The sequence below is a fragment of the Pholis gunnellus genome, assembly GCF_910591455.1.
Source record: "Pholis gunnellus genome assembly, chromosome: 18".
Classification (NCBI taxonomy): Eukaryota; Metazoa; Chordata; class Actinopteri; order Perciformes; family Pholidae; genus Pholis; species Pholis gunnellus.
In genome coordinates this window covers 3,481,048-3,541,594 of record NC_136545.1, presented here as the reverse complement: position 1 = coordinate 3,541,594, position 60,547 = coordinate 3,481,048, and the positions used below count along the sequence as shown (strand labels likewise).

At 39.6% G+C, this 60,547-nt stretch overlaps 1 protein-coding gene across 1 annotated transcript; it reads right to left on the bottom strand.

Annotated features, from left to right (window-relative positions):
* Window positions 1-6,640: 6,640 nt before the first annotated feature.
* onecut2 (one cut homeobox 2) lies at window positions 6,641-42,129 on the bottom strand (the record flags this gene model as incomplete). The annotated part of the gene is made up of 3 exons (XM_079178872.1): window positions 6,641-6,930; window positions 11,375-11,449; window positions 40,926-42,129. 3 exons carry the CDS (start codon window positions 42,127-42,129, stop codon window positions 6,641-6,643), a joined length of 1,569 nt encoding a protein of 522 aa, XP_079034998.1.
* Window positions 42,130-60,547: the final 18,418 nt, after the last annotated feature.

Below are 60,547 nucleotides of genomic sequence, written 5' to 3'. Positions count from 1 at the left end.
TCCTACATTGTTCTGTCATTAAGTCTAAACATTCATAAAACAACATTTCATTTGCTTTTTAAAGTAAAGCCAACTAAGAATAAATTAACAGGCCTGGCATAAGCACTGCATCTTTGATGCAACTAACATTCTTAAATACTCATAAATATCCATAAAAAAATCAATTACATCTAATTAAATAACATTAAATTATTAAGTACAAAACTAGTGTGTTCTAAAACACCTCATAAATAAATACAGCATTGAACAGAAAGAAAAGGAAACGTACAATGTAAACTTTGGCAAAGCTAATCATTAAGGGAAAAAGGGTTCAGAGGGAGATTTGGCAACAAATATGTTCGCTTAAATTAATTCACAATTAAAAAGAAAACATAAATTACATAAAATAAAAAATAAAAATTACATATTGCAAAAACCTAGGAAGGAACATAGTCGTAAAAGTAGACACATAAGTATTGGCAAATAATTTTAAGAACTTAAAAACAAACAAACAATGAAAACCTCTTTGGGACAGTTTTTTTGGTTTCATACCCATTTTTTGTTCTTTTTTTGGTTTGGCAGGTTTTTGCCTGTGTTACATCCAGACAGAACTGCAAGTGGGAATGGAAAATGGCCGCCACCCCCCTGAGCCACAAGCCACGCCCCTCCATTGGGCGTGGTCAGCAGGATTGGAGGGTCAGGTGGGCGGAGGATTTCTTTGGACTAGAAGCTTTACATACAGAAAGAGAGAGAGAAAACTAAGGATAAAGCTATTTGACCGATATTTTAGCAGTTTCTCTCAGCGGGCGAAGTGTTTTTTGGTTTTGTTTCATTTATTGTCGTTGTATATATGCAGCAGCAGCATAGTTCCTCCCCCCTAAAGAACACGCTAACGTGGGTTTGTTAGCAATGGACCATGTCCAATTATCACTCTCTCTGAGGCTCCTCCTCCAGCATGGCAATGTGGGCTATAGCTAACTGTGGCGTAATGATATTTCGACAATTTGCTGTCCTCTTAAAAACTTTTCCTCCCAAGCTAGCAGTGCCTTTATTTGGTAACCAAAACTCAACTAACATCCGCTGGATTGTCCTCAGTCATTTGGGTCTGTTGCCACGTCTCTTAATTTTAAAACTTAGAATTGGAATTCAGTGGGTTGTTTTCAAACTTTTCAAACTCGAAGTATCTCAAGTAAGACAAGTGAACAAGTGAATAATTCTATACCCCTGTGAAACTCAGGGTTCAGAATGGGTGACATTTTGTTTTTCAGTTAGTTTATGTTTTCACTTTGTATTTATAATTGCAGATTAAATGATTATGGTCATAATTTCTAAATGGCCCAATTTTTTTCTTTTCTGGTTCCTACTAGGCTTGGGTTGAAAAGGTAAAAAATCTTGAGGCGGTGAGTTGAACAACACTGTGAGTGACGTTGATTGATCTAGATTGCAGATTCAGGATCTGTCCGGGACTCTCAAAATGAGTATGGAAAAAAATAAAAAAATATCTGTGTGTGCTACTGTTTTGTACAGCAGAAAATCTTTGGTATGTACTGTACGTTTCACATAGCATAACATTGTCACTCTCTCCGCAGTAGGAAGTGTGCCAGACAACAGCCAGCTCAACATGAAAAAGTGGCCTATTTGAATCCCCAGACTGGGCGGAAGCAAAATGGAAGATGGAAGCTTTTGAGTAACAACTAGTTGATGTTTTTTTTTTCCTCTCAATGCTGACGCACCAAGCTGCTTGTGTCAAACCGCATGGACGTGAAGCAGGGGGAAAAAATAAACTGTCCCTGTGCTGTTGTCTGGCAGCTTTTGTTTCTACTGCTGGAGATTGTTGGAGGTAGACTTTGTCCTGTGGAGCAGGTAATGACTTGTGGTGGAAAAAAAACAAGAACACACAAACAGCAACAGCAGCCATCTTAGAAACTCCCGAGACGTGTTTCTCTTTTTTCGAGCATCAAAAGTTTGTGGTAATGTTTGGTCGTTGCCATGGGTGTGAAGGATTTATAACTATAATGGCTGCATGTGTTGACGCCATGCTGGAGGAATGACCAATCAAAATACCAGATGTTTTCATTCCAGCTTTGTAAGATACAATACAGACCCATATGAGTGTCTGCCGTGGGAAAAATTAAGCTCACTATTTGCTGGCAGAATGCTAGCTATCCTGAAAGAAACTGATTGAGCGTCCTGGCTACCTTTCTCAATTTGTAAGTATAGAAGGACGCAAAACTGCAACAGGCCTGAAAGTTAAAGTATAAACAAGCTTGATTAGCCTACATGCTAACCCAGACAGTTTTGCGTGCAACAGACGTAGTAAAATAATAATTAGTGACTGAAAAGTCCAGATTTTTCCTTTTCGGGGGGAGGAGGATTTGCGACTGGAGTTAACGGTGAATCTTTGGTTTGTTAGCTGATGAGGTTTCTGTTGTTCTTTTAACCGTTTTTTTACTTTGAAAAACTGCATAGGCACACGTTAAAGACACTCTTCAACCGTGAGAGACACATTAATGTTCTGCCGTTTTTTGGGGGTCGGAGGGAAGAAAATGGTCGACGGCGTCCTCCGTTGGTTCCTTCCCTCCTTCCCGTGTGGTTTTACCCTTTTCAGTCCCCAACTTGCTTCCCCTTAAAGATAGCCTGATGCAACATCAGGCAGAACAAAGCTACTTCTCCGATCCCGTGATGTCGTCCTTTCTCCTGACCTTCTTCTCGTCGTTGACGACATCCTCCATTCTGGACACTCCACTCTTTTTTTGTGTTTTTTTTTTTTTTTTTTTTTTGGTAATAATTCTCTTCCATCTTCAGTTTTTCCATTTGTTGGAACAGTTAGGTGCAGAAAAAGGTTTTCTTTGGTTTCGATTTGTCAATAAATAGAAAAAGTCTCAAGTGTCCATTTTTTTAAATTTTAAATCGTTCTTAAAGCCTTTGGCTTGTCTCTAACCAGGCCGGGACTCAGCCTGGGGTTTTCTAAGGAGCAGGGGCTGCTGACTGACGCCTTTCCTTTGGTTTTGTTTCTATTTTTGGTTCGATAGCTTGAGTGAAAGATGATTGATGAGGTGATTGCGGATGGTAAGGCTGTTGAACTGGAGTAGGAGGTGGCGGTGGTTGAGGTTTTTTGGGTGCGCTAGTATTTACATCATGTGTCAAGGCTGTACAGTGTGACGGATCAAAGTAAAATGAATGAGTGTTGCGGGATTTGGTAGCGATGGATGCTTGGTGAGTTTTGTATGGACACTAAGAGAGTCAGAGAGACAGGCAGACAAATGTTGTCTCTGTGTCTCAGTCTATCTGTCTCTTTTTACCAAGCATCCAACTCTACTATGCTGCAAACAAGTTCCATCTTAGATCATCTAAGATTTTTCTTAGAGACAAAAGTTGAGTGGTAAGGGTTAGGTTTTCACCACTATCAACAAGGAAACAAGTGGATTTTAAAAGCGAAAAAAAATGTCTCATTAAAAATATGAAGTCTGAATATGTTACTTTATTAGCGATGATACCGATCTTCCAGCCCGCTGACCTTCTGGAAGAGACGGACCTGCCAGGCATCGTCTTTAGATTGTCCTCTTTAACTATTACAAAGGCCCTGATTCTCCTGGACAGTTCGTCTTCCGTGGGTTCAGACGGTTTACTGGTTCTGCTGTTGTATCACTTGATGTGTTAAGAGTTTGCGTTTTTTTTTTTGAGGTATCTGTGATGGCAGCTGGAGGCTTCCAGAAAGCATTTTAGCTACAGCTGGCTTTACACCAAAAGGTCAAATCGTAAGGCTCTGAGCAAGTTTCGCCCCAAGAACCCCTTCAGCAATGACAAACCAACAGTCAAAGATTTGTAAAATATGCACGGACTCTGGACATGGACACTGGAAGATTGTGTCAAATCTACAGTGTGTTGCGTAAGGTAAGAATTTCGGTCGTGATCGTGCTAAAAACTGGACGGCCCTTCTGTAAAAAACGGCCGGACGCTTCAAACAAACTTTCTCTCCTACATCGGAATAATCATCCCACAAATTTGTAACCCTCTGAGAAAGACAATCAGACAATCAATCCTGTTTTACACAGTGATTGGCCAGGTGTGCTGTGGTGTGACAGTAGCCAGGGTTAGACTCAACTACTTCCATCACTTTTTGTGTGTGGTCCAACACCACGAATGCCTTCGAGGACAGATTGTCACCATTTGTATGGGTCGTTGGACCTTGCCTATTGTTATGATTGGGCGAATGGGGCCATTTGGAAAAGGTGGAAACAGTTTGGTCTTTAGATGTAGTCGGGCAACATGTTTAAAGCATACGCCTTAACGTGTCAAACTACCTCTTGCTTTTAGTGCTATCCGTGCTCATTTCACAAAACTTTGTCAGAAATGGCTCAAGAAACCAATATGTCTGCAACCGTGTCTTGTCGCTTCTGCTGATTTGTTAAAAGCCCAGGAGCTCTTGCCGCTAAGCACTCTTTTGGTTAAACATGGATTATAAACATAACTTTAAGCTTTAATGCTTTGTAAGGGATTGATGACTTTCTGGTTGTTTTGTGTCCAAACAAACTGCATTTATATGCAAACAGGGACTTTACCCATTTTATCTTACACCAATCTAAACGGGGAGAAGTCACTACTAAAGCCTTTTGTGTTTGTGTAAATCCAGGCTGGATTTCTATCTCTGAAAGAGAGCTATAGCTGTCGAGAAGATGGAGTTTAGGCATTCAAAAATATGCCTTCAAATCTACCTATATTTTACCACATTTTGGACCACAGATGCGGCTCAAATTGTTTACAAATTTCAGTGACAGCCCAAACAGCACCAGTTTTTGCGTTTTAATTGGTGTCTTTTTTGTAATTGTTGCTAAGATGCTAGGCTGGAAACCGCTGCCCTGATGGATGAGTTACCATGGTAATACAAATTATGGATGGGTGAAGCCAGGGTAAACTTTGGTTCGCTTTGGTTTAGCTGACAACGTTTCGGTCAGGGTGGGGATTCCGGGGGAACGGTTGGGAAATAACTCTTCAAAGTTGTGTGTCTTTGTGTGAAGCAGGTGTATTTGCTTGTCTGCAACAGAGTTGCATGTTTGTACATTACAGTGTGTAACGACAGAATGCCGAATGGATTTCAGCCACTGTTTAGAAAAAATGGTATCCTGAGTTTTCTAAGATGTGAAGACCACTCGGCTTAGCAGAGAGCCCCGGTTCTATTGCAAAGAAAATGTGCTTCAAGATTGTGCTCACATACGTTGTTTATATTCATATATAATACACCAAAACTCCACTGAACGCTAAGTATGCTGAGAGAGAAAGCTTGTGTGTCGGTGAACGGTCGTGTATCTGTGTTTGTGCTTGCATATTTTGCCATTTCCTAACTTTAAGAATCCTCAATACCCCCCCCTAAAGAGTCCAATTAATACATCTTTTTGGGGGGTAAAATTGAAGAGTTTTGTCTCCAAAAAAATGACAGAAATCTCATCATTTTGTAAAAAAAAAAAGAAAAAATAAGGTTGGTTATGAAGTCACAATTTAAGAAAATAATAATCCATCTACAACCTGGATCATTTATATATATATATTCCAGAGATCAACTTCGGGTACGTATTTTCCTTTTAAAAATGGACATAGAACATTTTGGAAGCAAACTCTTCAATTCTGATCTCAGGGGGAAAACAGACTTTGGTTTTTCTGTTAGTGTTTGTGAGCACAGCCAAATGAACACAGTTGTTGGACTGTTTTTTCCTCCATCGCTCAGCCATTAATTGACACATACATAAACTGACATGCTGAACCTACTGATTTAGATGAATACATCATTGAATGTTTGACTAGATCATTTGAACATAACAACCACTAGCTTTTCCCAAGCATACTGAGCAGACTCAGTCCAAGCCAGTAAGTGGGCCTCATGCAAAGACTATTTTTATGGTTTCTTATGACTGAGAAAATGTCCCCTATACATCTTTGGTTTGGTTAAAAAAAACAAATTTAATCCACAGTCCAACTTCAACCTAAGCTGCACAAACTGACCTTTTGTTTTGAATCACGATTCAACTACAGCTATCTGAATTTGACTGTGCGATCTCTGAAACCAGACTTCTGAACGTGAAAGTCTTCAACTCTGCCCAAAACAGATGCATCATTGCCATCTTTGGGACATTTGAAGGTCGAATACAATTCCATAGAGAATTTTTCATAAAGCTTCTATTGGTTTCTTGTTTGGTCGGTTGGCTCCTAGCTTAGATATATTGCATAATAGAAAACATACGTCGTCTTCTAGTCTTTGGTATTTGGGCTAGTGTGTCAACTTATTGTCCTAAAGGAGACATCAGCAGTGAAAGTCTTTGATTTAAAAGTTGTTTACCCCCCCCAATGAGGTTTCTATGTTTTATAGGTGAGTTTACCCTTCGGCTTTGTTATGGATTCACGATGATTTTGCAAAAAGGCGGTAAGGCTACAAACAATTCGTCGCAGTGAGCAGCCCCTCTCAGTTTGTCACCCTTTGACGAAAGCAGAAAGGACAAACAAATAAAAAATATGTAAAAAGTTTGGTTTTTCCTCCTCGCTTCGACCTGACGGAACCTCGACCCGCGCCCCTCAACCCCACCGTCCCTCCCAGTTTCTCCGCCCCCACCCGAGACCCATCCCCCCCGCGCTCCCCTCCCCTCCCCCTCCCCCTCTTCGCATTCTATTATCACGCTTTGGTACAAGTGCTGGACGCCGAGGAATGGGCGCCGGGGCTGCCTCCGTCGTCTGTCCATTTGTCCAGGCTCCGGCGGCGGGCGTTCATGAAGAAGTTGCTGACGGTGGTGAGTTCGAGGCCCAGCTGCTGCGAGATGGTGAGCTGCATCTCCTTGGACGGCCGCTTGTTCTCCTTAAAGATGGCCAGCAGGGTGCGCCGCTGCAGGTCAGTGAAGACCAGCCGCGACTTCTTCGGCGTGTTGTTGCGGTCCTTCCCTGTGTCCTGCTCCTTCCGTTTGCACGCTGCGGGGGGGGGGGGGGGGGGGGGACAGAAAATAAAAGTGTTAGTGTTGTTTGTAGTAGTTGAACTACAGTTAAATATTGGAGGATATGAAACACAAACTAATGGTCTTGTTGACAGAAGTTCATGTTCCTGTACATCTGATGTCTTATTCTCCCACTGAGTCATCACTACATTTATCAATACAGCTCAGGCGTTCAACTCATAAGACTCATATGAGAAGTAGAATGCAATGTGAAAGTTTGAGATGTAGCGGTGAAGTTTAATGATGAATGTTTAGTTATTTAGCATGTTTTCACGCTTAATCCTTTTGGTTCATTTCAAACGAACTCTGGTGGGTTTTTCTTGTTTGATCTATTTTTTTTACTGACCAGCAGGGGGCGACTCCTCCAGTTGCAAAAAGAAGTCTGATATAAATCTATGAGAAACTGACTCTATTTCTCTTTTGATTTATTACCTCAGTAAACATTGTAAACATGAGTTTATGGTCTCAATCTCCAGTTTCAAGTCTTCTTCAATACAGCATGATGTTCATTTAGTAAATGATGGTCCATTTAGAGTCAAATAGACCATAAAGCAGGGGATGCTTTAGGGCGGGACTAACTGTGATTGACAGGTCGCTGCTGCTACCAGCAGATCGTTACATCACTCCTCCGCATTCAAAATATGGTCACTTCCATTTATCAATTACAAAAAAAAACAACATGGCTGCGGCGAAATCGCCCAACTCAAGTCCACAAACCAATGGGTGACCTCACGATGACTACATCCACTTCTTGTACACAGTCTCTGCAAACAGACCAAGACTGCCTAAAACTGTGGGTCTACCCCCACCTCGAAGTAAACTCTGGTGCAGTTTGGGTGTGGTGTGTTTTTGTTGTATAAATACTATAAGTCCATCAAAAAGAGGGGCGCTTTGGTCCTAGCGGTTAAGGCACAGACCATGAACTATGTTGTTCCACATTTCTCTTTCCTTGTGTCCAACCGTCTCTCTGCTGTCGGCTGTCCAATAACGCAGTGGTTCCCAACTTATTTTTCTTCAAGCCCAAAAAAAGGACAAATCCACGAACAAAATCCTCAATTTCAATAGTGATTTTAGCATTTTAAATGTCTTAGTCTGTTTCTATTAAACAAACTTTCTTTAATGAATATAACTCGTCCATTTCCTCGACATAAACAAAGTGATGGCGTCTTGACGGATTTTACTTTTAGACTTCACAACGCTCTGGAGCGTGAATGGTTGTCCAAGCGATTACGGATAGTAGATGGATGGCTATTCAAATTACCTTTATTCTATTCTATGTTCAGTTGTGAATAATGATAATAATAACAATAATAATTATAATACATTATAAAAAATAATAAACAGACATTTTAGAATGAATTATATATAGCCATTAAAAATGTATAATATTCAAAACTTCCTTTATGAAGTGACTGACTGACCGACGTCACGCGATGGTTTTGTGTAGCTAGCAGCTGGAGCTATGACTAAACAGCTAAAAAACAACAACAAAAGCACGACCAGGCCGTGTCCCGACATCAGTCGCAGTAGGGTGGAGACGTTTGTTTGCTCTGGGAATGAAGGAGAAGCGGCGGCGGTCATATCGTCTTGCTAAACCCATGCTACTCTTGCTAACGTTGGAATGCACCGGTGGCGTCTATTGGGACACCACAGAGGAACCAGCCCATTTCTCCGAAATGATTACATTTATCTTTTTTTTCAACAGATTTAGACTTTTGGACTGTGGAGCTATTGAAAGTGTTTGGATCACAATCCTATGCAGTCACAGCTGTAATCTAATTCTACATGTAGTATAACGCTTTTTATCAAACAGTATAGACATACAAAAAAACACTAAAATGTTGATTTAGAATTGGAATGTTTGATACTTCGAACAATTCACTACAGCCCTAGATATTACCTTGTTATTTTCATATAGACAGCTTTTATTCATCTGAGTGGCTCATTGACATAAGAATGTGCACACACCGGTGTTTTGTATGTATGAAATAAACGAATCCTACATAAATATTGAAATACATGTACAAAGCGGAGGGACTTTTATTTATTAAGTACGGCAGTATATGGCTGGTAATTTAAAATATGAATTTATTCATGTTCTCCTAGACTTTTCTATGACCATGAGCTTGAAGGAAAAAAAACAGAACAGACTATAATAATATAATATTATTGCAATAATAGTAATAAAACACCTTTTACAATGTGTTTGCTGTTGCATCTCATCAGTCACTGAGGAGGAGGTCTGGGAGCGTTTGATTTGATTACCTCTCTGAATTAAGTCAGTACGAATCAGGTTAAGTGGTCAACTATTGCGTAAGAGGAAACTATCCTCGCTGTAAACACACACAGCTTCTTATCACAGCGTTTAGCGACCTGACGACAGATGCAAATGAAAGATGGCCAGCATTTTGTTTCTCTGCTGCTCTCTATCTCGTTGAGTGTCTTTATAGCCTTCGTGATCAATACACATATCTAATGTTTACACTGAGTGAAACATTCAAACCGCAGACCCCATGTTTGTTTTTTTCATGGCTGGACATATTCTACATGTGTTTAGACTCGTTTTCCCCCCAAAAATTCAGCCTGATGGGATTTATTTCTTAAGTCTTGCATTGTGGCTAGTTGCTGGGCTGGGATGGATCAATTGAAAATGTCACTGTTGTTCATTATACAGGTGGCAACTCGCTTTCTGCTCTCCGAGTAAATAAGTGAAATGTTATAAAGACTTGATGTTTTAATCCACACTGTCAGGAGTTGTAATACAATTTGTCACTGACAGGTGGTGCTATTGATCTCTGCATATGAGGAGCCACACACACACACTGGGTTTAAAGCATAGTCAGTGTCTGTGTGTGAGAATTACTCACATTGTGGGGACATACATCTGTTTACATGCCTTCCTTTTGGGGACAAAATGCACATCTCCCGTTAAGTACAGCTTAGGATGAGGACTTGGTTTACGTTGTTTGTTTTTTTAAGTTTAGGGTTAGAATTAGGATTAGACAAGTAGTGGTTATGGTTGTGGTTCAAGTAAGTCTCCAGGAAATGATTGTAAATCAGTGTAATGTCCTCTAAAGTAATGGAAACATGACTGTGAGTGTGTGTATGTGTGAGAGAGACAGACAGAGATCGAAAGAGACACGTCTGCTTAGAATCATCAGACGTACGTATAATGACAACAAATTGTGAATGAAAGGCCAAATTGAAATAACACTGTCATAATACTAATAGCTAGCATCAGAATCTGCCTGGTCTTTTAAATGAACGCTATAACACACACCTCATGTTGATGCACATGTTTTGCCGGTGCAACCATTTTTTTTCAACCTGTTTTGATTAAACCCTGTTTCATGTCATCTTTTTAAATCTCTCGTTATTCCTATTATTATTAATGTTATTATTACTGGATTTAAAAGTGCTGTTAAACTTATTATTAATATTTATATGGATAGGACATATTCTGTAGGGTATATAGAAGAATGTCACCATCAACTCAAAACTGTGTCACAGTTTTTGTTCTTGTTTGTTCAAAGCGTAAACTAGAAAGGATCTTGGACTTTGGACCTTACTATTTACTGGGTGATCTTTGTGATAAAACATCCGACTGTGAGCCAACGTGTGTTTCTAGCAGCTCAACTGATAATGACTGTTGTCACAAATATGTCCGTCAACCTCTTTTTCTCTCGGAACCCCAAATAATTCGTCTTTAACGGTGTTAAAACCTTTCTTTAAACAAGCACGAACATGAACAGTGTTATTTTCACTACTTTTTCTACTGCTAGTAGTAAACCTACTAGACCTGCTATGTGATTATCACGGCCATTGTACAACTCTTTATGCTAGCCGCTAATATGTTTTTTTTTATTACTAATAATTTGTGCCAGGTAGTGCCAAAACAATCCACCCACTAGGCTTTTATTGTGAAATTTGAAGTGTTTTGACATTTCTGTCTGATGAACTCCTTCTGTTCTATTGATAGGAGGAAAATCCTGTCTTCACCTAATTAATATAATATGATAAGGATAATACTACAAGAAAATAAGACTTTTCAAAAATAAATCATTTAAAAGACTACAAGGAGGATAACAATAAGGTCAAAAGTAGATGAAAGCATGAAATGGAGTGGAATGGTAAAACCAGAAGAGACATATTAAATATTACCAAAAACGTTCTTTTAAAAATGTTATAAGAAGTGATTTACTACTACTACTACTACTAATAATGATTCAGGTCAAAACATGTCAAGGTATTCTAGGATCAAATTAGTTTGATAAATTAATGTTTTTTGTTCATATATACATACAAAAATACACTCAAAATAGTGTCTTCACTTACAAGAGTTGCAGTTCTATAATTAAGGCTACAGAAAAAAGAATATTCATATGATTTTTTTGTGCACTTTTGTAGTGTTTGTTTTGCACCTGGCATTTCCTGACTGGACTTGTGTTGATCATCGTGAAGCTCTGGTAGCTGTGAGTAACTGGAGGTACTTCCACCTGACAGAAAAGAGTATACAGGTTTTTATTTTCAGTATTCCTTCCATGCATATTTCATGCATGCATATGAAACACAACGGTCGACAGTTCTGAGCTGACTGTGGCTGCCCCCGCGTTGTTTTCACTTTGATTTACACATTTCATTTCACATTTCCTGGTGGTCTGGTTCCAGATTCATATAATTATAATACATTTCGTTCTTTTATATGTATATTACACAACAGCTTCTTTTGCTAAATAAGGAAAAAAAACGTTGGTAGAACAATTTTACAATAAAAAAATGCATTGATTTAATACTAATAAAACCCGGGTATTGTATCGTCACTTTAGTTTCAAAAACATTTCAAACCATATTTGGCTCTGTGCACCGCCCCAAAAAAGGACAAAAAAAAACAACACATTTTATTTCCAACCAAATTAAGCCCAGTTTTAATGGCTGAATGCAGTTTGAAATCATTCACTTAGTGATTTAAGAATTTCCCTGATGTACGGAAGATCATTATGGCCACATGTGAACATATCTTTGAGTCCTGAATAGAGATGTCTAGGTACTGATATCAGATATTGGTCCTGTACTGACTTAAATAGCTGGACCAGATACCATTATTTTAATAAATTACAATTTAGTACATTCATATCTTTGTATTTATTTGTTACATTTTGTTTGACGAAGTCAAGAGAGCAACGTTTAACTCTGTTGCAGATAGAATTCACTTTAAACTCAAACACATTTTTCCCATGTGGCCCTAATCTCTTCCGTACACACCTAACATTGCTGGCTTCATCTGTGATGCATTTTTGTCATTTAGTTGTATATCACATAAATGTTCTGGAACTACTTTATTCGGACATGACGGCTGTTTATTTAAGACATTCTGTGCAAAAGCGCAGACTAACAAGACATTAAGTTGGGACAAATTCAAGTTGTTCACTGTTTTTTTTTTCTGGATAGTTCCAAACATGCAGTTGGCACTAATGAAGATTGAACATATAGGATGGAAGCACTGGTCTAATTATACACGTTTTTTGTTTTTTTTGCTGCATTGCTAGAGGGAATCCAAAAATATCTCACGTGCGAAGAATCTCCTCAACCAACAACAAAAATAAATAAATAAATGTTTTACAAAGGTCAAAAAATAAACAGTGAAATACGGTTTCAAATACTGCAAATAGATCTCCAGTGTCCACCTTTCCCTCTCTGTCTCTCTCCTTTCAGCTTACTGTAGCTCGATGGAAAGCAGCTCTGCAGCAGTTCACGCCGGACTTAAAATAAATAAATAGTGCAGACGTGTTTACGTTTAAAAAAAAAAGGGAGCAATCAAAATCACCCACCCATAAACACAGTGTGCCGTCAATGTGCTCAAAGAGCACGCTCGAGTGATTCGATCGGGCTTTTTTTTTTTTTTTACCCCCCTCTGGTCGAGGTTACAGTGAGGATCAAATACGCAATTATATTATTCAAAAGGGGTTTACCGGTTTGAGGAGGGGCGACAGTAAGGAGGGGGGAGGGGCGGCCATTCTTTTAAAGTAAAGGGTTGAGTCAATAGGATCAATAAAGCAGGGTTCCTCTGTCTTTCATCAGCTCTCTCAGTCTCTCTCTCTCTCTCTCTCTAGACATAAGTGTGTTGCTAAACGCGTCTCCGTCCTGCGAACGAGATCAGCAGAAAACACCAGAATCTCTTCACCGTGTCTTTTTTTAATCCTCTCTGTGTGACTCAGCTGTCACAGCCTCCCTCGTCTCTGTTACACTCAGTGATTCAAACTACAATCGCAGTCGTCATAGTTATTCCCCTAATATCACATCATCATCATCAGTATAACCTTCTCAACCATATGCCGATTCTCAAATGCTAAGTAGGGCTGTCACAATATCAGATTTTCACAACACAATTAATTCACAGTTCAATATAATTCACGATGACGATGTTATCACAATAATTTCATTATAAAATAATATTTAATAAAATAATAACAATAACAATTATGTCATTAGCCAAATTCATCTTTAACTTTTAGTTTGTATCCATTTAGTCTCTTTTTGGCAAATGAATTACACTCCCGATACGAGTGTAGGAAGGTGGAGAATGTCTGTAATCATAACTGTATAAAAGGATTTAAGAGACACTGGATTATTTACACAATATTATCAGGTATGTTATGAACACGATATCCATATTTCATTTTGAAATACCACGATTATCGTTAATACTGGTATAACGCTTCGCCCCTGATTTTGATCCTAATCTTTCCAGTTTTACACTGGAGGTCCAAGTTCTGATTCTGTTGCCTTGTGTTTAGACATTTAACATTTAAAAACGTTGGCTTCTGTAGTTGAAAGAAGAAAAGGACTTACAGGGGAAAAAAATACATATATATACATATATATATATATATATATATATACAGGACTGTCTCAGAAAATTAGAATATTGTGATAAAGTTCTTTATTTTGTGTAATGCAATTAAAAAAACAAAAATGTCATGCATTCTGGATTCATTACAAATCAACTGAAATATTGCAAGCCTTTTATTCTTTTAATATTGCTGATTATGGCTTACAGCTTAAGAAAACTCAAATATCCTATCTCTAAATATTAGAATATCATGAAAAAGTATACTAGTAGGGTATTCAACTAATCACTTGAATCGTCTAATTAACTCGAAACACCTGCAAGGGTTTCCTGAGCCTTGAAAAACACTCAGCTTGGTTCAGTAAACTAAATCACACGTATGGGGATTATCACAATATTCTAATTTTCTGAGACAGTCCTGTATATATGTATTTTTTTTCTTAAATTTTCTTAAACTGGGGGATTGTGTTGACTATTTCAAACGGTAGCCATCCTCTTTATAAGGCAGAAAAATATATCTATATTCTATAACAACCTCATCACCACCATAATCCTCTCTACCACAATGGTTCACTTCAACATGATCATCTCATGACATGAATATCATGTTCATCACATTATAATCATCATCTTAGAGAAATAGTACAACATTTTGGGAACTTCCTTTATTTGACGATCAATATAGCTCTCATGTCCGTATGCTAAGTTAGGTGGTCAAATCAGGACATGGTTAGCCTAGCTTAGCATAAAGACTGGAAGCAGAGGTGAAACGGCTAGCCCGGTTCTGTCCAAAATCCCAGCACCTCTTAAGCTCATTTCTTTTGTGCTTTCTTAGGGAGGTACTACGTGCTGGAACTATTTATTGGCAAACAACACCTGTCCCCAGTGACTGTGCACAGCCTTCCTGAAGCCTTCTCCTCACAATGAAGTTGCCAGGTTTGGTACCATCGCGACTGAAGAGAACAAAACCTGTGCTCACTGACTGCATCTGGCAACCTGTGCAGTAGCTGCAGATGCTGCGCAGAAAAAGTTGATGTCCACCTAAGGGCTGGACCCGAATATTTCGACTACTCAGTTATTCATCCGTTGCGTAGATATTCATTTTTCAATTTTGTCCTTTCTGGGTCACGTCATGGAGATGAGCCAAGCCAGAGCCCTCAGCACCATTGCTTGTGTTTGAGCATAACACATGCAGGGCTCGGGCTGAGCAGAAACTGAATGAAGAAGCATTTTTTTATTTATGCTAAGCTAGGTTAACAATGTCCTGACTCCAGCTCCGTACTTGATGCACAAACACTACATTGATATCTATCTTCTCCTCTCACTCTCAGAAAGAAAGCAAAAAAACCCACAGGTCTTAAACTGTGAAACTATTCCTTCAACATCTGTTTTATTTTATTCTTCTAATCCCAATCCTTTGTAATCAAAGTCATCACCGCTGTAATTATTGTCATCACAATAACCATTATCACGAGCTTCAAAATCATTGCATCACTCTTAAACCGTCAGTCACTCTCATCATCATCATTATTATCATCATCATCATCCCAAGTATCCACCAGTCAAAATCATTCTTACCACATGACAAGAATCAGTCTCATCACAGTTGCCATTCTTGTAACCGCAATTATTTCAAAACATAATCATCACCACCACCCCAATAGTGCTCGCTGCAACACAATCATCTCCATTATCATTATCACTACTGTCGCATCGGCATCGCAATCACCCACCCGTGGTCATGTTCATCACCATCATGTTCGCCAGACAATTGAAGATGGTCGTATGCTTGCAGAGTTGGTCATGTGAAAGTGTTGTAAATGAGAGGCACTGGTGATACAAATGTGTTCTCAGCTTTCTGTTCGCTCAAACTGTGATCGTCCAATCACAGCTTACAGTACACTGTTTATCTGCTCTAACATAAGCTGCAATGGTTAGCATGTCAGATACAGTGAAGTGAAATAAGTGACTTCCAAAGGTTAGGGTTATGGTTCCATAAAGCATTTTAACAGCAAACTACATTGGTTTGAAGGGTTGCAGGTTATGTAAAAGGAGCCCCCTTCACTACCCTGAGGATGCTGGTCCTGGAAAATAACAGTCGGATAATACATTCATGTTTATTATGCAACTGTAAAACAAGGAATCCCTGTCTGTCTGTATGTGTGTCCTTTGCCTAGCTCGAACAGAGTTCATCCGATTTGCTTCATACTTGGCGGGTGTGTTGCTGGGGACCCAAGGATGTGCAGTGACAAAGTTGCTGCAATTTGGAGTCGAGCATGTCGTCCTCAGTGGGCTTTTACAGGCTTTACAGGCTCATTGACTGCAGTTCACTTTTGCTGGTGGATGTACTAACATTAAAACCATCGCTGTCGTGCCGAGCAATCGGCGTGCTCTGAACAGTCACGAGCTCCGATCGGCTATATGCTAGGAATCAAACAATTGCCCGTTCCAAATGGGACACTGCACTAGTACATACAACACTAGGACTATCTAGCTCCACACTGACTAGCAGGGGGCTGCAATAAGAAGTCTGGTTGTATAGAAGTCAATGACAAAATGACCCTTACTCTCACTTGATTTATTACTTCAGTAAACATTGTAAACATTTTCATTTAGTACATTTTGGTCCAGTTTAGAGTCAAAAACTAGGGAATGCTTTAGGACGGGCGTACTATGATTGACAGGTTGCTGCTGCTTCCAGAGCCGTATACGGTGTCTCTATGTCACGTCTCCACATTCCAAATATGGTCACTTACGTTCATTGTCTGCAAAAAAAAACATGGCGACGGCCGTAAGATGGTGGCGGCGAAATCGCCGAACTCAAGGCTTCAAAATGGCAGTCCACACACCAATGTGTGACCTCATGATGACTATGTCCAGTTCTTATATACAGTCTGACAAAATCTGAGATGCGAGCATCCGTTCACACATGTTGAATCAGGCTAAATAAGTGGTGAACTCATCCAATTTAAGACAGACACAGAAATGAACTGCTATTGAGACTTCCATTTTAAAAACACAATCAGCTGTGAACACCCACTGCTGACCAAAAGGTCAGGCCTTTTCCAATATGGCTGCTGAGAGGCAGTATTTCACCGTAAAACCTTTTCTCTATTCACTTGAATGGGGTTGAGTCAAGTGCTGAGCCACAAGAGCTGGTAAAACACTCACAGCAAACACAAAAGTGTATTGTACAGAAGTTTTAAGAGTCAAGGGCAGCTAAACACCAATAGAAACATCAAGGTGGTGCTTTATTGAAGCAGCCATTTCAAGTGAATACGTAAAAAACAGAGAACAAAAGGAGCAGAGAGGTTAGGCAGTGGAAGTAGAAATGGAGAGGAAAAGATGGATAGCAGCAGAGAATCAAGATGAGAAAGCAATGATGAGAATGTAAGTTCAACTCTTGCATGGACTCCCACCCTATCACATTCCGCGGTGAATATAGTTTATTGACAGTTGATAGCGGCCATGGGCCACCACTCCTTAGATTAAATAGATTTAAGTGTGTCCCTCAGGGCTCTATCTTGGGCCCAATTGTTTTCAGCAGTTTATCAGACAACACAACATCAATTTCCATACCTACGCAGACGATACCCAGCTGTATATCTATACATCCAAATGATTCCTATCGATAACTTGATTGCATTCATTTGTGAGTTAATGGATGAATTTCTTCCAGCTAAAAGATAAAGAATATAATACAGGACTGTCTCAGAAAATTAGAATATTGTGATAAAGTTCTTTATTTTGTGTAATGCAATTAAAAAAACAAAAATGTCATGCATTCTGGATTCATTACAAATCAACTGAAATATTGCAAGCCTTTTATTCTTTTAATATTGCTGATTATGGCTTACAGCTTAAGAAAACTCAAATATCCTATCTCTAAATATTAGAATATCATGAAAAAGTATACTAGTAGGGTATTCAACTAATCACTTGAATCGTCTAATTAACTCGAAACACCTGCAAGGGTTTCCTGAGCCTTGAAAAACACTCAGCTTGGTTCAGTAAACTAAATCACACGTATGGGGATTATCACAATATTCTAATTTTCTGAGACAGTCCTGTATATAAATATGATAAAATCAATACAGGAGACACTTATTACATATTAAGACACATGCTTTTAACAATGCTTTTTCCTGTGTTTAAGATATTTAAATGAATCCTTGTTTAATTGCAAATATATTGCTAACTTAGATTGAATTACTTATTCGATTTCTTTAATAATTCTCTTTTATGTAAAGCCTTTTGTGTTGCATTTTATAAACTCAAGTTTATTAAAAGTAAAAGTTTAAAGAGAGGAAATGAGTGAGCCAGCGAGCTTTGGTTTCATTTTACAGGAAGAGAAAGGAGAAAGAGGAGCTCGGCAGAGTCATTAGAGACTGTTTTCATCCTCACTGCAAAGATAGATCACAGCCTGGCAGCTTCACCATGACAGCCTCAGTCTCCACAGCGGCATGCGCTCGTCCTGTTGCCGATGGACACTATTTCCCACAGTGCACACAATGCAATGGAAATTGAGGAGCTCCTCACAAAAAAAAAGTGACGTGTGTTGACCTAAATATAGACGTTTTTTGAATCCACACGCCACACTTTGAAATTCTAGCAAGACACCATGACGCATAGAAATCCAGCTATTATTGTTCCGCCTCTTTTCCTCTCTGGACTGTTTACCTGCATTCAACCAACACTTGCTGAAACGTGATCCGCAAATAAATGCAGAATCTGTTCATAAAGATTAATACCTAATATGTATTTAATAAGTATAATGCATATTATACACCAGCTACACAGGATCCTGGAAAGACACTCACGCTTGTTTGTGAATTTATTTCCCTGAAAAATGATGTGAAGCCGTCAGCGTGCACCTCTTTTTCTTTATTCATATATGCGGCTAAGGACCATGATCACATGGTATGGAGCACAAACACTACATACAATAATAATACATTGATGGCACACGGCATGGCTAAAGTAGAACAAATGCTACTAGATGTTTTTAGCCAATACGTATAGCAGACAAATAGCTGTCAGTAAGTCAGTCACATTCAAACCTGACCTGGTAATGAAATCATAGAGTCTGACAAACATTCCAAATGTTCATTTAGCAGCCATAAACTCACAGTAACATTGGCCTTGTCTGACTTTAAAACAGTTGTTTCTTCCTCACCAGGCTCTGTGCAAAACTCGCCACCACTTTACTAAAGATCCAGGGCTTGGACCAGCTCACCAGATGCTAACAGCTAACTAGGCACTCTGAGCTAACAGGGAGGTTTCCTTCTCGGGATGTTAGACATTTTTTCTCATTTAGCTTTTTGATGGCCAGACGCAGACAGAAGTAAAAGAGAGAGATGGAGATGAAGAGGCAGAGACTGAGAAAAAAACGAAAGATTAAAGGGAGAGAGAAAGCAAGAGAGAGCATAGAGGATCAATATAGCTGAATATAAACCGAGATGTCTGTCAGGACGCTACAGACTCAGACAGACAGGCTTCATTCTGTGAGAAAAAAAAGGTCTTTGGCACAAAGGGCCGCCATCAGCTGGAGAGCTCTGTCTCTCTCTTTATCTACCGTCTCTTATGTCATTTAGTATTGTATTGCTGTCTCGCCTATTACTATTTCTGCTGTCACAATCTTTCCCTCTCTTGCCTCCTTCGTCTCTGTCCTCAATCCTTTTTTTTCTTGCCTGTTGTTCTTACTCTCATCTGTAATCTGTCTTTTGCATCTTCCTCATGTTCTCTTTCATCGCCCCTCTCCCGTCTCCATTATCTCTCTTTCCCGTCTTCCTCCCCATATTCTTTCTTCTGATGCTTCCCTTGTCCTCCTTCCTGTCTCCTTGCCTCTGTGTCTCCTTCCTCTCCTTCATCTTCCCGCCCCTCCTATCTTTCCGTCTCTCCCTTCCCTCCCTCGTTCCCCTTTCTCCACGTCTCTTCTCTTCCTTCTCCCTCTCTCTCTCTCTTTTTTTTTTATTGCACCATTACCACTTAAGCCTTGGTATCCATTACACAGAGGGCATATAAGTGCAGGGTAAGTAGTAAAGTCGCCCTTCAACGTACACTTCGCTGCTTGTGTGTGGCGCCACATTTCGACACTCCGTCATGTGCCGGCAGAGCTGAGCGATGTTTTGATGAAGTCATTAATCAGCTGTGACGTGATTACAGCTGTGCGACAGTGACTGTGTGATGTCGTTGTGATGTCACCGGTGTCCCCGGGACAATAATCAGCAAGGCCTCAGTCTTGGCAAGTAAATCAAATTCTGAGTTAATGTCAACCATTTTAAGGATGTTGTGCAGGAAAAAAAAATCATGTTCTCAAAAGCTAAAAGAGCCAAAAGACAATCTGGATATGAGGATGGGACCAGTCGGACCACCAAAACACCAACCACGAGCACAGCAAATCACTCTGAAGACTTCCGTGTTCCAAAGCAACCCTGTGTGCTACATCATGATGTCCCTTCTACAACTAAACTGCACTGTCAATTACATTTGAGGTAAATGTATTTTCTCCCGGATTACGGACGCCGTTTTAAGCATGTGGTTAACGTTGAATTGAAAAAAGCCATCACAAAAATGCTACTTGGTTGAGTTTAGTTTTAAGGTCTTTTCATGACAAGTTTCAAAATCCCAGATTCTACTGAGAGCCGTGTTTAGGAGTCCTCATTCCTCAACTATGGTGAAAGTTATTCTGATGATTCCAAGCTTTGTATGATTCCACCATCACTGCTGAAAAACGATCATAGCCCACACCACCATGTAATATTAGGTCAGTTAGTCGAAACAACCACTTTATTGCACAGTTACCACCAAGCAAGTAAAAGATAATATGTAGCACCAACACACGCACTTTTTATCACTAGATCTTTGGGTTAAAGCCGAAACGTTTACGATGGTGCTGGTGAGTGACTCATTAGTTACCATAACTGAGATGAGTGACGGCCAAAACTATCACGATGTGGACGTAAAAAACAATATCCTTCCTAGTAGGAATATTGCAGTACATTACAGTGTGCAGACTTGAGATGCTTACCCTCAACATGGCAGCCTGGCAAACACACTTGAGGCTTCATATCTCAGCACTTAAACTTGCACACACAGATGTATATAGAGAGTAGAGACACAGCATTGTAGCAATCAGCCCTCCACTATAAGCTAGTGTGTGTGTGTGTGTGGTTGCGCTTAATGCACCACCCCGATGCTTCCGCGTTTAGACGATAACCGGAAATGGAACAACAGACTAAAGACACTCTCTCTGTCTCTGGTTCCCTCACACACACACACACACACGCACACGCACGCACGCACGCACACACACACACACACACACACACACACACGCACACGCACGCACACACACACACACGCACGCACACACACACACACACACACACACACACACGCACACGCACGCACACACACACACACGCACGCACACACACACACACACACACACACACACACACACACACACATAACAGAATTACTGAGAGCATGAATGAATCTGATAGAATCCTTTAACAAAACAGTATTGTGGTGTATGTCTATCAGCTGAGAAATAAAGCAGCACTGATGTCTATCTTCCTATTGATTCATTTTAGCTTTTCTAATTAACCAATGAAATGTTTAGCCACTGAAATGTTACAAAACAGTGGCAAATTCCTGTCGCCTCCATTTCCAGAGGTCAAAGTTAGACCTGAAGTTGACATTTTAGTTTTTTAGTGAAAAGTCTCAACTATTGGACGGATTACCGTAACATTTATTCATGTTCCCCTAAGGACAAATTGTTTTGACAAAATAATGGCATTCCCATCACCTTTAGATGTACTTTGTGTTTAGCGTTGATTAGCAGAGCTTAAAGGGGACCTTCTGTATTTTTCAAAGTGGATATATTCCCATGGTGTTGTGTCTAAGTGACGAACAGGGTTAACATCTCTGAAATTGGTCCAGTATTGATGGAGAACGCTAAAGACGACAGTCACATAACAGGCTGCAATTGAATCGCTCAAGGAGAAGTCTCGTTCAGAAATCTAGGGACGCATCCACGTTGTGGAAATCAGCTAAATATTAAGCTGTGACATTGAATATATTTAGGATAAAACTACGCGACGCTTTCTGTACGCCAACACAACAAACTCACCGTCACTCCTCTCTCCAACTCGCACTCACGTTTCCTCCTCTGGCAACAATTCATCGTTTGCAGTTTCCCGAACGAGACGTCTCCTCGTGCGAGCAGCACTGTTCCTAACAACAGCCTCGCTGAGCCACGACCATGACTGGCTGGCTCGTATTCTTGTTACTTGAGATGTGTGAGATTAATTGATGATCACAACGACACTAAGTTTTGTTGATTGCTTAATCAATCAATCAACCACTGTTTCTTTATAAGGAATGTCCGGTGTTACGTGTCTTTATTCAACAATGAATAAACTGGTTCACTGGGTGACATGTTCCTTCATCACCATGAACACACACACTGTAGTTTATTTTGACTGAGTCACACATACGTCGTCATGCTGACACAAATCCTCCCCAGTGCGCCAAATGTGTATTAATCCGCTGCTGAAAATAGTCCCCATCAAACATATTATATTGTCTTGTTTGAGTGACCTCCAATTAAAAACCACGGTGACGAGCTGTTTTAGGAAATTACTGAGCCTTTTTCAAAAATGGAACTATGCATCTGTGAGCTGTTTTAAAAAAATATCTTTACAGCTTCTGCAGGAGCCAATGGAAGCCAGAGAGTATTGAGAGACGGACTTGTTGGTTTTGGACGTGTTCACAATAAAAAAGGAACATTACACTAGTCTTATCTGTTAAACCTTTCAATGATTAATGTAACAAAAGATAGTGGATCGTAAGTTAATTATTCCATTTTAATGCAAACTTAGTTCAAATATGAAGAGTTTAAAGTACAACATAACGGGTTTTTGCTTTACCAACTTGTGTATATCCTGCACTACATCACAAATACATAGATCTATTTCTATGACTGATTATACTGAGGAACAAAGGGGGAGAAAGCGAGTGAGTATTCAGTGTGTGTGTGTGTGTGTCCAGAGAGATGGTTTATCAGTGTATAATCTGTATATCCACACAGTCTGTGGTGACATCACCGGACAAAGGTCTCACTGACCGCTTACACCCACCCACCCACACACACACGCACACCCACTCACACACTGTAATGTATCTCCAGTTGTTTACCAGGAGAAACGGGTCGACCAATCACAGCCCCCGGTGGCTCAGTGATGTCATTGAGCTGATGAGGAAATGGCCTCAGAGGAGTTTGATGTCATCCACCTCTCTCTCTCTCTCTCTCTCTCTCTCTCTCTCTCTCTCTCTCTCTCTCTCTCTCTTTCTTCTTCTCTCTTTAGTTTTGCATCTGCTATTCAGCAATGTGTAAGGTGGCTAAACAAACAGGCACCTATACAATGCTAATAACATAAAATGTGGGAGTTTCGAAGATGCGTTCTTGCTTTTATTTGCGTTGTTAATCGATACAAATTATTTTGATCACGTCGATGGGATTAATGTATGAACTGGACTGGAAGAAGGCCTTGATCAAGCCCACAGAGCTGCAGTGTCTGACCTTTTTGGCTTGTGACCTCTAAAATTCAATTTTGTGTTGGCTTTCCTTTCACCTTGAGGGCTTTAGGGGCCCAAAGAAGCAATGGTACCCAACATTCAGAAAAATGCCAAAAAATAGATCTCTACGTGAAACCTCAGATGTATCCCCTTACAAAAAAAAGCACATATAAAACTCCACACAGATGCAACACATTGCATCGTGGGATTTCTAGCTGAAAGTGGTGTTCATGACATTTTTCCAAGTGATCGTGGAAAATCTTGAGTGCACCATGCAGTGCCCCGGTTTTACCCATAGAATTTGGACACTTAAATCTGCTACAATCCTTTTTTTTAGATTAACATGGATCATATGACTACTTATTGCTCATACTGACAAACCCAGTGAAAATGTAGCACCCAACTCTGCCCTCCCTCATCTCTATAAAGCGTTTACTTCCAGCTCATTGTTTTCGGTTCTCTAGCCTGCAACTTAACTGTTCTGGTTCACTCTCACTGCTCTCATCAGCATCATTTTCAGCAAACAATCCTTAAATAAAACTACTGCACACAATCTGCTCAGCACCAAAAGGCAGACAGACACAGTTGGAGACCTGTGGGTGAACACAGCGGAGCATTTAGCAGCTGAAGAGCCACATCTATTTCACTGAGGAGTTGGTGGAGACCAAACACAGAGCTAAAAGAGAGTCAATGTTGGACTTTCTTCCATCAGGTGGACACAAACATGACGGCAACTAAATGCTTTCGTTGCTCTGTCTCTGCAGAAATGCGACTGTTTGTTAACATGTTCAACATATCAACCAATAAAGTAATTATAGGTCAGTATCCTTGTTTCCATTCTATTGACAAGCAAATATTAACGTTTAAAATGTTGCAGAAAAAGATATGTGACATACTACTGCGTCGTCTTGTCAGAGGCTTTTCCGCTGTCCGCAAGCAGACAAATGATCAGTTATTAGAGGTTTTTTTAAATGGCGGAGGGTTAATATAGAGCACAGTGTAGCAAATAAGCTCGTAATTTCCAAACCAGCCACTGACGTCATGGCAAAATGATGCTTACTAATTAACCTAAACAAAGCATAATGGGAAATATAGTGCAACATTCCAATGGGATTGCTTCAAAAAGAAAAATCCCAGAAAAAAAAAATTCAAATGAGTTCAAATAAATGAAAGCATAAAAAAAGTGTGATGTCTAGAGTGAAAAGTCGCTGGAGAGAAAGTTCATTCACTAACCTTTAACCTGCTTTATGTTGACAGTGAGGATAAGTCAGAGGGAAGCTCTTTCTGGACATCAAACAAACACACGCACATACACACACACACACACACACACACACACACACACACACACACACACACACACACAGACTAATAGATGATGAGTTAACTGGCTTCTCAGTACCTTTTCTTATCAGTAATGTTTTTTGGCAGCCTGAAGCCATCGCCGCTCAGTCTCACAGCACACAACACCAGAGAACAAACACAGGCAGAAAGATAATATTCCCTGATCAATAGATTGTATTGTAATCGGTGATCGATCAAAAGGAGGTAGGGAACGCTATAAACGGACACCCTGGCAATCCGCTCACCGTTGTGTTTGTCTCCAAACGATTGGCGGCCGACGATACGAGTTGACCCGTTTTTTTCTGCTCTGAGAGAAAATAGCCGCTCAGAGATGACCATATAGTGTGTATTCTTTTTCTCACCCTTTTTTATACCCAGTTGTATTGCTTAGTTTTTTTAAATTGTTTATTTCCTTTATGTTTATAGTTTATTACTTCGTTTTACTTTTTCTGCTCCATTCGCTGATTATTTGTTCCTATTTTCAGCTTTTTCTCCGACATGTTTCTGCCCACTCCGTCCAGCCAAACCTGTCCCAATTAAAGGCCGCAATATCTACAATTGGATGCCATCCATCCAATATGAAACATAATCCAATCACTGACGCATTCCGCTTAATGAATCCAGTTAGGTGGCATAATCGAATAGAGGAGGATTCCCTTTAAACCCATCCGTCTGACACACATCACACCGGCTGCTTTTAATGCTTTTACCAGCAAATCTGCAGCAGGTATAGGGAGGGGGACAAATAATGACAATCTGACCATCAGAAAGTGCTGCATGTTTTGGTTTAGACAAATGACAAGACAATAGGTCAACACAATAAAAAAACGAAGCGTGTAGGTGAGGTGAAGAAACCCGTATATCATCCAAAGAAGAAAACGTGTCCGAATAAGAACATGAAGCAAAGTGTACGGAAGCAAATGAGGGACATCAGCATTTGAATTTTAACAGCCACCGAAATACTAAATATTGACATTCTATTGATAATATATAGATTGAACACCTCAATAACCTGATTGGTACGGTGGCCCTGAAAGCCCAACGTGCACGTGAAAACACAAGCAGACAAAACACAAGCAGATGAACGGAACATTTTGACCTTTTTCACAACCGAAAAAGAACGACTTTTTTAGTGCCCATGTTATTATTATCATGAGCCATTCAGATACAGTTTGCCTCTCTCATTGTTGTCTAATGTCAGCTCTCTCTCTGGCCTACTTGATAGCCCCCCCCACCCCCCCCCATCATCTCTTCCAGGAACTGGTCTGGATCAGGTTCCTGCAGATCAATGGAGATCTGGGTCCGCACCGTTTACGTTATCGTTGCCAGTATTAATGCTCTTTTAATCTGCTCGGGATTACAGCCATCGATCCACATCATCCATCCGCACGCACAGCGGAGCCCAAAACTGCCGTTTTCACACGCACACACACACACACGCACATTTCATACAAAGACACACCGACTCCCAGACAGAGAGAGAAACTAAAATAACAGAAAACAACAACACGAGCAGAGACGGGGAGCAGCAGGGACAACAAACAGAATGTGCGTCCACTTCCGTATCTGACCATCAGTGTATTGATCGGCTATAGATACACATCAGCACATTTACATTCAGAGGACTGTCAGTCAGAGCAGCATGCAGGCAAATCACAGATACAAGTGAGAAACATTTAAATGGCGTTTTTATTATTATTACTATGATTGTTTTTCTTTTAACAACAATGACAGCAACAACAGCAATAACAATAATAATAATAAATAGACTTGTAAGAGTTGAAAATAAATCTACTAATTTAATAGGATATCATGCTTTAAATTCAATCAAGTCTTAATTTGTTTCTTGTCATATAATATATATTTTGTAAAGTTATATTTATTCGTATTGATTTATTGTTATTATTGATAATAACAACTGTTATCATTGTTAATTATGTAATTATTGTTTAATAATACTGAATTAATATGTATTAATTTTCCATTTCCGCAGGGTATTATTCTTTTTCATTATTATAAACAGTAATTGACTTTTTATTTATTTTATTATTTTATTTATATAGAGATTTTAATTTAAATATGATTTTTATAGTACATTTGTTTTATTATTACAGATTTTATATGTAAATACAAATAGTAATCCTTGATAATAGCAGTAATCATTAAATAATAGTAATAGTAATAATAAGCATAATCACCACAGTATCATTAAATATAGTTGTTTGTTATCCTCAGAGGGAATTGCAGGATTTTGGTGAAGCACAAGGTCAAAGCGGAGCTTGTGTTTATTGTCCTTTTCTTTTAAAAACACTGTTTGTCTTTCGCTGTAAACCCTGCCATGCTGCCTGACGGCTCCGTCCTGCCTGTCGTCATTCATTACGCCTCCGGACAGAGTTATTTCAGCAGCACTGCGACACCAATACTAAGGAGCCCGAGGGAGAGGAGGCACAACGACAGGAAGGAAACCAACAGAGCACAGATAGAAAGAGTGAGAGAATTAAAAAAGAGGAGGACACAAAAAAACAGAGAAAACAAACCAAACAGCAACAAAGAAGAATTAATGGGGTTATGGAGTGAGGTTCAGTTGTCTCCGTCTGTTTAAAGGGGCCCTACGGGCCTCACGTAAACACCAATAAATGAATCCGACGTAATGTTTGAGACATATTGTAGAAACAGTGATCAGCCTCTGCTCGACACGTCGCTTCTCCACCCAGAACGACCCAAACAAGTCAGATCCAGACTCTCTTGCTTCCCTCCATTCTAGGTCACGTCTGACCTAAATTGCCACGAGTCTCCAATATTGATTGGACCCGAGACTCTGACACCACGAGTAAATATACAGTGGATCGTTGAACATGTTGTATTGTTTACAGGATGCCCTGAAACGCATCATTGTCAAATCAAGTATGGCCCTGTAATCAGTATCCTACACATACATATATTACTGGATATATAGATGTGTGTATATAGCATATATATATATATATATATATATATATATGTGTGTGTGTATGTGTGTGTGTGAATTAATCGCAGGTGAAACAGACAATAATTGAAGTAAACATAAGACGCTATAGCAACTTGGTTTAAGATATAACAAAGGGTTACTTTTGATTTATATATGTATTCGATTTTACGGCACTTTGGTCAACTGTTGTTGTTTAATGATAATGATAAATTTGGATTTTGTCAGCCAATCAAGATGCAGCTAATTACTGATAATAATGTGTCTTTCTTTCCGTGACAGCTAGTGTCTGTTCCATGTTAGCTCCTGTGTTAGCTCCTCCCTTGACTGTACCACAGGCCTTTTTATTTAACTTACATTGAGGCAACCACACACTGACGTTTAGAACGGACCGTTTAAATACAGTAAGTATCGCAGTGAATTAGTATGTCACTTTCATAAGGTGGAGAGAGTCAGATATCCTGACTTGCAGTAACTAGCATGAGTCGAGCTCCAAAAACACTGGATCCTACATTTCCCATAATGTCTCAACATTGCAGTACACCCTCCCTGGCTGGTAAAACACCCATATCTCTCAAACTCCACACCTCAAGGTTTAATTCAGACTTTTCTGTTTAAATGTTTAAGCGCAAAATGCCATTATCTTAGCTGGGCGCTGTAGCTTTTAGCAAAAATGACTCAAACACAAGAAAAAAGGTGCATTTGTTTGGGGACTATTTTCAGCGGCGGATTGATACACAATTTCATTGTGATCTACAAGTTAAGATAAATGCAAGTATTTAGATTAGGCAACTTGAGCTTTCAGAGTGTATGATTATATATAAAAAATGAGTTGAATTACCTTCAACTCATGCTCTGGGGGGGGGGGGGGGGGGGGGGGGGTCTTTAACATTACCACTGTGGAGATATATTACCACAAATGCACTGCTTTCAAAGTGCATTGAGTAAATTATGTGAAAAAACTGGTATGGTCCTTAAAGCATGAATCAGAGTTATGATCCTGTCCTCCCTGCTGCCTATACCTGCACTTGTGTGGGTGTGTGTGTGTGTGTGTGTAGTTCTGACCAATTGTGCGGTGTGTATTCTTGGTGAGCTCCGCCTCGACGAGCTCAGAGTCCAGGTGTCACGTTTGATTTGACCGGCGTAATAAAGCGGTCGACAGGACCATTTTCTCCCCTGAACCCCGAGTCGCTTAGTTCGCAACGGCAACACTCCTACCGCTCCAACACCGCCGGGGCACCGTAATCGGTGTGGACAGACTTAATAAAAAAAAATCACTAGGCTATTCTACTTATTTTCTTATTGGGAGCTGCAGCGTAGGTTTGTAAAGGGTCTGAACGCACAAGGCTGATGTTTGGAGTTTACAGACTCGAGCTCGGTGCTTTGCTGAATGAAAAACGTGCAATGTGTTGCCGGGGTCGTGACGTCAAAACCTTGTAACCTTGTCTCCTCCTGGTATTCACCTGCAATCTGTGTCTGCATACGTTATCCAGATAATGACTTCTGATCTCAGGTCTTAGCAATTACAACTGGTATTCATAAGTGGTCTTGATTCTGCCTGCATGGGGATCAGATCTCAATATGCAAATGTTAGGGACAACAAACAGCCTGCTCTCGAGGGACTCCTACAAGTTGCAAGGCGAGGGTCATGTGACTGACAGCCGAAGGCTTCCATAGGCTACTTTTACTGAGACTTGCTAACTCTTGCTAACGTTACATGAACTGTAAAAAAAAAAAGGAGGAGGAGAAGCTCGCAAGCATTAGTGCTAGCTCAGCTTCCTTTATCTTGCATGTGGTGGAATTCCCTTGAGAGTCTCCCCGAGCGATGCTGCTGTGTGGGCTCTACTCTTTTTCTTTTTTACATTGCTAAAGACGGGCTTGTGTCTATTTGGCGGAAAGCTTAAGATAGCTGGAAGAGGTGATGTAATGTAATGATGTCATTTTTCACCAGGGGTTCTCATCCTTGTAACGTAAGACCCACTTGTGATTGTTCAAAAAAAGATTTCAGAGAACCATTTTCCCAAATAAATAAAACAAAATACACAACCTGGCAAAAAAAAGAAAATGCGAAAAGACTAGACTAAAGACTGGGCTGTAAATATGTGTAATGCCACTTTCAGCTGTATAAAAGCAAAATACATTTCTGCTCATCCTCACCCATCTCTGTTTGCCATTATGAGTTCAGATGTAATGTATTTGGGGTGATATTTCCTCACCACACGCTTTGGGGCTTTTACTGTTGCACGGTTGTCTCCCACATCACATTTCTGTTCAACAGATCCATTTCGTGTCACTGCATCCAAGGGAACGCCAGTTTGCAAACAGTGTCAAAACACGTTTGTGTCTACCTGATGATGTCATATTCAAACGTAACTGGTCATTTAGGTTATGAACAGTAATCTGATGCCCTCTATTTATGTGACTTCTTGATCATATTTAGATATACAAATAACTTTGTATAGTACCAAAGAAAAGCTCATTTTAATTTAATAAAACCATTTGGCAGTACTTCCGCAGTCTAATAGAAGGCAATCAGAGGCCCACCAATGGGCAGCTGATTTACACCTGGCTGATTGCATTCTGATCGCAAATACAAATATGAATAAATATTCAATTATGAGTCTATCTACTCCCACATGCTCGTGTTTTTCCTGATCCAGATAAAATATCACGAGAGAGATCAGATGTTAATATGGTGGAGATTTTGTCTTTTATGACATTGACAAAAGTATCAACATTTCCAAACACCTAAACGATATAACAGGATGTTTGTTAGTCTGTCCGATAAAATTCCTTCTTTCTAACTCCACACCCCCAGATTTATTTTGTTTTCAAACTTCTTCAGCCCCAACCGGGGACTCAAATGACATCCCTTGAGACAAAAGTTTTCATACAACTTCTCCACATCTGCAATAGTACTCCCCAACACCTGTAAACACACTATGTCATGCCTCGGTTTCCAGCCTCCAACACTGCTATCGACAGGAGAGGACAGAAATAACCGGGTCTGTCAAATCTTCTCACGCTGACACACAAACAAACATCAAAAGTCTCCTCTCAGCAGCCTGAAATCCATTAATACGGATCAATAGCAGCCTGTAAATATGCAGGAGGTCAGAACAAAACCCCTGAAAACGGACACAAACTGTATTCCCACAGTCTGAAACCGTAAAGCCAAACCCACACAGACACACAAGCAGTTACTGCTGGTAATCTGTGTCATAAAGCAGGGTCCGGCTCATAAATAATGCACTGTGTCTGCCTGCAGAAAGGATGCGTAAAATGGAAAATATTTAGGTTAAGTCATTCAGATTTTCAGCACAATTTGACTCTAAGTGGCCTCTTCTCTTTCTGTTCGGTAACGAAAAAGACATTATAGGATACGTCTGGCGATGTTTTTCCGGCAATGGAGTGAGCATTCATTTAGCATTGTGTGTGTATCCAAAGCCTGATGTATCTTATTTCCCTGTGCCGTAGATGTTGTCCAAAAGCTATTAAAAACATGTTCCTTCGTTACCACGAAAAGCCTTCCAGCAACTCAAAGTGCATAATCCCTCTCTGGTCGGCTTTTTGTAGTAAGTGTTGATTTCCATTGACAGCAACTTAACAGTGATCGAAAAACTGTAGGGTGGAAGGATTTTCAATTAATGTCGATGAGAACAGTATTAGTGTTAAAAAGAGATACTGAGATCAGTGGTGTTGTGAGCATGACAAACCCCGTCTCCTACAAAATGTTGTTACCATACAACTAAACTGCACTTTCCATTGCGATTCGATGGAAACATAGTTACTCTCTGACTATGGTTGCAGTTCTAAACAGTTTGAACGTTGTAAATTGAAACAAAACAAAAGAAGCTGCAGAAATACTTGGTTATGTTCTGGTGATAACACTACTTGGTTATGTTAGGGTTACAAAACTATATGTCAACAGCAAACATAAACCCCAACAAAAAAGGTTTCCCTCAAATTTTGGGAATGTAATGTTTAGGAGACAGGGCTGGTATGACATGGTTCTGTCGACGTACTGATGGAATAAGTGCTCTGGGAATGTACATTATACTGAATTACCATGTCAACTATTAGAGCACTTCCCCCTATGTGTTCTCGTTTGTGCTGACCATGGATCCTATTTGTACAGCTTTTATATGAGCTATTCTAACACTGATTCGAGCATCCATAATTCACATGGAGTCACAGGCAGGCAGCATCCTCCAACCAAACAATGGACTCCTCCTTCTCCTCTCTCTCTCTCCTCTTCCCTCCCTCCATTTTGCCTGGTTAACCCGGCTGTGAGGTGAAGAAGAAGTGAAGTGAGCAGACCGAGGCGGGTCACGCCGAGATTCCCATCAATAATTCATCGGGCCGCTGCTGCCTCTGCTCTTGTGTTCAATTCCCCTGACGATCACATAATACCTTCCCCCAAAAGAGAGAGAGAGACAGGGCCAAGGGAGGAGAGGGATGGCAAGAAAAAGATTCTAAATGAAGAGAGAGAGGAGAAGGAGGCAAGGGGAAAAGCTCCAGAAAGACATTTAGACGGACAGATTTGTTTTTCTTTTATCATAGAATACTGTTTGGTAATGTGCATACCATTTTTCTTCACAATTCTGAATTCTTACACTCGTATTGTAAACCTTGTCCAAAAACCTGCTTTGGCAATACTGTACTTGGACGACATGGCTAAAAGTATGTGGAAACCAAAATACATACCTGTGAGAAATAGCCAGTTTGGGCTCAAAATGTTCTTTTCAAAGGCAAAAATAAAAAAAAATTTTAAAGGAAGCGCTCAACAGTGTATGGGGCCGAAATCACCTAAACCGTACACCAATATGTGGTAGAGCTGAAGGTATCATTAATCAGTTTGGAACCTCGCTGCAGGGATTGTTTTGCTTTGCCCCACCAATCAGCAGTGGCTGACGGATTTGTCCCACCATCGACAATTTAAGTGGACACAGAAGCTGTGATAGTGGTTTCTAGAAGTAGTTCATTTGATGGGTTGTTTTCTACGATGATCGAAAACATTAACATTATTTCTATATGTCGACTTACAACAACGTTCAAATGTGATGATCTCAGAAATCTAACTCATTTTAATGAACGCCTGAATTCTATGATAGGTTGGATGTCCCAAAAAAAATACTCAAATTAAATGACACACCGGCAGTTATTTGGGATTAATTAACCGAAAGAGTTCCAGCTGAACATTCTCTATTTTCCATATAATTAGTACCAACTTGCTTTTTCTTTCTATGAAATTTCTTTGGGAAATTATGCAGACAAAAGCATCAAATCCAACATGTTATATCATTTAAAGAAGAGAAATGAATCAGTTCCTATTTTGTTGTCTTAATGCCAATATTACTGCAGTTCATTACACTCCTGTCTTCAGAGGGTGAATATGCTGCAGCCTTCAAACAAAAAGAACACATCACCAGTTATCCAGCTCCTCCTCTTTTGTGCTAAATACTTTTATCGTGAAGCTGGATAGGGTATTGGGGCAGATCTACTCAATTCAGTTCTGTGTTTATATACTATATACAATATACTCTGGAATTTTAATTGATGTTTAGGTTTTCACCAATTTGTTGCTGCTTTTGAGAGGTTTACACTTTAATGGTAATTCTAGTTGATTTTAAAGACAGTTTACAAAGTTGTTGGACAATTTATTGATTCAATAGTAAACAACAATTATGTAATGTAAGATGTACATAATTTATGTTTTGTTACATTATGTTTGACAAAGTTAGGATAGCAACATTTAGCCTGATGTTTCCTTCCACATTAAAAAATGACCCTAGTCACTTCCACACAGCTTATCAATTAAACACTGGTATCCACCCGTACCCAAAGGTAACGGTATTGATATCCGCACTGATAAAGTTGGATCAGTGCATCGCTACATTTTCCTTTTGAAAAGTGCTATATAAATAAATCCTATTTACATAATCACTCTAGAACACTGCAGAAATATGAGCGAGAGAGTGAAGAATGGGGGAGGGATTATGCAACTACTGGATATTTTCCTTATTGATTAATGGATTGGTCAATAGAATGATCAAAAATGGTTAAAGCTGCCCATCACAGTTTCCTAAAGCTCAATCTGTCGTCTTCAAATGTTTTGTCTGACCAATGTCTCAAATGGCAAAACATCCAATTTACTATTATATAATACAAAGACAATTAGTAAATTCTTCTTAAGTTCAAGAAGCTGGAACAAGATAACCTTTGTTATTTTTTGCTTTAAAAAGGACTTTCAACTTTCTGTGAATAGCCTAATCAATAAATCAAACAATTGTTTCAGCTCTAAATAGGACTATATCAAGCGATTAATTCAGCGAGGAAGAAAAAGATATTGAAGGGTACGAGTGGGGAGGAAGTGAACTGAAAGAGAGAACCAAAAGAGGAAGGCTAATCATTTATATTTTCATCGTTGTGAATGGACAGAACATGAATGTGGATAATGTAACAGTCAGAGAAAGAACTAAAATAACCCTGTCTCCCAGCTCTCTCATTTCTTTCTCCGCCCTGCATGCTGCTCCTCCCGCTGCTCTCTGCCCATCTCAGGGTCAGGGGAATATTTGCTCCATCTATTGTCTGAGTGTTGCAGCTCTGACCTTTGACCTCAGTTCTATTGGTTGCTTGTAGCGTTGTTGATCTAGGATTTGAGGCTCGCTCTGTTCATACAGTCATTGTAAAGAGAGAAGAGAGAGTGATGAAATGAGCAAAATGTAACGCCTGGCAACATTTTTTATAAAAATGTTGGATACAACAACCACTTCTGGTTGTTGTATCTTGACAACAACCAGAAGTGTTGTGGTTTTTCTGCTGTAAAAAACAGGACAATATAGCCTCCATTCTCTGTGAAACCACTGGACACAAAATACATTTTCAATGTCAAGCTGGAGGAAAGAAACCCATTGATATTCCTCACTCTCAGAGGCCCAGTACATGTTTAGCCTAGCTTAGCACAAAGGCTGGAAGCATTGGAACTGCTTGCCTTACTCCATTAAAAGAGAAAAAAGAAATGTCTGATTTACATGTTGTTTTTTGAAAGCTAACAAGCTAGTCACCAATCTTTCTTGTCATCAACTGGGTTTTGCTGCCAGCAGCGCTTCCAGTCTTTTCGTTAACCAGCTAACATGTTTTGTTCTGTTGTTGCTGAAATCAGAAAAGAAAATCTGTGGCATATAAATGATAAATTCATAAAAAAAATGGATCCAAAATTCAGAAGTCAATTGATTACAAAAAATTAAAAAGCTTTACAACGGCCATCCGCTGACTTCACCCTGTTATCAGACGAGGAAAAAAGTTTGCTGCCCAGTCGCCTGAAAAAATGTTGCCATTCTACGTTCCTGCAAACCACAGATACACTGAATGTCAATGTTTCTGAAGCCCATATCCATTTCATATCAGCCTCGTATCATGCTTGCAGAAACGCTCAATTTTACGCGGTTAACATTTGTGACACAATTGGTTAGGATTAGGTAACAAAACTACTTGGTTATGGTTAGAAAAAAGATGTCTGTTTGTGTTCCAATAATAACGTAACAACGTTACGTAACAGCCGTAACAAACTAGCTAGCGTAAATAAACAATAACTGCCCACAGCTGACTTTCTTACGTAATATTAGGTCAGGAACAGCTTCTTCCCCTCAGCTGTCACCTTACTAAACTCTGCACCACGGTGATAGCCCCCATCCCCAGTGAAAAAAACGACGTCCAAAAGACAATATATTCAAAGTTTGTCGAGCCACTGTTGTTGACGCTGGTGGTAACACGAGCAACTTTCTCCATCACCTCAGCAGAAAACATGTGTTGGAATACCAAGAGTGTGATTACGGCCGTCAACCGGTAACGTTGACGCGAGTGAAACAGTGAAGCCAAAGGGTCAGACATCGCTTGAAGAGGCATTTGCTCGAGACACTGCATGTGACAAGAAAAGCAAGTGGTGGAGCGACATTACGGACGCAATAACAATCCAGCGATGCAAGGACATGGTCCCACTACAGACAGTCGAGAAAGACTCAGAGCAATGATTAAAACACTGGATTCAAGGTATGTCTTACCGGGGCTAAAATACTTCAGCCAAACTGCTATCCCAACATTATACGAACAAACGAGCAAACCCTATAGTAATCAAAGCCTTTATACATGATGACATTAAAATGTTTTTATATTCTATGTACTCCTGACAGTAGAGTAAGCCACTATAAACCTATATAAAAACACAGTCAAGGGAAAAGAAGTTACCGTGATATACCGTGAAACCGCCAGAATCTTAAAAATGACCGTGATACACATTTTTGGTCATACCGCCCAGCACTAGTTGTTTGTATTGTTATACTACTCATAGTTGTTTTTCTTTTTTATTATTTATCTGTTATCTATACTGTTATTTATCTAGCACATTGCACTGCACCTTTACTGCTTCTTTTTGCACTTCTGGTTAGATGCCAAGACTGCATTTCATTGTCCGAGTACTTGTACTCTGTGCAATGACGATAGAGTTGAATCTGAATCTGATCTGAACAAGCGCAACAACCGTGCATAACAAGCATAAAGTCAACGTTGACTTTTGGTTTCACGCGGTGCAGGAACAGTGGTCACCTGGGTGAAAGTCCTTTTTGCCTCGTCCACCAAGATTTCGACTCACCCTAAGTGGACTTTCTCGCCTGTTACACCACATAAACGGTCACGCTATAAACTACTTCACTTGCTCTGACCCAATGTAGAAAGACGTTGACATTCAACATATCTTTGCTTTGCCGAAACGTACTATGACAACATTACTTCCTGGCAACTGGGCTGTTGATTGGATGTTTCTGTATCTTACCAGCAAACAAGCTTCTTACCAAACCGCAATGTCTTATTTTTACATTTCTATTTAAACTTTTCTTGAAAAGTTGTTGGAATTGTAGGAGTTTAAATTTTTGTCGGGCAAAGTTAAAAAAGCTAGTCCCCCCCCCCATACCCAGACGTTGTGCTAAGCTAGGCTAATGTTAGCTGTTCACAGTTAGCTTCTAGGTTGTAGCATCAGGCTTTCCTCAACAACAATGACTCTTACACTGGTGACCAGCTTTCTAAGAAGATACAGCATGTCAATCAGGAAGCTTTCTAGTTATCTAGTTTCCGAATGAAAAAGAAAAGAGGGGTTTGTAGTAAAACAAATATGTATTCCTCAATGCAAGGAATTGACACAGTGTCAATTTGGTATCGACCAACCAAAACTCGGATAGCCCACTGCAACTATTGACACTACTATTAAAAAAATATTCAGTCAATCCCTAACCCTAAAAATGATTTCAGGTTTGATTCGTGGATAGGGGGCCTTTTAAAAAAAGAAACCAGCATCACACACACACAGCAGCCAGCGAGTGTTTTGCATTACGAGAGGGAAAGCAGATGAGCGCAGCTCCGTCAGACAGCAGTTTGAGCACAAGGCTGTTCACGGTGTATATTTTACACGAGGCAACACGGATACTCTCCTCCAGCTCCCTCCATCCACCGTCACTCAAGTCATTTTCATATCAACACATATCGTCAAATGCCAGCCCCGAAAATGAAAGAACCCCTATCGAAGTAACATACAAATTCTGCAGAGATAACCTCATCCACATGTGTACACATTTAAAATGTTGGGGTGCAAAATAATGTAAATGTTAGGGTAAAAGCTGGACCAAATCCACTAACCGAATCTAGGCTAATTAAATGCAAAATTCCAAATCCATTTTTGGAGAATCAACTGCCCGATCTGAGATGTTTGGATCTCCATTAATTGGAAAATAAATAGGGGGGAAAAAAGCAAACACTGCCTATTAGCAGTGATTATTCTTTATAATAGTCTATTCAGCAAAGACTGTTCAGACACTTCAAACCATGTTACATCCACACCACAAATAAAGCCACGATAAGTTTAAAAGGAGAATTAACAGATGTTACTTGTAAACATTGGAATATGAGGCAGCCATCAAATATGAGAAACTACATCAGGATGTCAGGTGAAACCATGGCAGATATGTGGCTTTAGAATACGATCCGATCTAAAGATCACAACACAAACAACATGCAACACAAGCTATGATGTAAGAATAGAGATATGATAGGAAATAAAATGAGTTTATGGAAGTTATTATGGAGCTCCTGTCAGAATTTTTTTTTTTTATGTTGTTTTAGGAATAATTTAGCAATATTATATATTGCAATAAAATAGCTTAATTCACTGAAGTTTATATTCACTGTAGGAAATAAATGAGACACTTATTGGATAACGTTCATTACTGATAGTTATACTGAATATAAACACAGATACCATGAGTTCATTAAGCCTACGATACATATCATTTGGGTGATATTTGAAATGTCCCTGTACAAAAATATTAAAGGCATAAATGTAGTATTAGATGCTCAGTAGAATACTTAATATATCTACGCTATTAACCGAACCTCATACAATTATAAACATTTCAAACATACTGCATCTACTCTCACTTAAGTGTAATGTGTTTCTTCTTATTTCTGACCTCTGTGCTTTTGTAGTGCTAAATGTTTTATCTTGTTACAGCAAAATGGCTGATACACGAGTAATGAGCTTTTTCTAAGATTATTGTGGAATTATTTCAGCTATTTGAAATAAGGCATAGTAAGGGTACTCTCCATTTAGTGATATTTTAGAAAACTCCACGTAGGTTGTTTGTTAAATGAACAGAACCGTTTATTATATTTTACATATAATGCAGATTTGTCATTTCTATTCGTTGTCATTTTCACATGCATGTCTTTTTTTTCTATTCCAAAGAGGACACACAGGTATCGATAATAAATAAATAAATAACACATCTTGTTGAAGAAATCTATTTGAATTGACTTGCTTTCACCAGGATAATTCCCTGAGTATCACTCTCTGGACTGATACTCAGGGAATTATCCTGGAAATGAATGTATGTCAGTCAAAAGCAACTGAAGAAGATCAAATGTTTATGCTGAAGGTTTGTTGTTGGATTCATATTAGTGATAGCAGCAGAAACACACTTCAGATACTATAACCTTATTGAAAATAAAGTCAAACTACATTATCTATATCTAGAGTAAAACACTGCCCCATGAAAAACACGTCTGTAAAATGTAAACTATCCATGAAATTAGAAAAACAGCTTTGCTTTTAAGCTCCATGACAAGAAAGATTTCTTTCATTTCTTTAATAAGTAATTGGGTTTAGCTTTTTAGGAATGTTTAAGTCTTTGAGTTTAGCTGAAAACGTGTTTTTTTTTTTACTGGACAGCAGTGAACATAATAAAGTTCTCTTATTCTGCATTGTTTCAAATATTATTTAATAGTTTTATGTTTGTTTAGCTTCGTTGGCTTTGTTTGGTTTTGTGTCAATATTTGTATTTTATGCAGATTCCTTCATCTTGGTGCACGTGTCAGAAAATGTAGGAGCATGGAGAGTGAAAAGCAGTTGCTAAAGACACCTTTTTAACTCTTTAAAAAGTGTTTTTGGTCTTTTTCTTAAGCGCACTAAACAGAAAAATGTATTGAAGTGAAGTGAAATAGTGAAGCAAACTATTATTGTATTGCCTGTAAAGATATTTCAAAAGTATCCTGATGCAGCTCTTCTAGAAGCGTCTTTCCAGCATCTATTTGTTACACATCTTACCTTTTAGTATTACATTGAGTTGTTTTGGAACCTTAGCCTCACAACTTGGTGAGAAGGAGCTAATAACATGTTGATTTAAGGTGACCACAATGTGTCTCTCTCTTTTATTCATAGATTAACTAAAGGGAGATAGCTGTTTCTTTTTGGGTTGAGAAACTTATCCTGCTTCTAAAAAACGTAACTTTTTCTTTTATAAATGTCACAAACCTAATTGTATCTTCCTGGCTCATGAAAAGTTCACATTATGAATATTTTCACAATAAAAGCAACAACATCCAGTTGGATTTATGAAAAGTTTGAGTCCATGTGCGAAAACCGACCTATTCAATTGCGCAACTGAGCTGAACTTGTGTATTCTTCATAGTGATTTTTCACTAACGGCTGCAATGAGATAAGAAAACCCTTTATAAATGAATAAGTGAATGTAAACACTATATCCCACTTGTGTCTTGAAGCTAAACTCAAACATCCGGCTTACAAAATGTCCAAATTGCCATAAAAACACCTCTGTGAAATACCATTAAATGTGATCTCACTGGAAAACTAAAAACCCCACATGAAAGTGTTCATGTACACAATATTACACGAAACAACGAGAAGAAAAACACTCTCATCCTGATCCTGAAAAGCCACCTGATTATATCTTTTTTTTGCTGCTGCTACCGTCCCCTTCAGACAATAGAGGCTGGATGGGAGGGGGGCAGACAGAGGACGCAGTTCCTCACTAGAGGGGGCACCAGACCCACTGATGCTGCAGACCGTCGTGTTTATGTCACACAGCCCGTCTGATCGCTTAAAGCGCCTCTCGCGATCAAACACAAACCCCTCTCCCGACCCCTCACCCCCTCTCTCTCTGCCCGCTGTGAGTGCTCTCTCGCACCTCTCTCCCTGCAAAATGCTGCAAGAGAATAAAGGCAGCCTTCAGCGGGCTAATGACAGCGGCTGAATAAAAGAATCTCTCGTACAACTAAAATATAGAACAACTCTGAGAGCCTGAAGTTTGACTTTAATGGAAGAATTATTTCCTACATTTTGTGCAAATGTTCCTAAATGATTTTGAAGTAAAAGCACTTCCTCTTTTTTCTCCCATCTTTTCCTTTGTTTTTCTTACTGTGTTATTTTATTTTGACGCTATAATTTGGGTGAAATGTATTGCATATAATAATTGAATTGATATGTAGTAAAAGTGCAGTTTTCCCTCTCTTCTATGCAGGGATAGGAAAATAGAATCTGGGTCGCTGCAGAGAGAGGGGGGGGGGGGGGCTGTTGGAGGGAAATCCCGTGACCTTGTCATTTCCCATCGATCCCTTTTTGTTATTGATCAATAATGGTAATCATAACACCGGTGATTCTAAATACATTTCCTTCATCTGAATTGGAGTGCGGGAAAGGAGCCGCGAGGAAACACCAAAACAAAGCCAGCAAAAAGGTTTGGGGGGAAAAAAGTGACAGTTGGGAAATCATTTTAGATTTCTTTTTTTTTTTTTATTCATGGGGGAGATTTAAATTCCTCTTCTTGTCCTGACGCACGAAGCAAACCAAAACCCACCAGCGTGGCAGTGCAGTTTGTTGTGTTCTTACCTGCCAGTCTGAGGGCCGACATCCTCTGAAACTCGGGCTCCTGCAGCCACTTCCACATCCTCCTGAAGGTCTCCCGGCCTGACTTTAGTTTACTCCAGGGTTTGGGGTTCCTCAGGAGGTCCGACAGGGTCCCTTGTGAGCGGCACAGCACCCTCTGGGCGAAGATGGCCTGGGGGATGCTGTACCTCTTCAGCTCCGCCGTGATCCTCTGCGCAACCTCCTTGGTGTTGATTTCCTCCAGCTGCCCCGAGCTGTTCACCCCTTGCGTCCCCGAGGAGGAGGGCGGTCTTTCCCTGGTGGAAGCCAACACGGGCCCGTGGGATGGAGACTGGAGGTGGGCGTGGGGGTGGTGGCCCGCCGAGGACATGGCCGGGTGCCCCGGGTGGTGCATGCCGTTCAGGTGCGGCATCATCCCGGCCGCCGGGCCACCGAGGCCTCGGTGCTGGTGGTGGTCCCCTCTGGCCAGCATGGAGGCGGTGTGGTGCGCGTCGAAGTTTAGCATCTTGTCGTGGCCCCCATGCGTCGCGGTGCCGTAATTGTGGAGACCCTGCTGGGTGTTGTGTATGGAGCCCAGGCCGTTGCCCATTACCGGGGAAAGGCTCTGACCCATCCCGGACATGTGGTCCTTGTGGTAGGGGCTGTATAGGTTGTTCATGCCCGGCAGCCCCCGCTCGTCCCGCATCAGGGTGAAGCTCCCGCTCACGTTCCCGGAGAGCCGCTGGTGGTGGTGGTGGTGGTGGTGGAACTTGTCCGACACGGTGGAGATGGGCGGCAGCGGCTGCAGCGGGGTCAGGGTGGTGTAGGTGCCGCTCATCCCCATACCGGGAGACGACGTGTCGCAGGGCACGCTCATGGCGTGGTGCAGCGGCAGGGACAGCTCCGGCCGGTACTCCCCGCTGCCGTCCAGTATCGTGGCCATGCCCGACACCATGGCGGAACGGGACGACGCGGCGGCGGCGGCCAGGTCCTGGTGTATCCGCAGGGTGGCCGCCGCTGCCGCCGCCGCCCCGTGGCCCCCCATGGAGCTCCCGCGGCCGTGGTGCGGGCTGTGGCCGCTCATCAGCTCCACGTCAGGGACCATGGAGCTCACGGCCACCCCGCCATGCAGGTTGCCAAGCCCGTCCATTGTCATGTCCGTGTTCATGGCATAGACGTCCAGGTCCTTGGCCAGGCATCTATAGGCGTTAGTGTAGGCAGTCTTCATTCATCTGTCCTCTCAGTCCATCGGGTCGAGCGGAATTATGTCTCCTTCTTCTCCTCCTTTCTCTCGCTGCTTCACCCCTGATGCGCCGGGATGGGTCAGTAGCCGTATTCCCCCCTTTTTCCTTCACTTCCTCGGTTGTTTCCCCGTCCTCCTTAGGCCTCTCCAGCTCCGTGTCTTTGTGTATTTTCTCCGGTAGGTGCACATTAAAAAAAAAAAGTGTTTTTATATTTTTTATTTTTTTATCTCGGTCGTACGGGCCTGTGCGGTGGCTCCCCCATATCCAGCCCTCTCCTCCTCCTGCGTTACTCTGCTCCTCAGACGGGAGCTGTCCACGGTCCCCTAGCCGACCGCTCAACCCAACCTGCTGCGGGAGGCGGAGGGGAGGAGGCGGGCTCGGATGGAGGGGCGTCACCCGCGTTGACTGACGGTGGAACGGACCAATCAGAGGGGCCGGTAGCCCTAACGGGGATGAAGAGGGAGTGGTGCAAGGGGCAGCTGGCCAATCGGCGTCTTCGGTTGTGTGCGGCGATGTGGACGGTGGAGCTGCTCCGGGTTGGATTTGAACGAAAATATTATTATTGTACAGACTGAACAATGCTAATAGGCTATTAATGTGACTTTTCTATAACTGTGCAAGTTATAGAAAGGCCTCATATCTTGCTAAGTTCTCTGGCCTTTATTTTCTCCCTATTCAATAATCTGATATGTTAGAAATTAAAAATGAATTTGTCTTGACCCAACTTTATCTTATTTCAAGCAAAGAAAAGACACATTCATATGACATTTGATAAGCTACTGTGACTTTTCTTGCCGCAGCAGTCAAGAAATCCAATTTCACCCCCCAGTATCCATTTAATAGCTGTTCTGGAGCTTTCGATGATCTTTTTCACAAGATGGAGTTTTTCTAGTTGTTTTAAAATAAACAAAAAATTAAAAAACATGGATAACAAGTCCTTAAAGTGCTCATAAAAATGGAATTTTCTTAAGATTGAAAGCTCCAGAACATTCACTAAATGGACCATTTGGTGAGGTTGCTCTCTTTCTTTAACATTTCACACAGACTTTACTAACGTGTCCTCATCAAAATATGTATTTTAAGCTCCTTATTTATAAATATAATATGAATAATTTATATTTACTTGAGAATAAGTAAAAGAAAAAGTAAAAGAAAGTAAAGACAGTTAGAAAAACAAAAACAGTGACTGTGTTCACTGTACTCTACATGTGAAGCAGGACTCAAATGGAGGACGCAATTTTTCTTCTTCTCTTTTGCTGCTGCAAAGAAGCAAATTGCCCACAGGGATCATTCAAATTTGATCTCATCTCAGCTCTCATCTCATCGCCTGCTGTCTCTGATTGTTGAGATAGAGTAAGGTGACCAGAAATAACTCATGATAAACACAGGATAAAACCAGAACTGACAACAAAGTCTCCCTCAACATTGAGGAAAAAAATGTTTCTTTTATCTTACCTTGCAAAGCTCCGACCTCCCAAAAGATTTATGTCCATCCATCATTTGTCTTTAAAGTTAGATTTTACCCCCCAAATATCGACAACCCACATAATTGCAACACTGGTTTATCTTGAAAGTCTTGATTATGGGACTTTCTCCCCAACAACTTCACAGAACAGCAAAACAAGAGAACCCGACATGATGCAATATGACAGGATGCAAATGATGTAAGATGACATGACAGCATCATATATATATATAAAAAGACTTTGCTGCTGGAAATGTCATGATTTGATTCATTTTTTTTATTACATTCATGGATTTCTTTTCTCCGTTATGCATTGATGAGGACGGAGAGTGATAGTGAATCAATCTGCTGCTGCAGGAGATGGTCACAGTGTGACTATAACATGACCAACACAACAGGAAGTTACATGACAAGACACAGCACGTCACGCCACGATACAACACACCATGTCGTGACACGATATGAAATGACATAACCTGATGTGATGTGACATCTTATGACATCATCACGGAATGGTATCTGAAGTGCCATGACATAACAAGACAAGAGAGTGTGATGTGAAACAACATGACAGATGAGATATAATCAAACATAAGCTGATATCTTGTGATGTAAGATGAAACAAAATGTCATAATGTGATGTGACTTGATATAAATGACATGTAGAAGTGTGACGTGATATGACATGAACCATCTCATACCATGTGAAGATACAGCACTCATGACATGGAGATCCCATAATACTGTATGACATGGTGTGACACGACATGACAAAACAGACATGACATGATATCACACGACAATAACATAAAGAGCATCACATCACAATAAAATAACAAACAGTACATGATGTCATCACATGGCATGACATGAAATATTGTGACAAAACAGACATGACACGATGACATCACGTGACAATAACAAAACAGACATGACGTGACATGACAACAATAACAACATAACAGACATGACATGAGATATACAATTATGCATAATCACATGTTTCTGAGCCTTTTTTTCGGATGGAGATGTGTTACCATGACCATGTCAGGGTTCCTGTAAAGTACCCTGGTGTAACATTACATATATATGATGAAGCATCATAGGAGATGAGCAACAATACAGTAAATGAGTATCGTTTGGTCTGCTGTGTGGTGTTGGACAGATGTTTGCAGCTGTGTAGCTCACAGCGCTGAGTGCAGACTGCTGAAGTGTAAATGATTTGTTGGTGTGTGTTGGGATGTTATCGACAGACTCTGGCTGGAGTGATGAGCGTGGGAGCTGCATTGAAAGAGCATTATGGCCTGTAGCTGGTTCACTTTACAATTCATTACACTTCCAAGGACAAATGACTGCTAAATAACTCTGTCTGCCGCTCTCCCCCTGTCTCTGTCTCTCTCTCTGGCTCCGATCCATCATCATAAAGTAACAAGTCTAGAGACAACAACAAAAACAATCCCACAGACACTTATTTCATATTCAATTTCTAATATTTCGGCCTCATCTATCATCAAAAATTATGATAAAACACAAAAACAGGCACAGCAATGACACCAGGATTGATTGTAATATAAAAGTCAAAGGCCCTTTTCCTCTTCCATAAAACAATACAACTAGATCAACCCATTTTATTAAGTATTCAAGTCAATCAAAAGTATATTTTCAGAAATAAAAGATGTGCGGTCCGTGTTGTATTTCTCTCAGTATGGTTTTGGTTATTTCTTTGGTTTCTCTTTTTTTGTGGTTGGCATCCTCATCCTCCTTTATCCCGTCTCTAAAACTCTGACTGGTGGATTCTGTCTCCAACTGAGGAAACAGCTGTTTCATAATAACACCAAACACAGTAGAGTCACTAAAACAAACTGGAGATATGGGCATCCATGCAGAGAAGGATAAAGACTTTACATATTTTTAGCACAACGTTCTCTGAATATTTTGACAAACATTTGCAGATAAGACAAAATGTTGGCATCGTACGTTTCTACAAACCATGGATACGTTGCATGACTGTTAATTCTTTGGGTTATTTTGGTATTTGGTCAGAGCTGGTGGTGCAAAGGATTGGATCGGATCACGGATCAGCACAAAAGAAAAAAGGGAGCAGATATAACTTTTAGAGATCCCTGATTATGTTTTTTTTGCCGCCAGTACTGATCTTCTGATTTTTTCAACCGTCACAAAAAACATTTCAACTGCTCTGAAGTCTGTAAACCATCAACATCTTTAAATGGTATACTCTTACTTTCTTATAGTAATTTACAGTGGGTTTTTTCTTCATAAAAACACAATTCAAATGATAAAGAAATAAAAGATTGTATATTTATGGATTAAAACATATCTAGTTTTAATGATTTATTATAATCTGTTTAGAGCTAGTGTAATCAGCTCATAATTCATCTCTAATATCTATTTATGTTGTTATGAAAACATCTCCTTCAAACGACCTTCAAAGTTTCTCACCAACACTACATGTTTACAAGAACACAACATGATAACCAAGAACACAACATGATAACCAATACAAACAGAGCCCGTAGCTCTGTTTGTATTGGTTATCATGTTGTCACCCAATGGAACCTTCGTTCGTTGGCTGTTAGCGGTGCTGCTAACATCACTAGCTCTCTTCCGGTCAATTTAAACATGGATTGGTTGTTCACAACAATGTAACATTATCACAGAGCGGCAACTAGAAAAGCATAAATGATGTCCTGATCGCATATTTGACTGAATATAGGTGGATAACGATCGTCAGTAAAACTTTGTTTCTCACTGTGATGGTTAACGTTAAACTGTGTAATTAATCCGCGGTTCACATGTGTGCTGAACCGCGAGGGGGGGATCTGTATCAACAATAGTCCGTTACACCACTAGTCAGAGCAAGTATATCAAGCAGTCGTTATTGAAAGTCAAGGGGTTTAATAACGAGTCAAGCCAGAATGCCCACTCCATGTAAATGATGGATGGGCCAAACAAGCACAGGACTTTCACCCAGCAGACCTGTTTATTTGTGTCCCACGTGTAACCAAAATTAGAAGTTGACTTGTTATGTAATGTTGCATAAGTCGACTGTTATTGTTATTATTTACACTGATTATGTTGTAATGCACCGTTATGCTATTATTTTAACAAAAAACATGATGTTTTTTTTCTAACCTTGATCAAGTAGTTTTGTTTCCTAAACCTAAGCAACCGTTTCACAACGTTAACTACGTGACATTGTTGGTTTCTGCAAGCTTGATACGAGGCTGATTTGAAACGTATTCATGAAATGTATTTTTGATTAGGAGACATTCAACGTGTCCGTAGTTTTCAGAAATGTAAAATAACAACATTTTATTTTCTGGCAACTGGGTTTGCAATCTCTGTATCTGTAATCGACAACTCTCTCAGTCGGTATCAAATATTCGGGCAGTGCTTCAATTTCGATGTTCGATTAAAAAACACAATTTTCAAGAGCATCATCCTGAGAGTTTTACAGCAGGAACGTTACACTGTTAGAAGAACATTCCATGAACGTTCTTTGAAACTATATGCACATCCCCAAAATCTTCTGTGAATGTTACAAATCAATGCTTTATTTTATGGGTCTGCAATTACCCAATAATCATAATTTCCCTGTACTTAAAGGGAGAAAATCTTCTTTAAACCCACATTAATATTCATTCTTTATCAAATAAATTATTACTGGAATCTCCACATATATTAAACTGTAATCTTGCCTGTAGTAAAACATGTCCATTGTGCATGTTCAGCTGATCTGCTGCGCACCGACTAAAAGACTCTCCACTAAAGATTATTTGGAATTAATTAAATTGGAGGTGAACCAACTGAACATTGTCTTTATTATCCCACCCAAAGTTCACAGTTCTTCCATCATTTCTTGGAAACCCTTATGAAATTACAGACCTGTATAATAGAGTGTTACTAAATTCACTGAGCCCGAGTGATGAGCGGAAGGATGAGGGGATGGAAAAAGCAGAAAAGAAGGTGAAGCGGATGGAAAAGGAAGAGATGGGGAGGAGGAGGAGCAGGATGGGTAGTTGGGCAGATGTTGCTTTGTTTAAAGACTGTTGTGTAATTAAGGACAGAAGAACAGAAGCCTGACCCATTTTCTCCTTTTGATCAGCTGTCAGGGAGACAGGCAGGGGGTCTGCAGAGGGAAGGCCTGTCTGTCTCTCCGTCCGTCCGTCCGTATGACTGTCTGTCTCCTCCTAAAACGTGATGCCGTCTTGCTGACGATCTGTCTTGTTCCACCTGATGTTCCACAATACACAGAGGAAGGAGGACCAAATGAAAGAAAAGAGGGAGAAGGAGGCAGAGGAGATGAAGTGGAGGAGGAGATGGAGACTAGAGGCGAGAGAAGGATGAGGAAAGGGAGGTGGAGAGGTGGAGGAGGAGGAAGAAGAGATGAAGAAGGATGGGGAACGAGGGGGGAGGTGAAAAACTTGCTCAAGGTTAGGAGTTGTAAAGTGAAGATGTAGTCGAAGATCCAGGTGATAGCGAAATGTACTGTAGGAGGAGGAGGTGGAGGAAAGGAGGGATGAAGAAATGACCGACATGGGAGGAGGGGTTGGGGGTAAGGGGGGGAGGGGGGGACTGTAAAGGAGCAGCTGCAGGGGACGGAGAGGAGGGAGAGGAAGAGGAGGCGGAGGAGGAAGTGATAGAGTTTGTAGTCAATCTGGAGGTGTAAGCAAAACGCTGACATCACAGCCGGTCAGTGGCTAAAAGCTCCGCCCCCCCACAGAAGGATTGGTTTCATAACTTCCAATTTTAAATTTTAACTGAAGTACTTGTTATTAGCGTCCAACAACTACAACTCCCATGAGTCTTAGCCACAAACCTGCTGTCAAAGCCTCAAAGTTTCCTCACACTTTTCCCCCATGAAGTCACTGAAACTGTCCTCAGTGTTATTACAGGTCAACTGAGATGAGAGGCCGAGAGACACTGCAAACAAATCCTACACACACACACACACACACACACACACACACACACAGAGAGAGAGAGAGAGAGAGAGAGAGAGAGAGAGAGAGGAATTTCAAGTGGAAAAATAATGAATTACTTTTCTATTACATTGCTGTCAGATCTCGATGTAATTGAAACAACACAACTGGCCGCTAAATTCAATGTGTTGTAATAGTAAGTACATTAATTCAAAAGACAAATGTGTCTTCTCTTTACTGTCAACAAATCAAAACCAGCAATGTATGGGGTCAGATCAGTCTCAATAATTGCAAATGCACACGTAAAGACTCACAAATGCAAACAGAAAGATTCACAAATGCACGCAGAGCAATTCACAAATACATTCCAATGCACAAATAAATAAATTACGATTTATATAAATGTAAAAAAAAAATCACAAATATATTTCTGCATTTGTATGTATTTGTTTGTGGATTTGTAAATATATTTGTAAATCCTTCTGTGTGCATTTGTAAATCGAATATATTTGTGAATTGTTCTGTTTGCATTTGCAATTATTGAGACTGATCTGACCCCATAGCAATGCGCTAGAGTCTGTCTGTGGCTCTCAGCCCTAACCCCTGTGGTTCCAAATGAAGACATACATTTTCAAAGGGGCTCACAAATAGTTTCATTTTGTCAGTAATTTCCTAAAACAGCTGCTGGACTCTGTCGTTTTTTAATCAAACGTAACTCAGACAGGAGGAAATAGAGCTTTTCTCTGGGACTATTTTCATCAGCGGATGAATCCACATTTGAAATATATATACGAATGAAATATAACAGCACATTTCAAATACACGTAAGATATATATCGTGTGTAACATTGTGTAATTGTAGCATATGTCATTAGTCTGTTTTTGAATAGACTGCAGAGTTGTGGGCTTCCTGCATGCTTGGTTAAAATGTGGTAAATACTAAATGTGTTTGTGTGGAGAGAGAAAACACTGTCTGGACCTGATTAACACTTTCATTTCAATGTTTAAAAGTGGCTTTAAACATGGAGGTAAAAGTTTGGGCACTGAGTTGTTTGCATACCTGACAGTAGCACACTGAGATAATCATTAGCCTGTTTGTCTGCTCTGTGAGCCCAGTCTCACTGTTTGCAGAACATTTCTCAGGCTGTGTTTGCTGTATTTCTTGTTTTTTATCATTTGTATGTTTCAGACACATTTTATATATTTTTATTATGAATATTTTATAAATCTTCAATTATAATGCTGTCAGCAGAACTAAATACATTTGTTACATTTCTCAATAATTTTTCTTCTTCAAGCTGCAGCATCAGTTTTTATTATTGTTTCGTACTAAACTATAAATATACTAACTACTAATGTTATTACATTTTGTATTTTTGTGTTGTCGCCAAGTTCCTTTTAGATCGTGTTAGAACAAGTTAAAATTGCACAACCATAATAAAAAAGCTTGTTAAAATGTCCATTTAAAAGTATTTCCAAATGTTTTTAAGCGTTTAAAAAAATTAAGATTAAATTCGTAAATGTTAGGTTTGTAAGCAGCGTTGTCGGTGCTTTAGTCACCAGCACTGCTTCAAAAATGTTTCAAAAATGCAGAAGTTTTTTTTGGTGACAGAGCCGGTTCCTCCGTTTGTCCTGGTGGGTCGTAGAAGTCCAGGCTGAAAGCTGGCAGCCCGGATGTAAAAAAAAAAAGTGAATGATACTGCAGAGCTGCAGGTTGATCAGAACGTTTCCTCCTCCCACTCCTCTCTCTCTCTCTCTCTCTCTCTCTCTCTCTCTCTCTGTCTCTCTCCCTCTCTGTCTGTCTCTCTCCCTCTCTCCCTCTCTGTCTCTCCCTCTCTCTCTCCCTCTCTCCCTCTCTCCCCTCTCTCCCTCTCTCCCTCTCTCCCTCTCCCTCTCTCTCTCCCTCTCCCTCTCTCTCTCTCTCTCCCTCTCTCTCTCTCTCCCTCTCTGTCCCGGGCCATCTGCTGTGTACAGAGCAGCAGTATTGATCTGCAGCTTTGTGCTGGAGACCACATGCTAATCTATAGCGTTAGTGACAAACACTGCTCCGCTTTGCCTCGCATCTGTCCCACTGACTCTCTCTCTCTCTCTCTGTCTGTCTCTCTCTCTCTCTGTCTCTCTCTCTCTCTCTCTCTCTCTCTCTCTCTGTTCCCTCAGTATAACCAGTGTCATCCTCTCTCTCTCTCTCTCTCTCTCTCTCTCTGTCTAAATGACCCAGCAGTTTTTGAACGGGGGTCCATCTGTCCGGCTGTAAACTCTTCATCCTCCTCCTCCTCCTCCTGCAGTGGTTGGTTGCCGGTGAGTCCGGCTCAGTGTGTTTCGGTGTTTCAGCCACGGTTTGGTGTTTGATATAAATGACACGTTGATGAGTTGTCTGTTTCTGCATCCCTCCTTGTTGAGAGGAGGAGAGATGCAGAAGTAGAAAGAATACATTTGTGTGACTACGGACCTTTAAGTTGGGTTTTACTGCGATATATGTAGACAATATATACATCGTTATAGAGCTAGAGCTATCTAAATAAAATAGAGAAATATGGAGATATTTTAGAGTTTGATGGAGATATATTAAGGCGATATTCCAAGATTTATTTACAATAATAACAGCTTATATACACACACACACACACATATACAGATGTACAGAGATGCATGCAGTATATTGAGAAACATTTATTTTGTTATAATACTAATAATATAATACTATATAGTATAGTGTGGAGTTTAATCTCGAGATCATTGTTAGACAAAATGTAGAGCTATATTTGAACCTGGTGGTAAAATAGGGATTTATTGACATACATATAAAGGGATAATATACATTCATGATTCATGGAGATACATATTTTGATAAAGAAAAATAACATGAGATTTACAAATATAGTAAGATACTGGAAATACTGTGTGTAATTATACTACAGCTCTTATGAAGATTTATATATATGCTAAACCAACTTCATTTATGGAGTTAAATATATAGTGATAAAACATTTAAATACAATACATTTAAATATATGGAACAAGGATACAAATAAGATATGTTGATGTTTTATATATACAGTATATATATATGTATATACATATATTTAAATATATGATGACAAGATAAAATAAGAGCTTTGTAAATTCACATGTATACAGATACAACCCAGTAGAGATTGAAACACTGTGATTTAAAAAAAGACAGATTTAAAAATATTTTATTAAGGATGGAGAGACAAGCTGAAAATAAAATGGAATAAAAAGAGATGACACATAAATGCATCATAAACTGATGTGCAGAGATACATGAACGTGTGTAGATTTAGATAAATATATGGAGGGGTTATAAAGACTTGCAAAGATATGTAGAGCAAGTCTAGAGGGTGATGGATGTATATACTTACTATATATACTGTAGATAGAGACACACACAATATGATAGTGATAATACTGCTGTATCTATTCTTAGTCATCTGGGACAAAACTGACAAAAGAAAAGCACACTTCCCTCTTATTATCTCCCCCTTTTCCTCCTCCTCCTCCCTCTCTTCCTCCTTTATTCTCTTCAAGCCCTTTCAAACTTTTTTTTCGGACCTGCTGCCTCTATTGTTGCGGTCCTGTTGGCCGTGAAACCGGCTTTTAATGGGAGCACAATGGCCACGTGCGGAGTCGACCCGCTGTATTCAAATGTGACCGCACGCCATTCTCGCTGCGTTTTCCCCACTCTAAACAAACACCCATTTAACAGCCTTTTATCTCGCACCTTAATTAATTACTATGTTAGTCGCTGTGCATTCTGGAACTGTCGCATAGCTCCAGCTGACTGCAATGAAAACAGTCATAAAATGGCATTCAAGGTTGACTCTTTAGAGGACTCATCACTCTTGGATATTGCACAAAAAATGGAAGCAAGGAAAAAAAGAAGAAAAACAAGTTGCTTTAAAAAAACTAATAAATATTTAAAAGGATTGTTGAATTCATGAACTTGCATCATTATTTGACTGCATTCATTTTTCTAACCTATAAGGAAAAAGTAACGTTTGTTGTGAAATGTTCTAAAAGTGACAAGTCGAGCAGCACAAACCTTTAAATGTGAGACACTAAAATAACAAAACAACACAATGACCACATCCACCACACCTGCAGTGAGACATAGATAGAAATGATGCTAAGATGTTATTAACCAGTGGTATTCATTTGTAGAAATAGTTGATGCAAATGAGAAACAATCCCACACTGCAGAACGTGAGCCGTGCAGCACCGAGACATAAGTCATCACAGGAACATCAATACCGCATTGTTAAACACTCAGTAATAAGCTCAATACCTTCTTCTTTTGGTTTGTTTTGTTTTTACAATTTGGGACACTAACACAAAGTTCACATTATGAAATTTGTAGATGTAAATACTTACTTTTAAAAATGTCAGGAATTTAGAAATACTGAGGTCAGGAGTCCAAGTCCCAGGTCCCCCCCCCCCCCCCCCCCCCCCCCCCCTCAGAAAAGTGTTCTTCTTCTTTTCATTTTTTAAAGTCAAATGTTCAATTCATTCATTCATTTTCTGTAAAAATAATTAATTTGTGCCAAATTATTCAAAATGCCCACCATTTGAGAGTTAGAACTGTAGAACGTAAAACTCCCCCCAAATTGTAAAAAATGAAACAGGACATGACCAAGATTTAAAAATATATAATTTGCAGCTACAAATATTCAATTTGCAATGCTACAACTTCTTGTATTTAAATGTTTATGATGCCGTTACTCTATTTCCTTAATCTAAAATGAACCTTTAAATTGATGACACGTTTTAAAATCTTAAAGAGTGTTCACAGAAATATACGGTAAAAAAGATACAAACAGAAAAATCAACAGTGGCACAGATTTAACAATTAACAAATAAAACAACAAAAAATATGAATCAATTTCCCCCTGAACTTCTGAGATCAACAGCTTTTAGTTTTTGTAATTGTCAAATTAGACAAGGTGGAGATAAGAAAACATGTTCTGAAATAATATTTTAATTAGAATATTTGATTTATTTTTACAATTCACACCATTAAAGAGGGCTCATCGTCTTCCCTCATTAAAATCACTTCAGTCACACAGCAGCCGACAGTTTGAGTGCACACATACACACACACACACACACACACACACACGTTATAGCAAACATCAGAGAGAACATGGCCACAGGCAGCGGCAGCTCATGCTAATTCAGATCAATATTAGTGATACATTTCCATGTGAGCTCGGTTCTCCTCTCCGAGAAGCAGCTCGCTGATCTGAGGGCAGCTTTACCTCTCCTCCACGCACATTCATTATCCACACTGACCACTGTGTGTGTGTGTGTGTTTGTACAGTATGATACTGTATTTTCCACATGAGTGATTGTGGACAGACCATGCTGTAGAGATCATGTCCTCTTACATTTGATTATTTATTTATTATAGATGGCAAAACACATAAAAGAGAACAGGACGCCCAGCATCATTTCTTAAACTCTGTGTTGTGTTCATATGAATCTTGAGCTGGTTGTTGTTTCCTCTTCTCGCTCTGTTGTAAATGCTGGCAGTACGAGACGTGACTTTAATGATTTGTTCAAACAGATCACGATACAAACTCAAACTCAAACACTAAATCTGAAAGAAAATGTCACACACACTCACACAAAACCAACCAAAGATTTACAGGATACATTTTGGGGAAAAAAGAAAGAAAATGATAACAATAAATAAATAAATAATAATAATGAAAATAAATGACTGACACAAGCTTCAGTTGTTTTTGACCTCATGAACTGAGCTGAAGTCTGACGGATACAAACATTTTTAGTTTTGTGCGTTCACCATGTAAAGCATCATAAATTATGATTTATAATTCATATCTGGTTTCTCAAAGACCCGTCGATGATTTTACGTGTGCAGCTTTGTGACTTTAAATGCTTTGAAATGTAAAGTTCTGGATGTTTTAAAGATGGGAAAAAAGTCAGCTTCAGTGTTGTATTTTGGGAACTGTTCTGTTTTAGATTTTTTTTTTTTAATGCCTTTTCCTCTTTTCTTTATTCCTCTTTCATCTCTCTGTGTGTTTGTGTGTCGCTGTGATCGGATATCTTCATCAGGACTCTAAAGAACACGAAGCACATTTAGATTTGTACGGAACAAGCAGGTTAAACGAAGGTCTGAGCTTTAAACTAATCAGATAACTAGAAGTCAATATTCAATATAAACCTTTGAGTAATCTATAGAGTGACAAAAAAAACCCTGATCTGATCCTGGAACTTTTATTATTATTTAATGCGTACAGTGAATTTTGTGTGTAAAAATGTGCGTTCATATTTAGCAACAAACAATGGAGACGACAAAGCGAAAGAGAAAAATTATCAAAATTAGGCCCTAAAGAAAATACAAAACACATCAAAGTGAACTGTAAATGACAAACAGGGGTAAACATACACTGGCTTGTAAAACCATGACAACACATCAGACAGACAGCATCAGTAAAACAACAGCATCAAAATATCTGTCAACACAACTTGCAAAATGAACCAACCCCCCCATTACGCATTTTCTCTGCTCAGTCGACATTATTTTACACGTAAAAAATATCCAAACGCCACAAAGAACAGAGCTTTATCATATACGTCCTTGTTGACAAAGTGATTTTCCCAAATCACAGCACAAAGTCATCACTTATTAACCTCAGGACCAAAGGAGGGGGGGGGGGGTCTTCCTCCTGCTGCTCGTCCTCCTCCCCGCATGATTATTTAATGTCCTCTGGCATGTTGCTCTTTTAATCATAACATTTGATTTATTGATTTCCGAAGACGGCGTCGACAATCAGCACGACGGCTGCAGACCGAGGCCGCCTCATTTTTTTTCTCTCTCTGAGTTTTCACACTTCTGATCAAAGAGAAGAAGAAGAAGAAGAAGCCGCATTAATATTTCAGATCTTCGCACGGTCGAATGGGAGACGACAGCAGATTAGCAGAGTGGTTTTTATGTGCCAGAACACATTCACACGGTGAAGTTAGAGATGCACCACATCGATGCTTCTCCAGCGTGTGATTAAAGCGACCGGTCCTCATTTCAGACGATGAGCTTGGCTCCTTTCTTTGAGTCTTTTTCTTCTTTGTTGGTTTAGACCCAATTAGTTGCTCTAAGACTCCGAGTCCATATATTTAGTCAGAGGGCAACAACATTTTAGACTTTTTATTTAGTTGTTTTTAAAAAAATGTTTGCAAGTGAGACTCATGTGGAGTATGTGGCTTCCCCCTCTTCTTTCAATTCATAAAGTCACACGTGGCTGATCCCAGACCAGCGTTTGGATTGAAGCTCCTTTGTAAGAATTTATTTTCAAAAGAAACAACAAAACACACATTCATACACCATTCAAATGATTTACTGATCTCTTTACTTACATTCTTTTATTTTTACTTAATCTCATTTAGATTTCAGTATATTTATACTGTTTGTATTTGTCACTCTTCTTTCAGTGCAGTGACCTCGTTTCCTCCCGACGGAATCAATAAGGTTTTCTCTTCATCTTTTAACTCCGATAACAAAACCAGATAAAATGCCATTTGTTTTATTATATCTCTATTTTATGTGCTTAGTTTATTTTTTTCATCTGAGCTCATTGTGACTCTATTTTAAGAAATCTTTTTGATTCTCCAGTTTCAGCAGTGACGTTATTGTCCCACACAGATCAATAAAGTTTCATCGTTAAACATTTGCTGCCGGATCACAACAAATCCTTTTTACCAAAAGAATGACAGGTCAGTCAGATATAAAATGGATAACACATTTATTACACATTCATTTCATTCCAGGAAGAAGAAAATTATATATATTTTTATAAATCTTACATTTTTTTGACAGCATCATCTAATTGTTCTCAATAGTACCAAACACCAACTCACACAATATCAAATGTGTGAACGTTTACAAATTCTTTTGTTCAAATGAAGGATAATCCCATTCTGTGAGATTACCAAGGCCCGTTTCAAATCCCAGTTTTCTTTCGTCACCATCTGATGACATGAAGCAGCTAAAAGGGTCAAAGGTCAGAGGTCAGCCACCCCCGGCGCACGCCATCTGACCTCTCTTATTTACATACACGCTGACCTACATTCTTGTGACGGTTGTTTCTGGTCTTTAAGTATGCCCACAATGAAAAAGGAAAACATTTGAATTTTATTTCAGCATCAAATATTTTCTGTAAAACTAATATGTTAATAAGAGTATTTAAAAACACATTTCTAAACATATTTCTTTATTTTATTATCTTTTTGTTGCTATGGTAATTTTGGTTTCACATTTAAATGTTACTGTGGTCATTATTGATATTTCAGATCTACTGGTAGGAGATAGTAATTGATTAGAACTGTGTGGGCAGGAGAATGATTAGTCGATGTGCGAGTGAGTAGAAGACAGTTATAGAAACACACACACACACACACACAATTATTAACAGGTCATTTTTCTTTTTCAATTTAAAATGCTGTAATTTACTTTTATTGAAATAAATCGTTGCAGCATCATATCACAGATTTAGAGATACTTTAGTTTTTTGTGCATTCTACTTCTTTTATTTATTTTGCATTCTATGAATTTATTGAAATCGTGAAGATCATACATGTTTTTATTTACTTCATAAAACAAATAAAAGATACTGTTTAAAAAAAATTCTAATTTCTGACAAAATTCCCTTTGACTCGTCCTCTTGAACTCCCAAGCTGTTCAGAAGACGCTCCCTGACCTCTGACCTCTGACCACACTCCCTAAAAACCATCAGCACAGTATCGACCTGCAGGCTGTTGCTTCCTTACATCGTTTGCATTTCAGAAAAAAGTGTGTCTACACACTCCTGTTCTTCTATCTTTGATGTTTTCATTTTAAGCAAGGACATTTTTTTATAAAGTGAGGATTTTTTTATTTGTGTATTTTCAGAAATTTTGACTTTTTGCTAAAGTGCGCACATTCTAAATATTGTGTGTGTGTGTGTCGTTCTCATGTTGTTGGCTTTGTAAAGAAATAGTGGAGTAACATCTACCTGAGCAGAGAATGAAGTCACTCTCCCTCCCTGTGTGTTGTTATCCGAGCTTCTCCTGGCTTTTAAACATGCTGCGCATGCTTTTTAGTGCACGTAAGTGCATGTGAGCGTACCCCACTTGTTAGCTCCTGGCCGCCACTCTTCACTGCACTCACTGCTGATGACGCTGTCCAGACCGATGGCTAACCCTCAGGTTAGCACTGTTAGCTCTTTCAGTACTGTTATTAAAGTAATTTGCACTGTTAGCACCGTTAGCTTCAAGCCACGGATGTTGTGAGCAGCTTGGAGGCAATAGATATGCTCTTCATTCTGTAATGAGCACATAAAATACTGTCCTAAACATCGGACAGCATTCTTCAGTTAACATCCACTCAAAACAAGACAGGAGTCACTTTGTCAAATGGATCATTTCATTCATTTTAATGACTGATAATTAAATAAATACAGAGTATATATATTTTCTTTCAAGTATTGGATGAATAAAACATGTCTGTTAAACTACAGCATATTGCGTATGATATCTAAATGTGGTTTTAGTATATATTACCCTTCATAGAGTAATCTCTACAGACATGTCGATATAGATGGAGCCAGCCTCATTAATATCATTCAAAATGCAAAAAGTACATTCTGGAAAAATGTTACCTGATACCGACTGATATTCTATTTTACAAAAATAAAAGGTGACAAAAGAGGACAAAAATAAAGAAAATCTACATCTTAATAACTTTAAGTCAAGTAAGTAATGTGCTCAAGTCCAAAAATAACACTATCACTAGTATTATTAAATAGTGAGTTCAACCTTCATGCCAACAATCTTTTTGTCAAACTCCTGAAAATGTCACGTTTCAAGTCATAGAAGTCTCATTTCAGAGACTAAGAAAACAACAAAGAAAAGGTGAAACAGCTGAAGTTCAGCTGCAGATTAGAAAAATAGTCCCAGTTTATCATGTTTTTGTTAACAAATGTGTTAACACATTGCAGCAAATATGTAAATACATGACAGAAGAAAGCACATGTCAGATATGATAATTCACATTTAATACGCCTGAAAAAAAAACATGTGTCTATGAGTGTCGCATGTAAAATGTGTGTAAAGTGTACATTTGTAGTATCAGAAACATGTATCAGCTCCCACGTACAGTAAAAAAACCACAGGACCAAATATCATTGAGCATTTCAAATCATTAATTCTAATCAACCACTTATCACATACTTGATACATACCTTCATACCACAAAACACACAAACGTTTCCTAATTGTGGACTCAACCGGGGTGAAAGAAAATTTGCCCGAAACCTTACTTCAGCCGGAATCAGGACCAATCTCAAAATAACATTTTGTTTGATGAAAATCTCAGTACCGTACTCACTGCTTCCCTGAATAAAAGGGCTGCTGTATGATATGATACAAAACATTTGTAGTTAGTATGTACAAATTGGAATTCATGGCTGTGAGAATATGTGGCTTTCACGCTGTCTTGTGTTGGACATATTCAAATCCCATGAACAGGCCAACAAAGTGAGAATTAGGACTCAAGTTCAAAATCCTTTCTTGCTGTTATCCGTTGCTCGACCAGTTTATTAACAAAGGAAACATCTAATGCTCACATTTTTTTTCCAGTAATTTTAACACCAATACACCTATTTTTGTATTCAGAGAATCTGATGATGCTGAAGACCTTCGGGACACTTGTCAGATTTGCGATGCAAATGATATAAAACTAGAATCAGTCCAGAATGGGAGGGGCTGCTCCCCCTCAATATTGAAAGTATTGGATTGGCCCAGTGTGACAGGCAGCGCTCTGGTCTGGACTTTACAGTACCCACTGACATCAGACAAACAAAACCTCTCTGACCACCAGCCGGTTTCGGCCTGGAATTGATCGGCAATTTGGGACTTTTCCCAAACTTCTCGATAACCAGTCTTCCTCTGGCAGGAGGTGTCTTGCCCTTTATGTAGTTAAGTGGAAAGTAATGCTATGTTCATACTACGAGCGATAAAGCAACACTCTACAAGTCATTTTCAACGGAAGCCTGTGACATTAACTACTAACTGACGCCCGACACACACACTATAAATCAAGGTTGAGCTGGCTTCAACTTTCTGGTCCCCTTTGCTTCGACATTTGCTTCCCTGCCAGAAATCTCCTTAGGTCTTTAGGTCCTTAAGTTTAGGAAAATATCATGTTTTTGGGTTAAAATAAACCCTTTCTGGCATAAATCTCTTCAGGAAAACCTTTTCATGCGCGTCCCCTTCTCACCCCACACTTCCTGTACTCTCCACGGCGACGCTGTATTTGGCCACGCTTGGCCATTTGGTTGGTTTGCCCCTCGTAATGTGAACATAGCATAAGAGTGTGGAGGACGAGGTGCTGGATGGGGAGTAGCGCATCCAACATTTTTCCAGGAGACCAGAGTTCCTGTTTCTGCCTACTTGTAGATTCATAAGATTCATAATCTGCACTCTGTCTCCTTGGCTCTTTTAGGTGATTATGTAATCATAGAGCAATTCAAGGATTTACAGTATAACAATTTCAAAACAACAAGTACACAATAAGATTTTTGTCATTAACCCAAACAGATTCTCAAGAGACGGACTATAGTATTTGTGTCCTCTGGTATCTTTTCCAGTTACTATGAAAGCTAATGGATGGATTGCCCCGGCCTCCCAGGTTCAAATCCTCTCATTCTCCGTGGAGTCCCTCACCAATGCCTTCTAACAATAGCACATGTAAAAAATAAAATAACTTTGTGTGAATGGTGAAAGTTCATTAGAATGGGGAGTGGTATAGTGGCCGTTGAAGAGGTGGGTGTATTTGGTAGGTGGCTAGGTTATTGAGGAGAGGAAGTGGGTATACTCTCCTATATATTCCAATGGATTTCTGGCTGATAGGTGGGGATACTCTAAACCCACCGGAAAAAAAGGTGGGTACACCCTGTATACCATCCCAGACACCACTGA